At 41.9% G+C, this 72,089-nt stretch overlaps 1 protein-coding gene and 2 pseudogenes across 1 annotated transcript; 2 read left to right on the top strand and 1 right to left on the bottom strand.

The window, feature by feature from the left end:
• LOC148121147 (prohibitin 1 pseudogene) overlaps positions 1 to 926 on the top strand; it is a 1,043-nt pseudogene extending 117 nt beyond the window's left edge.
• A 22,834-nt stretch (positions 927 to 23,760) lies between these two features.
• Positions 23,761 to 61,112, bottom strand: Chic2 (cysteine rich hydrophobic domain 2). Its single transcript, XM_048415156.3, has 6 exons — positions 60,684 to 61,112; positions 44,463 to 44,517; positions 43,988 to 44,143; positions 31,734 to 31,790; positions 31,511 to 31,570; positions 23,761 to 25,074 (listed from the first exon to the last, which is right to left on the bottom strand). Exons 1-6 carry the CDS (start codon positions 60,800 to 60,802, stop codon positions 25,024 to 25,026), a joined length of 498 nt encoding a protein of 165 aa, XP_048271113.1. The 5' UTR covers positions 60,803 to 61,112; the 3' UTR covers positions 23,761 to 25,023.
• Positions 61,113 to 66,201: 5,089 nt separating this feature from the next.
• On the top strand, positions 66,202 to 67,147 carry LOC125387576 (histone-binding protein RBBP4 pseudogene; annotated as a pseudogene).
• The last annotated feature ends 4,942 nt before the right edge of the window (positions 67,148 to 72,089 follow it).

Raw genomic sequence — 72,089 nt, 5'->3', positions numbered from 1 at the left:
CCTGGCTTTAGCCGTGGCAGGAGGCGTGGTGAACTCTGCCTTGTATAATGTGGATGCTGGGCACAGAGCTGTCATCTTTGACCGATTCCGTGGAGTACAGGACGTCGTGGTAGGGGAAGGGACTCACTTTCTCATCCCGTGGGTACAGAAGCCAATTATCTTTGACTGCCGCTCGCGACCACGGAATGTACCGGTCATCACTGGTAGCAAAGATTTGCAGAATGTCAACATCACACTACGCATCCTCTTCCGTCCGGTGGCCAGCCAGCTCCCCCGTATCTACACCAGCATCGGCAAGGACTATGATGAGCCGGTGCTGTCTTCCATCACCACAAGAGATCCTCAAGTCGGTGGTGGCTCGCTTTGATGCTGGAGAATTGATCACCCAGCGAGAGCTGGTCTCCCGGCAGGTGAGTGATGACCTCACAGAGAGAGCAGCAACATTTGGGCTCATCCTGGATGATGTGTCCTTGACACATCTGACCTTCGGGAAGGAGTTCACAGAAGCAGTGGAAGCCAAACAGGTGGCTCAGCAGGAAGCGGAGAGGGCCAGATTTGTGGTGGAAAAGGCTGAGCAGCAGAAGAAGGCAGCCATCATCTCTGCTGAGGGCGACTCCAAGGCAGCCGAGCTGATCGCCAACTCCCTGGCCACGGCCAGCGATGGTCTGATTGAGCTGCGGAAGCTGGAGGCAGCTGAGGACATTGCTTACCAGCTCTCCCGCTCTCGGAACATCACCTACCTGCCAGCGGGGCAGTCAGTGCTCCTCCAGCTTCCCCAGTGAGGCCCCCCTGCTTGCACCTTCTCAGGCCAACCAGGCCGTGGCCTCGATCATTCTGAATAAACTTTCCTTCTGCCCCACCCCAGAAATCACTGTGAAATTCCATGATTGGCTTAACGTGAAGGAAATAAAAGCAGAATCACTTCAGATCTGTAATTACCAAATGAAAAAAAAAAAGAAGAAGAAGAAGAGAAATAGAAAAAAAAGTAATTTGTTCTGAGACTAGAAAGGAGGAATCAAAACCCAGTGCTGAGAGGGGAGGAGGCTAGAGAAAAGACAACTCACTTGAATGAAAAGACACTTTATTACTTCAGCAAAGGTGGATCCTAAGTCCTGACAAGAGCTTCTCCATTTTGCTTATACCTTGCCTTAGCCAATAGTTCCAAGATAAGGGAAAGAAAGGGCAGACAGGAGGCGTTCCTACCTCTTCACTTTTCCCTCTCTGGAGGACACAGGTCTAAATTCTGGTCCCCTTGATTCCCCTGCTTTGGGCTAGGCAGGACAGAGGCCTGCTTCAGGTCACCCCTCCCCCAGCCTGCACCAGATGGCAGGCATGATGTTCCCAGCCCTCAGAGCCATCCCTGTGCTGAAGCCATTTTAAGGCTAATTCCAGTAAAGATGGCACAGAATGGCAACCTTACTGCAGAAGCGTGAGCCCTGCTCCCAGGGACACAGTCAATACAGTGCCACTAATCCATGAAATGTGGGAAATATTTTCCCCAGGGGTTCTTTACAGATTTCCTGATTCTATAAGATCCCACCCATACTACATGGAGCCCTGGAGCCTGGAGTATTTATAGCGTGTTTCTCTGGCTATTGCTATGACCTAAGACCCTGTCTCTTGACTCACTTCTTTCTAACCTCTGCCTGTGAGTGGTTCACGAAAGAATGAATGACAGGCAATTGGATGGATCCTTGAGATTCTGTATTCTTCTTTTTTAAGACTTATTTATTTTTAGATATATGTATGAGGGTTTTTCCTGCATGTATGTATGTGCACTGCATGCTTGCTCGGTGCCCTCAGAGATCAGAAGAGGGAGTTGGTTGCCCTGGAACTGGAGTGGTGGGCCACCATGTAGGTGCTGGGAACTGAACCCAGGGTCCTCTGCATGAGCAGCTCTTAGCTGTGGAGCCAACTTTCCAGCTTCAAAAATCCATATTCTAACTTACATGTTCTTTCTAAGCATGTGAGCTGCTCTGCATTCATAAGCAGGATTAACTCATTTGTTCGTTTTGCAGTGCTGGGGACAGAACCCAAACCCTTATTCATGCTAGGCAAGCATGTAACCACTGAACTACATGGCCTCGAACCGCGAGTGGATCTACAATAGGAAAGTGCCGGTTTTAGGCTTAAACAGGTGCAGATTAGAGAAAGTGCCCAACAGTGCCTGCTGTCGTAGTGACAGGCACTAACTCTAGCCCTGGCCATCGAGACAAGCCCCCAGTTTCAATACCAAGCTCCAGTGTGAGCCTTGAGTTTCTTTTTTGTTTCAAGAAATGAGAGAAAGGCCCACTTTGGGTTTCCAGGAACCTGGAAGCATACGTCACGCCCACCACCCGGGACTCTCTCAGTAAGACGACCCGGTTGTAATCTCCCGGCTAGGAGGCCACAGACAGCCTGTTTTCCAGCATTACAAGTCACTGTTGCTCTTCCTGCAGCTTCCAGAAAGGCTGCTGACAGAAAGGTCCCCAGCAGTCCGCTTCCTCAGAGCCAAACCCATCCCTCAAGGCCCTAGCGACAGTTCAGATCACCTCTGCTGCCTTTGAGTGGGGATTTCCTTTCATGGACCCCATTCAGAGGCTTTTTGGAAGCCTTCTGTCCCGGTGCAGTGAAGCAGGGCTGCCTCTTTTTCACCAAATGTCCCAAAGGGAAATGATATTCACCAAGAATTTGGACAAACTTTTTTTTTTTTCTTTCTTTAAGACGAAGAAGGAGAAACGGTGTGAAAATTGCCCGGATCCCTGTCCCTCAAAGCGTCTCAGAAGCAAACTGCAGGAAGTGGTGGATTCTGACAGAAAGGGCATCATTTGCCGGCCTTATTATCTCATTTTCCAGCAGGGCTGACAGGACAGCTGCCTGTTATTACGGAGCGCACCAGGAAGTGATTTGCTGCCAAACAGAGGAGAGGGGGAGAGGGATTAGCGCACTCACGCCGCACAAACGGACCTCTTGCACCTGGTAGGCACGCAGCTCCATTCGTCATCTTCATAGGGGATGGTTCTTAAATCCCATTTACAAAGAAACAAAAACAACCCCCAAAGGCGCCTTAATGTCATTGTAATTATGATAAGCATGAGCAACCATTTTTCGGTTTTGGGTCTAGATGAGATGGGCTGGTGGTAGCCCTCCGTCTCATCGCGCTAATCTCTTCCTGGGTTCTGTGATGTGGGGAGTTTACCCTTCCCAGTTGCAGATAGTTCTGCAAGTAACAGCTTAACCCTCCTCCGTGGGCAGTGTGATCTCCCTGCAAGGTGGCAGAGCACTGACTGAAGTGACATTCCAACGACAATAAGTAATGTCCTTCAGTTTCTCGATTTCTAATGCAAGGGGAAGGGGGAGGGCCTGCTCCTTGTGCGGCATCGGGCGTCAGGAGCCCACAGCCAGAGGAGACACAAACGGGTGATGGGAGGCCCGAAATGGCCTTCTTGTTCACAGCCAAAGTGAATTCAGTTCCATGGGGCTGATCCCCAGCGAGGATGGCTACAAGAGAAAAAGCCAGTCTTGAAGGCTTCAGCACTACTGCTAAGTTGTGTGAACCGAATCTTTGAATCAGTAGAAAGGGAAGCTTGGGGTCTGGGGGTGTTGCTCACTGGGTAGAGAGTTTGCCTAGCTAGCGTGAACCCCTGGATTTGATCCCCAGCACCAAATAAAAGCTGGCGTGCTGGACTGTGCCTTTCGTCCCAGCAGGAGGATCGGAAATTCAAGGTCGTTTTTAGTGAGCCCCTGAGCAATCAAAATAGGCCCATTTATTGACACAGTATTTAGGTCCAGCCTTTGTACTCAACTGTCCTGTAGAAAACTGAGGAGTACCACAATTTAGTCTTTGAAAATCCAGCAAAGGGCACGGAGGGATCATGAAACTTTGAGCAGAGAGAGAGAGAGAGGTGCTTGGAGCATCTAGTGTCTGGAGTGGTAAAGAGACGCCCCAAGTTCATGAGGCTCCTGTGAGGGCCACTCAGGTGCGCTCCCTCTGAAACCTCAAGGGCATTTCCCTTTTTGCCGGCACTGAGAACAGAACCTTCACTGTGAGGCGAGGCTAGATGCTCTCCGGCTGCACCTTTAAAATTTGAATTTTGAGACAACGTCTTGCTGAGTTGTTTAGGCTGGCCTCAAATCTGCTGAGTAATCAAGACAAGCCTTGAACTGTCTGTCAATCCTCGCCCTGTAGTTCCCCAAGCAGCTGGGGTTACAGGCATGCAACGTGGTACCCAGCTTTCAAGGGTTTCCGAACACCAATGCTGCTCGTCCTTGTTTCTGTTTCTTTTAACCTCCATTACTTATTCTGCTAGGGGCGTCACATGTGTTCAATGTCCTGGGAGTGGCGGTCAGAAAATAATTTGGAGTCAGTTCTTCCTTCCATCATTTGGGTCTTGGGGACTGAACTCCGTTTAGAAGCAGGCACCTTTACCCACTGAGCCCTCGGTTTTGAAACTTAGAGCCAGAAGTTATCAAATACCAGATCCCAGGCTACATCTAATGAGGTGCTGCGTCCCACTTCATATGGCCATTCAGACATTTCAAGGAAGATGAGTTACGTGTTTGATCATAGAAGGCACATGGGGGCTTTAGTGGGCCGTTTATATACATGGTCCATGCAGCCCCCCACAGTATGAAGTACAATCCTAGATCACCTGGTTTCAGGGGAGTTACAGAAACCACTGAAGCCCTAGCAACCACCACTAACTGCTGACCATCACCAGCGCCACATCAGCACCACTATCAGACTACCCACCATCCCACCATGCCCACACATTTCACTCTGACCCACCTTCATTCTTCCCACTCCCCAGTCCCTCCAGTCCTCCTCCACTGTGAGGCGCTCTCTCTCCCCTTGCTCCTTGCCCTTTCCACGTGAAGTGACACTTCTCGCATACACGACTTCCTCCCGTTCTCGCTTTGGAACCTTTCAGCTGGGTTTACCCTCCTCTCTTTCTCTTGTACTTAGCAAGGGCCAGGGAAAAACCCAAGCCTGCCTATTTTGGGCTGGATGAAAATATCTAGTGAATTTCAACTTACTGACTGGTCTCCGAGTTTCTAATCATGACTCCTTACAATGCTGCCTCGCGGCCCTCCTGACCCAAATACTTGACCATAGATGTTTCGAGTTTGGGTTTATTCTATTTTATTTATTTTTTAAATACTTGCAGAGTTCTAACTTGTGGAGGATCCCTAATATGAAAATTTAAAATCTGAACTTCTTGTGTGGGTAAAAACGTTTTGGATTTCAGAATATTCTGGACTTTGGAATTTCAGATCAGGAATGTTCAACTTGTACATTTTTGTCTGGTTCCTCTCCCATTATACCACAGTAGAAGTTTACACGGTAGCTTCTCCCTACCTTGATGCCTAACACCACTGTCTCCCCTTTACTCTTAGCTTTTTGCTACTTAGATTTCTGTGTCTGCGACAAGGAGAAAACTTCCACAGACTCCCACAACTGCCTTCACCTGGTTACCACCCCCTCATCTTCCCAGCCAGTCTGTGTTGGAGGGGTGTGAACAAGCACTCACTCATTTCCTTGAGGCCTTGAGGCCATGTCCTCAGCAGCTTTCTCCCCTCTTCCTGTACCACAGCCATCACCCGACCAGACCCTTCAGATACTGGGATCAGCGAAGCAAGGCAGCTCTCACGGTGGCTCCCACAGCTCCTCAGCGCCCTTCAGAGCTCTTCTGCCCATCTCACCCCAAGCTCAGCTGAGGGCCTCAGTTCCCGAAGTTTCCTTTGCCTTGGCCATTCTGGACACCCACCTGTCCTTCCTTCCATTTCGAATCTTCACGCTGGCAGCAGCTTTTGTCTGCCTAACTCTGTAGACCAGGCTGGCCTTACACTCAAAAGAGATCAGCCTGCCTCTGCCTCGGGAGTGCTAGGATTAAAGGTGTGCGCCACCACCCCCACTCCCCAGATCATTTATGTCTTGTTGCTGCTCTTTTCATTTGTTTGTTTGCATCTTATTCACCCTTTTGCTCTCACCAGGCTTTAATTGTCCCAACACAGGGACCTTTATCCCGACTGCCCTAAACACCCAGACCAGTGCTTGCAGCACAGTAAGAACTCAATTCAAGCTGAAAGAATGTGATTTAAAAAAAAAAAAAGTATGTATTGGGCTGGAGAGAGGGCTCAGAGGTTAAGAGCACTGACTGCTCTTCCAGAGGTCCTGAGCTCAATTCCCAGCAACCACATGGTGGCTCACAGCCATCTGTAATAAGATCTGGTGCCCTCTTCTGACCAGCAAGCATCCAGACAGACAGAACACTGTATACATAATAAATAAATAAATCTTAAAAAAAAGTATGTATTGCGTTTTATATTCTCCTTATTTTATAAAGGAAGAAACTGAGGCAGAGGGGAGTGTGGAAACCACGCCAGTGCACAAGACACAAGTCACAAGAGCCCAGGAAGCCATCTTCCTGACTCCATAGGCTGCTAGCCCAGCAGCCATTCCCTGCAGCCTCCCTGAGGTGCCACTGCCGTGTGGTTTGGAATAAGCGTGCTGAATTAGATCCGCCATAACTAAGCCACCATTCAATGAAACCATGTCTTACCATGTCCTCTTGGGAGACACGACAGCATAATAGTTTGGATCTAAGACCAAATGCTGCTCAATTTACTCACTCCAAAAAATAATAGACCCCACACCCTGTTTGCAGAGGGGTGGCTCTTTCATTCATGTATCTATCTATTTCACCCCTTCAGGGAGCGTAAGCCACTGAGGCTATCCTGTGGGCTTCTGAAATGGATGGGGCCAAAAGCCAGCGCTCCCCTTAAATCACCATGAAATAAAAAGATGGCCACATCATTTTTGAAACAAAACCTGGAGGTAGATGATCCTTCCTTCAGTACAACAGAGCTCCTAAACGCCGCTCCCCCAGCTGTCCCTGGGTTGCCATTCCCACAGAAGTAGGAGTGAGCTGCGGTGGCTAGCCTGTTAATTCTCAACAGCCCTGAGCTGGAATTCTGGAGGAATGCGTGCAGTGCTCAATACAGAGCTCATTTGGCTTCGGGGACCATTTTAATTAAATTAATTATCTCTAGAAGAAACACTTAAAGCTGTTTAGGCCTACACAATAGGTACTTGTTCTCAGTCCTAATTCAGTCCGTTGTTCGGAGAATCCTTTGGTGAGTTGAGGGCTATCTCACCAGATACTTAAAAAGCACACACGCCATGTCTGCCTTGGTGGCTCTTGCTCTGCCCTGCACATGGTGGAGAGATATTTATGGAGAGCTGACAACCTGGCAGAAGAATGCCCGAGCAAACCTATGAACGCTTTCTCCTTGGCCACCCCCTCCCACCCTTCTCAGTCGCTCTGCTCCGCGTTCTCAGTACTCCCTAAGGCTGCTATCCTTGGCTCTTTGGGGGAAAAAAAGAGAAGGACCTACCCAAAATGGCTAATGCAACATCCCTGAAGAATTAGGGAGCATCACCTTTGTGCTTCCTGTTGCTCCCGCCGCCATCCCTCCTCAGGCACCCATCAAGAGCCCCAGGTTGATATTTAGCTGGATCAAGGCAAAAGAAAGGAGTTGCATGTCTTATTAACGTCATTCTTTAATCTTTCTGCAATAGAAAAGCAAGCATGTGACCTAAACTAACATCCTTCCTCCCACACCTCATTCCCTGATCCTTGGAGCCGGCCACTGTCCCTGGGAACAAGCCAGCGGAAGAGCCCTTCTATCCCTAAGGCCCATGTTTTAGAGCCATGCACCATCTGGGAGACTTCATTATGCATGTGTTAATGTTTTTCTGAGACGAGGCCTTACCATGTGACTCCACCCTCGTGCCTCTGCTCCCCAAATGGCCAGATTACAGGTGTGTCATTACAAGCCTGGTTGACGCTGTTGTTGCTATGGCAACTCACTCTTAAACTCACACTGAACTGGATCTCAGGATCTTCCTGCCTCAGTCTCCCGAGTTTGGGAATGACAGTCCCATCTTTTTCTTTCTTTCTTCTGGGGGTATTAGAGACTGAACCCAGGGCTTTGAGCAAACAGTTTAAGCATATACTCTACTGCTAAACTATACACACATCTTCTGCTCCTCAACTTTGACCTTAGAAAAATGGGTCTTGTTCTGCCCACAGCTCTGTGTGTTCATCACATTTTGCCTCACACACATTTCCTTATTCATTGTTCCCTGGAAAAAGCTGTGAAGCCTGACATGGTGACATAAGCTCATTGTCCCAGTGCTTGGGAGGCTAAGGCAGGAGGATCACCCGGACTACAAACTGAGTCTCAAAAAACCAATAATAATAACAACAGTAATAGTCTCCAAACTTTGTCAGAGACGGCTCACCAGTGTTGGAGAATTCACCCTGCTTACACAAGGCCCTATGTTCAATCCCCAGCACTATCTTTTTTTTTTTTAAAGTCAATCCCTTCAGGGTGAAAAGAAGTTAAGGGGTGAGTCATCAGTAACTTATCACCATAGGCCAAAAGGAAAATTAAAGACAATGCCTTGCTATTAAACCCTCCTCCTCTGTGTTGAGTATTTGATTTGACCCTTGGTTTAAGGGAATAAGCGTATTTCTCTTGTGTGGCAAATAAAGTGGAATATATAACATACATGAGATATGAAGGGAGGTGAGAGCAAGCTGGATCCACAGTGCAAATGTGGAACTCCCTGTTGTAGGATATTTGTACACTGTATGAAGATACATTGCCATGATTAGTTTAATAAAGAGCTGAATGACCAATAACTAGGCAGGAGGTATAGGTGGCACCTCCAGGGACAGAGAGGACTCTGGGAATAAGAAAGGTGGAGCTGCCAGACAGACAGAGAGGAGACAGAAGGTGCAAGATGAAAGAGAGGTAACAACACATGTCAGAACGTAGATTAATATAAATGGGTTACTTAAGTTATAAGAGCTAGTTGAGACAAGCCGAAGCTGAAGGCCAAGCTTTCATAATTAATAAGAGGTCTCCATGTCATTATTTGCGGGCTGGCGGTGGGAAAGAAAGTCATCCAATATGCCTTGACTGCTGATAGTAGGTTGTTTAAGCTGGACAAGCAGAACACAAATGACAGTGACTGCTAAACTTTGCCAAGAGAGGACAATCCTTCAGAATTCTTTCTTCACAAGAAGGTCTGTCAGATATTCTAAGCCTGTAGGCTGAAGATAGATACCCCAAAACTCAGAGGATCCTTGGGTGACTGTCCAGGCAGTCAGCTATTTCTGTCCTTTCTCTAATTTTACAAGTTGCATTCTCTACACTTTCTGTTTACCAGGTAATAATATATCCTTGGGTCTTTGATGGGTTGAAAATGAGATAGTTATAATTACAGTTTTCCTTGTTACCAAATTCAGAAAAGAAACTCAAAAAAGAGGTATAAAGTGTAACATAAAAGTTTAAATTGTTTAAGAAAATGTTTTGAGGTCTAAAATGATAGCTATAGGATGGTAATATAAGTTATAATAGAAAATGGTTTAGGTATAAAACTTTAAATTCATCAAGATAAGATAGATAATGGAGTATCTTCTTTGAATTTGCTAAATACAAATGAACTGGACACTGTGAATGTAATTCTTGATAACTGTTCTTATTTTATATAGTTGTATTATGATAGAGTTTAAACCTTCTTTGCGGGGGGCATAGAGACAGGGTTTCTCTGTAACTTTGGAGCCTGTCCTGGAACTAGCTCTTATAGACCAGGCTAGCCTTGAACTCACACAGAGATCCACCTGCCTCTCCCTGAGTGCTGGGATCGAAGGCGTGTGTCACCACCACCTGACACTTTTCCTTTTCAGTTAGACAAAAAAGGGGCAAGTGTCGTGGGATATTTGTATACCATGTGAAGATATATTGCTGTGGTTGGTTTAATAAAGAGCCAAATGACCAATAGTTAGGCAGGAGGTATAGGCGGGTCTCCTGGGTAGAGAGAGGAAGTAGGAAGAGATAACTGAGGTGCAGGGAAGATGCAAACATGATAAGGAGGGAGTCAGACATACAGAATAAAAGAAAGGCAAAAAGGCACACTGTAAAACATACATTAATAGAAATGGGTTAATTTAAGTTATAAGAGTTAGTTAGGAATAAGCCTAAGCTATAGGTCAAGCTTTCATAATTATTAATAAATCACCATGTCATTATTTGGGAGCTGGCTGGTGGGACAGAGAAAGACTTGCTACAACTCTCTGACAGGTGGCTTCAGACTACAGGCTCAAACTGTCCTGTGAGGAAAACACAGCAAACTCTGTTTCTGAAATCTAAATGGTATTCTTCAACAAGACACAACTGATTTTTTATATCTTTCTATATCTAAACCACACTGTCTCTTATTCAAAGCCAAGTCATCATCTGCCTTTATTTCAAAACTATTTAAAAGATGCCAGTTTCTACATAGAACCCCAAAGCACAAACATATCACTCGTGACCTTGATGTAATCTTGTTGAGAGCTATGTCTTTGTGGGCTCACTACAAAGTGGATCAGCAGGGAAAACAAAGGAAATAAGCATGGAATGGTTTGTGTCACTTTTGTGATTTTAAAGTACACTATTTGGCTGCATTTGTGTTAATTTAACAAAAGCTAGAGCAATTTCAGAAGAGGGAACCTCAATTGAGAAAATGACCCCACCAGACTGTCCTGTAGGTGAGACTGTGGTGTACTATTTTGGTTACTGATTGATATGGGAGGGCCCAGCTTGCTGTGGGTTGTCCTTCCCTGGGTTGGTGGTCCTGGGTGCTCTAAGAAAGTAGCCTGAGCAAGCCATGGGGAGCAAATGAGTGAGCAGTACTCTTAATAAGGCTTCTGTGTCAGCACCTGCCTCCAGGTTCACACACACACACACACACACACACACACACACACACACACAGAGAGAGAGAGAGAGAGGGAGGGGGAAGAGAGAGAGAGAGAGAGAGAGAGAGAGAGAGAGAGAGAGGGGCTTCATGACTTAAGAATGCATAGTGCTCTTGCGGAGGACCCAAGTTTACTTCCCAGGAACCACATCAGGCAGCTCATAATAACCTGTAACTCCAGGGCCATCTGATGCCCTCTTTTGGCCTCTTCAAGAAACTGCACGCGCGCGCGCACGCACAGACACACACACACACACACACACTTAAAATTTTAAAATCTTAAAATAAATTTAAGTTGAGCCTGGTGGTTTATACCTGTAATCCCAGAACTAGGGCAAGAAGATGGAGAGTTTGAGGTACCTTGGGCTACATAGTGAGACTGTCTCAAACAAAACAAAAACACACTATATATTTTTACATACATACACAATATACAACTGAGCAATTATTCTCAGAATACTTTTATCACCAATCCCTTAAAATATAAGAAATAGTTCATGGAGTTTATGTGCATAGGTATTTAGTAAGGTCCATTTAACTTAATGTTTCTGTTTATCAATTACCCTTGAATGACGGCCCCCTACACAACCAGTTCCCTATAGCCGGGTGTTTGTTCTTCCTACTCTGGAGTCTCTTCTATTCCTTAGCCACTATTCCAATCTCCACTGCACTTTCACAGAGCTTCCTTAGCAGAACTTGTTTAGAGCATGACAAGCTGGAACCGAATAGCTCTACCATAATATCCAGTGAGTACGAATGTTGTGATACTGCCACCGTTCTCGGGGCAGTCCATCTCTAGCCACGTGACACAAAACTAGAGGGTAAGGTGTGGCGTCTAGTGCCGGGCTGAGCAACGCCGCTGACAATACCCTTCTTTAGTAGCAAGCTTTTATTAATATGGGTGTTTCATAGAGGTTCATTGTGTAGACCATTAGTGGGGTTCATTGGAATTAACATTCAGTAGCTTATGCTTTAAGAATCAAACTCTATGGTGAAGAAACAGAGGACATAGTTTGCATGGCATTAGTCACTTGGAGAACTCAATGAGAAAACACACACACACACACACACACACACACACGTACCTGTAGCTACCTTTGTAATTTAAGATGCTCACGAAATGTAAATTTTTCGGTATAAAGTTCACGAATGTTCATCCTTCAGCTGCATTGTGCCCAACTTTGCAGGCGTCCTTTTAGTAATCTTTCTTAGCTCCCAAAGTCTCTCCTCCTTCCTTTCCTGTCGGTCTCACCATCACCAAAGATACATTTGATAAATACCATCAGAATGGAAGCAAAGAAACTTAATTTCAATTTGGAAAACAACACACCCCTTGCATTCTTTTAAAATAATGAACTCAGGTTGTTTTTTTTTGGGGGGGGGGGAGGGACCCAAGCTATTCATGGTGAACGAATGTGTTTAATCTGACGTGAAGTTGGCTACCCAGCTGTCTAGTGAGGCTGCAGAATGTTTAACTGTGACTCTGGTAGGCTGCCAGCCATTCTCAATGTTTTCACACCCCGAGTAATAAGTAATTGAATCTCTAAGTCACAGCTGATAGGGCTGTATGCAGGGCTGATCTCAGCAATCACAGAGTTGAGCAAGCAACCTTTGGAAGGCAAAGCCACACTCTACCTCTTGGTGCGCCTAGTGTACAACCCTTTCAGTCAACCGTGGCAAGGCTTCTTTATAAATGAAAAAAAGAACAAATAAATAAATCGGGGCTGTCAAGATGACTCAGTAGGTAAAGGCCAGCCTGAGCCACCAGCCTGACAATGCGTTTGATCCCTGGGACTCACATGGTGGATGGGGGAAGAGGTCCCCTGGTTTCTGACCTTCACTGCCATGGCCACACATACACCCACAAATAAATTCAATTTTAAAAATTATTATAGTATGTGTGAAGGCACATGTGCCTCCCCACTCCCACCCCAAACACACACAGAGGCCAGAAAACAGCTCTGTGGTATGAGTTCTCTTTCACTTTCACTTGAGACCAAATTCAGATGGCTAGGCTTTCAAGGCAAGCACCTTCAGCATCTTGTCGGTTCCCAAGAATAGATATGGCTCAGGCTGGCCTCGAACTTGTAATCTTATTTCTCTGACCCCGAAACATAACCTACTACCATGTAAAGAGGCTGTAAAATGATTTTTATTTGCTCGTTTGTAGATCTCATGGTGGTTGGTCCTCTCACTGTTGCCACAAAACAATTGTGGAGGTCAAAGGCCAACTTTGCAGAGTCGATTCCCTCCCACTGCCTTTATGGGGCTCTGGGGATTGACTCGGGTCACCAGGCCTGTGTGCCAAGCACCTTTATTTGAAGATCCATCTCATTGGCCCAGGGCTTTGCACGCATTCCAAGAGGTCACTTTTGTAATTTTCATCATTCCATTTGCCAAGAAAGGAGATTCTACATATGGTAGCATGTCCACCTCTGGGACCCATATGTGAAGTAGAGTCAGATGCCTCACTTTAGACGTGGCACTGTCACTAACTGATGGCCTTTAATGCGCTACCTTTCTGGGTCTAATGTTATGAAATTAGGTAAGAATGGGAGAGATTTTCTTAATTTTGGAAAAATATACATGCTCTCCTCCCCACGTACTTTAAGTTTTTCACGGGGAGGACGTGTACAAGCATGAGTATTCAAGATCAAAGTGAATGAACGAAAGCTTCCTCTTTGGGTGGGTTTCTGTTTTCTCTTTCCCCCTTTTCCCTTTTTGGGTGACCTGATGCCTTGCTATGTAGCTCAGGACAATGCCTAACTTGTGACAATTCCTCCTCCTCCAGTCTCCCAAGCCCTAGGCATGTCCATCCAGCTGTGAAAACCTTATTAGTGTGTATGTGCTATGGGGCACAGATGATCTGAGGGCCTCAAGAGTTGGTCTTCTCCTACCTCTGTGTATCCTGTGGAGGGAATTCTGGGATGTCAGACTGGGTGGCAGGGGCCTTTACTGAGCCACCTCACTGGGCCTTTTGAAAAATGAGGATTATGACTGAAGACCCAATGTTGACAGAGCTGGGCAAGAAGACAGCGCTTTCCTCCACACATGCTCCCTGGAGCCATGTCAGGGACACGCAATGACTGAAGGGTCTGAGTAAGGCCATTAGTTGGTGCTTTCTGATGGTCCACTTCATCTTTGCCCCTTATAAGGAATGCTACATCTGGGGTCCTGAGCATCCCGCAAAAGCCCACGTTAGATGTGTTCCCAGAGTGGTGTTGTTTGGTGGCATCAGAGACTTAAGTAAGAGAGGGATTTTAAGTCACTCAGGGGGGAGGGAGCATACACTTAGAGAGGACAATGGGGCTCTAGTCTCTTCCTTTTTCTCTTCTTTTCCAGCCATAAGCAAGCAGCTCTGCTCCTCCACGTACTCCGCCAAGATGAGTCTTCTCACCACAGACACAGAGCAATGGAGCCAACCCACTGTGGACTGGGGCTTCCCCACTCTGGGCCTAAATCATTCTTTCCTCTCAGAGTACCTGCTATAGTGACACAGGCTAACAGACACAGAAAAACAAAACCAACAACATGGGCAAGACAATCAAGGCAGAGTGCTTGATTTATTCTTACATCCTTCCAGAAAGTTTTAACCCAACAGGATGGGGGTCGATAGCTGAGTGGTAGATTACTTGCCTAGTACACACATAAGGGCAGAGGCTTGATCCCTCATGCTGCCTCTACCCAGAAAAATTACCAGGAGTATGCTGCAAACAGGAAGATGGAAAGCTGGCTTTGCAGGGCTCTAAACCTTGGAATAATGCCTGTCAAATTCTACATGTCTTCATGAGATGGGTGGGTTTGTTGTTTCATTTTCTGAAGAGAACAAACGGTGCCATGCACACCTTACGGCCCTGGAGAGGAATGTCTCTCTAGGATTCTGGACTCCCCCAATGTAAGAATTTTAGACTGAGTTTCAGAAAAATCTAAGTTCTTAACACATATAAAATATCTTGTTTCACTTCCAATCCTTAGCTGTGTTTCCATTATTCTTAGAATTCTTAACTTTAGCTTTATTTTCTGAGATAGGATCTCTAGCCGAGGCTGACTCTGAACCCCGTGTAGCCAAGGATGACCCTGAATCTCTGATCTTCCTGTCCCTATTTCCCAAGTGCCAGAATTACACGTGGGCCAGTGTGCCTGTTTTATGAAGGCTGAGGACTGGAAACAGAACCTTGTACATGCTAAGCAAGCATGCTGGGCTACATTGCATAAACTACATTTAGTTTTATGCAACAGAAAAATGGTCCTGCAAATTCACGAACCACTGACAGATCCTGCCAGAACTACCATGTTGAAAGATGAACTAAATGTTAAAATATTATAAGGGAAAAAACCCCAAACTGTAGTATTTTTTGACAACTGACAAAAACTGCCACATTTGGTCTGAACATCTGGATTAAGCAGTGGTCAGCAAGCATCTTCCATGGAGGGAAATGCACTGAAAATGACGACAGAGGAACTAGATTTCTCCTCCCCAGCGACACAGGATGCTCTGCTTACCTTGCTGCATCACTGGCTACTAATGAGCCATCAGTTTACGGTTTTCTTTTGCCGATCTAACAAACTATTAGAATTTCCATGTCTAAATACCTCAGTAGATACTTACAGGGCTTCCTTTGTGATCAATTTTTAATTTCCTCAGACTGCTATTGCAATTTTTCATGTTTCCATTATTCTTAATGTTTTACATATCCCAGACTGACTTTGAACTCACTATACAGCTGAGGACTACCTTGAACTTCTGATCCTCCTGCCTCCACCTTCCCAGTGCTGGGATTACAAATAGAATTTATATGGTGCAGGTGTTTGAACTCAGGGTCTCATGCATGCTAGGCCAGCATGCTACCAACTGTAGATAGCACATGATTTGTGTTAACATGTGAACAGGGTCTGAACAAGGTAAGTGTAAACATGTACCCCACAGCAGTCTTTCGGGCTTTCACATACTGCACTGCTTCAAGCAGTTTAGGATGGCGTCACTTGCTCAGAGCTCCTGGATTAAAAAAAGGGTTCTGGCATCCGAGATGTGATACAAAGGAACATAAGAGTGTAACAAATGTCACCAGTTAAAATCTTTCTCCAAGTAAGTTTGAGTATGTCAGTCCTGAGAACCAGAATTCGAGGACTTCATTAGCAACTTAAGTTCAAAAGGTGCATGACGCAGGCCCGGCCTATGCCAGACTCAGAACTCAAAGGGCTGAGGAAGGACCATCTCTTGCCTGCTTGGAAGCCTGGCTCACTTTTAAGTGGTCCTGTGTCGGTGAGGTAATCTATGGTGTGTCAGTCCCAGCTCCAAAAGTGGGTGGTCTCTGCAGAGGGAGGTGTGTGCTCACTCTCCCTCTGGCTGGAGCCAGTTCCTGCAGCTGGCCCAAAGGCAGCCCGCAGACTGCACTTGCACGTCTCTTCATTTCTCACTTGAGTGCCCTTCTTTGGGTCCCTTTCAACTGCCCACTTTAGATCGGCTTCATTACACCACCGCTCCATTTGTCATGTAAATTGGGGGACTCGGGGAAGTTTTTCTTTTGGCCTTGTCTACGGAAGAATACCAAGAGGTATTCAAAACGTATTAACACAAACCAATGGCACCAATAAAAGCGAAATCTCCTTAGCAACATCGTCTTGATTGCAAAGGGAGAACGGAGAGCATTTAGCAGAACACTGGCCCACATGGAAGACGCATTTGTCTGGAAGAATCCAGCACAAAGCCTAAAAGAGAGATTTTGAAAAAATCCAAAATTAACTCACAGGGAACAGTTACTCTTTTTTTCAAAAGTCCACAATTGGCTACATTAAATCTATCGTGTGCTTTTGGCTCTGCAACATTGTATCTCAGAGCTTTGCAAACTGAAATTACAACACCCTGCATGCTTCACATGAGTTACAGGGTGTTTTTTTGTTTGTTTTGTTTTTTGAAGTTTTTTTCCCCCCTTGATTTCTTTGCTAAAGCAAACAAAAAGTCTTAAGAAATATTCCTCTCACACACAATGTGAAGAAAGCTGAATGGCTATTTAGCAATATCTAAGACTGTAGGTACAAAAGGTTGCGCTGTCTCTTGGGCTTTCTGCAATGGGGTCTAAGATACTAACTACTGTGGGCAGCAATGGCATTTTGTTGCAGTTTCTATTTATGAAAAAAGAAATGGAATACAATTCTGAGAATGCTCTCGTTTTTGTTAGAATGAAAACAGTCAAAGAAATGGAAATTCAGAAAATAAGGTATCATTAATTCTTTTTAAAAAACTAATACAGAAATGGTTCAAGGAAACACAAAAATGCAAAACTAAAACTAAAGTTTTTCTCTTCAAATGGTTCATGTAGCACCGCCATTTTGTATCTAGTAAAGCAATTCAGGTAATGGAGGCAAAAACATGTTCACTTGCATACTACTGACGTTTCTGTTTGTTTTCTGAGACAGGGTAGGGTTTCCGTGTAACTTTGTACTGGAACTCGCCTTATAGACCTCAAAACTCAGCCATCCGCCTGCCTCTGTCTTCCTAGTGCTGGAACTAAATGCATGCACCACCACACCTAGCCAGAATCTTAAAGAGAACCAAGTCTGGTACTTTTGTCAGAATTATACCTCTATGTGGCTTTCCGTATGTCAAGCACACAAATACACATCTGAGAACAAAAGAATTTCTGTAAGGCTGTTAATTGAATAGACTGTGGAGGGGATGGCGTGCTGTCTGATAGAACTTAATTACAATTTATCTTGGGCCACCTGGGCCATTACCTGCTTAGTAGCCATTTCTCAGACCTTTGAAACAGGTCAAGTCCTTCAAACGTATTAACAGGCCACTGGCTTCCACCAACTAAAAGGCTAAGAATGCCGTCAGACAGCACCTGAGACACACAGCTGACTGCTGTGACCTGGGGTTTCCACCAGTGTCTGAGAAGTGCCTGGACTGACGACTTTCTTCGTTCTGTTGCTATAAAAATATGAGGACACATCTGCCACAGTGAAGTATGGAATTTGGGATAATCTCAATCTCTTTTCAGGCCATGGCTGCTTATATTTGGCTGCAGAATAAACTCTTACTCCCTTTGAAGTAAAAGTTGTTTATGCCCTGACATGTGGATATATGTATATGTATTCTCCATGTTAACAACTGGGATCTGGGTCAAATAAAATGGGACAAATCCCTTGCGGTTAAGTCACTTGACACACGCAACATACAGGCACTCTAAATGTGTATTTACAGGGGGTCGTGGCCAGAGTTATTTCGGCCTTAACCTGAAAATTGGAGAGCCTAGTAGGGTAACTGGCAATCTTTGCTAAACCTGCATTCACTTTGGAATTTAAGGACAACTAAAGGAGCAAGGGCACAAGATAGAAGATGCACTTTTCCATTTGTTTCCCCCACAGAATAAGCCTGGGCCTCAGCTAGGCAAGTGTTCCACCACCAAGTAGGAAGTTCGCAGATGCCTACTGCAAGACTTTCAAGTTCACCACACCAAGTCCTAAACTCAAATTCATAAGGATGCCAATTTAATTATTTTATTCTCAGATATCGGTGGGAGTGCTGTACACTGTAGGTGTGTGCATGGGTGTGGACCACAAGTTTCCTGAGAAGTGATTTAGATGGACTCGGTTATACTTCACTCACTATGCTCTGCAAAAACAAAATGCTGTGCTATAGTTTAACTCTGGCCACAGCATTATCTGTTGAAACCATGTGCTGCAATAGATTCTGCTAAAATTCAACTTTTTTTTTTTTTTTTTTTGGTTTTTCGAGACAAGAGTTTCTCTGTGTAGCTTTGGAGCCCGTCCTGGAACTCTCTGTAGACCAGCCAAACTCACAAAAGATCCACCTACCTTTGTCTTCTGAGGGTGAGGATTAAATGTATGTGACACCACTGCCTGGTTCAAAACTCAGCTCTTAAGCAGAGGGAATGAACTTACTAGTTTAGTGCCTTCTAGATTTTTTTTCTGGGGGTTGTGGGGACTTAAGACAGAGCCTCACTATGGAGCCTTGGCTGGCTAGAGCTCATTCTGTAGACCAGGTTGGCCTCTAAACCAGAAAACTTTTCTGCCTGCTGAGGTATGGGATTAAAAGGCAGGGATCAACAGACCCACCTTTCCCTTTAGATTTCTGATAGTGTTTATGTCAAGAGTTTACTGAACAGTTTACTAAAGTAGGAACCAGGAGGCAGCAACTCACAGCTCTATCACTAACACTATCACCAACTCTCTCTTCTCTCTTGTTCTTTGAGACTGTCTAGCCTCTATTATCTTGCCTCAGCCTCCAGAGTGCTGGTACCCAAGTTTGTACCAGGCTCTGGGGGAAGGCATCTTCTGCCGAAGTTGGTTGATGCTCTTTCTTTAAACAAATGTAACAGAGCAATAGCTAATTCACCAAAAACAAAATGCTTGGTGTTCAATCCACTAAAATATGTCTGAGATACATAGCTAATAGGGAAATGTAATATTTTTCAAAAACAGAAAAAAACAGTCGACTCTCAATTTAAGAGCACTGTGTTTAGGAATGTAAGAGAAGACATGGGTTTATGATCTCACATATAACTACGTTTTAAAAGATCACATAAAATTGTTCTCGGTATTATAGTCAACATTTTCCCAATCTTTAAACACACAAAATATTTAAAGTACATATGGGGAATACCCCACCTCTAATTTTTAAATTTTTTTTATTTAATCTTTTTTCGTATAATACCTCCTGACCGCAGCTTCCCCAGTCTTTCCCCTACTCTGTTATATTCCAGTTCCCCTCCCCAAGGCCACCCCTCCCCACCCTCCAGAAAAAAGCAGGCCTTCTAGGGACACTAACAAAACATGACACAGGATACACTAAGACCAGACATAAATCTTCACATCAAGGATGGATAAGGCAATCTGACAGGAAGAAAAGGGTCCCAAGAGCAGATAAAAGAGGCAAGGACACCTTCTTATTTAGCTTCTCTAGGGTCACGAACTATATAGGCTCAATGTTCTTTGTTTACGGCTAGAATCCACTTATGAGTGATATTCCTCTTTTTGGGTCTGGGTTATCTCAGTAAAGTGTTTTCTATTTCTATCCAATTGCATGCAAAATTCAAGATGCCATTGTTTTTTACCGCTAAGTAGAACTCTAAAGAGTCTATGTGCCACACCTTCTTTATCCATTCTTCTATTGAGGGGCACCTAGGTTGTTTCCAGGTTCTGGCTACTACAAATAGTGCTGCTATGAACATAGTTGAACAAATGCTTTTGTAGTATGATTGGGCATCTCTTGGGTATATTGCTAAAGAAAAAGGTGAACCCAAAGAAAAACATATATTTATCCTCCTGGATATTGGAAATAGACAAGATCGCTGGGCAAAAGTTAGGAGCAGGGGGGTGGGTTGGGGGGAAGGAGAGAGGGGGAGGATTGGGGAGAGCTTGGGGGAATGGGATGGTGAGATGGAGGAAGGGTAGATATGGGAGCAGGGAGGAAGATATCTTAACTAAGGGAGCCATTTTAGGGTTGGCAGGAGACTTGGCTTGGAGGGGTTCCCAGGTGTCCAAGGCGATTTCCCCAGCTACGTCCATGGGCAGCAGAGGAGAGGGTGCCTGAACTGGCCTTCTCCCATAGTCACACTGATGAATATCTTGCATATCACCATAGAACCTTCATCTGGCAATGGATGGAGATAGAGACAGAGACCCACATTGGAGCACTGGACTGAGCTCCCAAGGCCCAGATTAAGAGCAGAAGGAGGGAGAACATGAACAAGAAAGTCAGGACCGCGAGGGGTGCGTCCACCCACGGAGACTGTGGGACTGATCTAATGGGAGCTCACCAAGGCCAGTTGGACTGGGACTGAATGAGCATGGGATCAAACAGGACTCTGAATGTGGCTGACAATGTGGGCTGACTGAGAAGCCAAGGACAATGGCACTGGGTTTTGATTCTACTGCATGGACTGGCTTTGTGGGAACCTAGTCTGTTTGGATGCTCACCTTCCTAGACATGGATGGGCCAGGGGAGGACCTTGGACTTCCCACAGGGCAGGGAACCCTGACTGTTCTTAGGACTGGAGAGGGAGAGGGAGGGGAGATGGGGGGGAGTGGGAGGGAAATGGGGGGAGGGGAGGAGGTGGAAATTTTTAAATAATAATAACAATAATAAAGAGTCAAGGACACCCCCAGTCCCACTGTCAGGAGTCCCCCAAGTTCCAGGCCAGTAATCATAATATATATGTAGAGAACCTAGTGCAGACCCATGCAGGCTCCGCCACTTCAGTCTCTGTGATCCCCCCATGAGCCCTGTTTATTTGATTTGGTGGGCCAGGCTCTCACGATGGCCCCTCTTGGTTCCCATACTTCCTCCTCCCCCACTTCTTCCTCAGGGGTTCACCTGAGCACCGAGGGGAGGACACGGTGGAGATGATAACCTGCGCTGTCTCTCCACCTAATGTCTGGCTGACCCCACCTCTATTTTTAAACACAAAATTTAACAATAGCTCATTTATGCTGACACTCTACGTCCAAATAGTTACCATTAAACCTCTAGGTACACGCTCTACATAAAACTTGGTAAGAAAAAATAAACAACAAAGGTAACATCATGAGGTAGTCACAGCATCTTCTTTTGACAATGAAAGCAAAAATAAAGAGGCCAAATAATTTGATAACCTTGTACAACATCAAAAATGTCCTGAAATCAAGATGAGCATCTTGCTGGCATCACAGCTAATGCTGTAATCCTCAGTTCACAGCAGATTTGAGGCCAGCCTGGACTACATGAGAACCTATCTCAAAACAAAACAGGATCAGCATCTGGAAATCTGTTTTCAGTACTATTAGAATAATGAAAAATTAGCCTGTGATCTTGGTACTGTAGGCTACGGAAGGGGACTGAGGGTTGAAGACTAGGCTGGATTACATAAGACTATCTGAAAATGAAACAGAAGGAAATAAGAATGAGAAAGAATTAACATTTTCAATGGTTTCTTTGACAAATGAAGATAAAAGGCAGGTCTGAACTACTCCCAGGTCTAGGTGGTAATGCTGGACCACTGGGAATGTAGTTCAGTGGCAGAGTGCTGCCTGTTATCACCAGGCCAGAGGTGACAGAACCAGCACAAGGACAGAGGGCCCACAACTAGATGCTGGTGCAGTGTCAAAGACAATTTGAAACACATTTTACTTCTGACTCAGTACTAGTAACCAATAGCAAGTCAAAGTAAATCTGTACAATGAAGCTTCAGGCATGCAGCTAAATTTCACCTGGTAAATTGTGAAGCCAATCATCATGAAAACAGTCTGATTATGTACAGAATATAAAAAAGTGGCGTATTTGAACTTGTGCAAATAGAGGTTCCAACTGCACAATCCCCAGTGAGCATCTTCCACGTGACCACAGTGGAAACTGTCCAGAGCTGGAGAGCTAGCTTGTGTCTACAAGGAGCAATCAGAAACATTCCCCAAACCTCAGGAAAACGCTATGGGGAAAGGTGTGGTTCTTCCTGACTGAAAACTGTTCACATACAAAATTATTCTAGTAATTAGTGGAACTCATGGTTTATTATTATCCAAGGTTTTGTTAAATTTATTTTACGGATTTTAAGGCAAAATTACATAGTTTATGATAGTCTAAAGAACTGGAATCTAGTCATTAAAGACTCTTGGTATATCTGCTGGTAATTTAGATAGATACAGTGACCCCTTCATGAGAAAAGGCAGCAACATTGACCTCAAAGCTAAAAATGTCACATCAGTTTTACCACTGCTACTGAACTCTGGAGTAGTGATTTTAATCCAAATATTCACAGATGTGTGTAAAATGTAATAGTTTGTAAAATATATTGTCTGGGAAAAGAGTTTCTATGTAGCAATAGTGACTACCTGTAAAAAGCCAATAATGTACAAAAAAGATCATAGTTAATTTATTGGCTTATATACAAATCTATACATTGGATTATCTGATAGTAATCTACTTCCTTGGCCAGTCTAAAAAGCACCAATGGTTCATGGCTTACAAACTTAAGTTCAGAAAACAGGAGCTGAGGAACAACCTTCAGTTTAAGTATTTCCTTGAACTGATTGATGTTCACATAACAAGGGTGCCTCTGACATATAATTTCCAGTACATGGGTACTTAAATTTAAAAAATATGATTTAAAAAATAATAATACTGTAAGCCATTAGTGAAAACTCTAAATGCTTGAGGTGTGATTGGTTTATGGTAATGCACATACAATGCACCAGGGTTCTTTTCTGTGTACATTTGAAGTGTGGGAGTGCACATTTTCAGCAGGGAACACATTTCTAATTACAGTTGTAAAAGCCTTTAAAATCCTATACTTAATATTAGTTGTGAAGATAGTCTTACAATACAGTTTTGAAACTGCAACTGATCAATAGGAGACAAATGGCCTCTTAACTAGGTCAAAGTTTCCTCTGCAGCCTACAGCTATGGCATTCTACACTGACAACTGTGTACAGGGAGCACTGTTGTGTAGTCTCACGGTCATCATGGTTTGCTGCTCTTTCTGAAGCCTGAGTGAGTTCAGTACTGTGTGAATACACAATGATGAATACACAATCATTTCACACTGAAACACAGAAAACACTGAAGTCTGGAACAGCATTACTTTGAAGTGTACTACTTACGGTGGTAGGACATACCTACCCTGGTTAAACAAAGGTTAGATAAAGGGGTGAACCATTTAAGTCCTTTGTACTCTGAGTGCTTCACAGAGAAGTTTTCTATGAATTCATGATGTTAAGTTCGTGTGTGTGTGTGTGTGTGTGTGTGTGTGTGTGTGTGTGAGAGAGAGAGAGAGAGAGAGAGAGAGAGAGAGAGAGAGAGAGAGAGACACGTTGGGACACTGTCTAAAGTCAAAGTTTTAAAGACAATTCCTGAAGTCCCATATAGGATATGAGATACTGGCATTAGCTATTCAAATTTATATAGCAGCACAGTACTTTAGGGAAGTACAAAGAAACACTTTTTAAAAATACAGGTATATAAATTAACAAAATTGGTATTTAAAAGGTTTAATACAGGGAGGAAGGTAGTGGTACCAATTCTTAATACAAATTATTAAACATAGTTTATATAATTTCAAAGTTATTCACATTATTGCTCGATACTACAACTATATGGAACAAGTTCTTGACACACATTAAAACGTGTATAATTTTAAGCTTATAAAAAAAACCAAAGTCTACACATAAGCCATTCAAAAATCTATAGTGTGGAGATATGTACAACCAAACAAAAAAATACATGTATGTGTATATTTAAAAGTAATAAGTTAATCTGATCTGAACTTAAATATCCAATTTTCAATCAAAATTATGTAACTGGATTGAAAGTGAATGGGTAGATTGAAAATAGTATTAAACATACCCTTTATTTCTTAGTAACTATCTACTCTATATAACAATACATCGGTGTTATATCAGATAATTTTTAATTCTAGAACTTTGATTTCCAAACTATTCAGAAACACATTCATTCCACAATTACGTTAGATGGGAAACACATTTTACTTTTAATTTTAAAAGGGGTAATTCAAACATCATCAAGCACAGCTGCCATCCTGCCTGTCAACTGGAACTCTGAAGACAGAGGGCACTCTACAGTGAGCTCACGGAGCCCTAGAAACTGCTGCTGTGGGCACACTATTTGGGATGTGTCTCTTCTAGGAAATTTATCACTTTTGAGGACAAGAGATATTTTCAAAACCACTGCTACTTTTTCATAAAGCTCAAGTGTATCTGCCAAGACAGACAGAGCATCAGGAACTGTGTGAGAAAGGTCAGCTCAGGTCCAAAAGACTATGCGAGAAAACTTACTGTTTTCAAATAACTACTGTGACAAATTCTAAAAGTAAGAAAGGAAAGTACAAGAGCATGTCAGAGCTGACAGGTGTGCTTTTCTTTGTGAAGGAATTGATAAATAAGGGGTTGTGTGAACCTTTTTGACAAAATAACAAAGTCTGGCCATTTTTATGCTAAGTTCAAATGTATTTTTTTTGAGAATACAAAAAGTAATCCTTGAAAATCAGAATACATAACAGAAAAAGCACAATAACTTAAGTATTAAACATCTGTATGAAATAACTTGCAAAGTCTGACAAATATGCACACACAGAACATGCGGTTATTTAAAAAACAAAACAAACAAAAACACCACCCCATTCTGTAGAACCAGCATCATGTCACCAGCAGGAGAGCACCAAGCAAGGCACCATTGGAAAGACAACACACTTGCAAAGTCTCTATAAATAAAGCAAATGCTAATCTGGTCGAAAAATCGGTGTCTTTGGTAAAAATTCTATGAGGATGACCTGTAAAAGGAGAAAAAAAAAGGAGTTTTAAACAATTTAAAGCAGATTTTTTTTCTTAACCTTAAAACATGCCATATTCTGCTGTTTAAATTTTTTCCTTTAAAAAAAAAGACATAAGGCTGGGTGATAGTGGCTCACGCCTTTAATTCCAGCACTTGGGAGGCAGAGGCAGGAGGATCTCTGTGAGTTCAAGGCTAGCCTGGTCTACAAGGTAAGTTCCAGCACAGCTAGGACTGTTACACAGAGAAACCTTGTCTCAAAAAACTAAAAACAAACAAACAAAAAAGTCAGAGTAGAAGGGGACTCACTGGGAAGAGCAAGCAGGAAGGGGCTCAGTGAGAGCAGGACAGGGACAAGAGAGGGTAATGGAGGGTGAGCCCAAACAAATACATTATACATGTACGAGAATGTCATAATGAAGCTCAGTAAGTATAGTTAGTACATGCTAACAAAACACAATTTTTTATTTTGAAAATCCACATATATTTCAAACTTTAATTTTATCCTTTTTAAAGACACTGGTTGGCCTGGAACCCTTTATGTAGACCAGGCTGGCCTTGAAATCATAGAAATCTCTGTACCTGCTTCTAAAGTGCTAGCATTAAAGGCATGTAACACCACAACCACCTTAATTTTATCAGTTTTAAATGACATTTATTTATCTAATAACCCTGAACCTCATCACTGAGTTTTCTTTTTATTTCTGAACCTTCACTGAGTGTGAAATATCCTTCAATTCTATGCAAAAAAAAAAAAGAGTAAAATAATGGAAGTCTGTTGTGGGATATTTGGACACTGTGAAAATGTATTACTGTGACTGGTGTAATTAAAAACTGAATGGCCAACAGTGAGGCAGGAGAGATAGGCAGGACTTCCAGACAGAGAGAGAGAAGGTGGAGTTGCCAGCCAGAGGGAGAGGTAACAGAATGAGGAATATAGAGTTAAGGTAACTGAGCCACATAAAAGAACACAGATTAAAAGATATGGGTTAATTTAAGTTATAAGAACTAGTTAAGAATAAGGCTAAGCTAAGGCTAAGCTTTCATAATTAATTAATAATAAGTCTCTGTGTCTTTTTTTTTGATGCTGGCGCCCCCCTCAAGCCTTCTACAGAAGTGCAAGAAGGTAATTAGAGGCAGGTAACATAGGTGTTCCACTTGATACACCAGAGTAGCATGTGTCTGCATGCATGCCTCAAAGAATGAGAAATACTGAGAAGTGAACATAGAGGTTTCAGTGTATGGTGCTACGTAAACTAATGATCTAGACCAGATAGGCACAATGACTTTGTAGGGAAGGCATTTACTTCCAAGTCTGATGACCTGAATTCAAGCCCAGGAACTCCCATGGAGAAAGAAGAGAATTCTTTTGGGGTATCCTCTGACCTCCACACATACACTCACATAGATACAAAGTAAATAAATGTAAACCAGTTCTAGGTCAGTCAGGGCTACATAGCTAGACACTATCTCAAAAGGTAAAAACAAAAATCCTCAATTCCGAAGCTTTGCCTTTTCTCTCATAGTGTTGATATAGTTAATCGCTATTTGTATTAATATTTCTTCTCTTTAATCAACTCAATCCCACAGGTCTTCTCTATGTCCTAGAACTGCTTATATTTTATCATAGCAGGATGGAGGAGCTCTCTCTCTGACTATTCCCTTTCTCCCTCCCTCTGAATCTTTTTGAAGAGCTGGAATTTACTCAGTAAGTCAGGCTTACTGACCTCACCCCTCCCCAATCCCTGTAAGCGCTGGGGTTATAGTCAGGAGCTATCCTGCTCAGTTTCTACGCACTTGTTCTCCCCACGCTATTGTGCTCATTCAATCTCTGCCTCTTCCCCAGATTTTATTCTGGGTACTGATTTCTTAGGAATGTCTGCTCTGAAACTAGCAGTCCTGTGGAGACCTTAGGCCCTAGAAAAGAGCGATCACAGTTGTGAACCTCTAACCCAGCTATTCCTTTTTCTCAAGCCCTTCTCTTCCTGGATTAGTAAAACTAGTTAATTTGTTCCAAAGGCACTTTTAATAGTAAACCAAAGGAAACCAAAAATTTTATAGCACAAGTATGAACGCTGACTACAGCTAATTTTTATTTTGAACTTGATTATATTAAATATAATAGTTATATCAAACTGTTATATCTTTTCCATGCTCCAACTCTGGATAAAATAGAGTTCAAAAAATTATATGAAGGAGCTGAATAGATGGCTCAGCAGTTAAGAGCACTTGTTGCTCTGGAAGAGGATCCAGGTTCAGTTCCCAGCACCACTACAGCAGCTCACAGCCACCTGGAACTCTAGTTCAAACACCCTCTTCTGTATTCTCTGGGAACCAGGCAAACACTGGCTGCAGAGACATACATGAAGGCAAAATACTCATACACTTAAAATAAAAACAAAATATCTTTTAAAAAATTATGAATAAAAAGGCCAAAACTTTATTTTTTTAAAAAAGTACCTTTGACAAATAGATATAATAAAGCATTTTGATTGTTGAAAATTTATATGATGAGGCTATCTTCTAAAGTTGGAAACTTGTTTTTCTCAAAGGTTGGGTCTTGACATGGAGGCTCTGATCAAGTGCTTTGTTAACCATCTGGGCCAGGAACTTTAATTTTCATTCTTGACTTCTACTGGTCTTTTGATTTGCCTCAAGAAGAAAAGCACTTCCATTCTTGGTTCACAAACACACCTTTCCCTTTCTAGTTATCCTGCAGGAAGCCTTAGGAGTCACCTTAGGTCATCCTGGCCTATTATTTACTTAGAAAATATTCACTAGCTAGAATATGTTCTCACTAAGGGTTAAGTACTTGTTGAGTGCGCAGCCCTAGTCAAACTACCTCTGTTACTCATTCCACCACAAACATTCAGATAGCATTAAGGAAAGGGGAGGAGAAAGCCTAAGAACCCGAGGAAAGGAGCATCAGGTAACCCTGCCTCCTGGACGTAGCATGCTCCTGCACCTGTGAGATCACAACAGCAATGGCGACCTGCACAAGATTCTGCAGGCTCCAGGCTAGAGAGGGAAGGAACCATGCAACCTCGCCCCTTAACTGAAACGCTACTGGCAATTCCTAGCTGCTGGGAGAGGGAAAGTCACTTTTCTTCAGGGTACAGGCATTGATAAACTACTGGATCAGGTAGATAATGCTGTACCAATGCACATGCCAGCAACCCTAATTAAACTCAGCAGGTTATTTTAAAAAAGAGAAAGATAAAAGATATACATGGAGTGTAGGAGGGGTTGTGTTGGGAAGAAGGGCTCCAGAGGAAGTGGGGAGTAGAAGAAGTTAAAATATTGGGAGGAGGGGGAGTGAACAAAATACATTCTACACGTTTGAAATTGTCCAAGTATTTAAAAAAAAAAAAAAAAGAGGGCTGGAAAGACAGCTTAGTGGTTAAGAGCACTGGCTGCTTGCTTTTGCTGAGGACCTGGACTTGCTCCCCAGCACCCATGTGGCGGCTCACAACTTCAGCCCTGGGAGATCCAGTGCCCTCTTCTGGCTTTTGAGGGCACCAGGCACAAATATGGTGCATAGACATACATGCAGGCAAAACATTCATACATATAAAATAAAAATAAATACATCTTTTCAAAAAGTTCTTTTTTTCTCCACCCAGCTTCATTTGTGCTCGATTTCCCTGTTTCTCATGCTCGTCACCTATAAATAAATGGTTGGACCAGATGAAAAGATTCTTTGTAGCTCTAAAAGTTAATGAATAAATACTTAAATGACTTCCAAGTTCTCATTGGCTAAATATTTTGACATTTAAACATATCTTCCACTGTAATGTTTTTAAATTTCAGGCCCTGGAATGAACACATCATTTTACAGTATATATGCAAAGTGTAAACAGTAGCTGATTTCATTTTTATTATCTGTGTGTACATTTGTGTTTTGCAAAATGGATATACATGCACTATTCGTGTGCATATAAACATGCACCATGAGTATGCCTGATTAGTTGTTAGAAGAGAATGTCAGATGCTCTGGGAGAGGAGTTCTAGACATTATGAGCAGACATGGAGGTGCAAGTTTAATAAGTACTCATAACTGATGAGCCAACACTTCAGTCAACATGACTATTTTTGATGCTATCTGAATCTTAGTTTTGAAACAACGACGCCCTGAAAATGTGTTCCTTCACAAACCACACACATATTTCATACCTGAGTAACAACAACAACAACAGTTTTGCATTGCTATTTCTTCTTTTTAGATTATCTCTAACAGTCAAAATATAACGAGGGGAAAATACTTCGCTTTAACAATCAGAGTTTGTATAAGTCACAGACAAAGGCATATAGAGTTAGAAAGGCTCAATTCATTACATAAGGTAGACTGTGTGTGACTATGAAGCTCAAATGAGTTTAAAGAACTTCTGAAGCTTTGCTTAGTGCCATTTCAACCACCACAAACACACATCATTCTAAGAACATCTAAAAATCACCTTAAAAGTCAATTTAAAGTACTTTTGTAGACCTTCTATGATCGTGTGAAATACAATTCTTTAAAGAGCTTAATAATGTAAAAATCTAAGGTAAATTAAAAAATTTCATGAAGTATACAGTTTAGAATGTTTTTAAAGCTACTCATTTGTTGTGGACAAAGGCTGGGGCAGACTGAGGGGCCACTGGCAGTGGCACTGGGATTTATCTCTACTGCATGTACTGTTTTTTTGGGATTCTATTTTCTTTGGATAGATACTTTGCTCAGCCTAGATGTAATAGGGAGGGCCTTGGACCTTCCACAAAGCAATGTGCCTTACCCTCTCTTAGGATTAAAAATGGGTGGGGTGGGAAGGTGTGTGGAGGGATTGGGAGGAAAGGAAAGAGTGGGAATTTGGATTGGTTTTTTTTTTAAAAAAAAAATCTAATGAATTAAAAAAAGAATTAAAAGAATTAGAGAAACAAAAAAGCTACTAATTTAGTTTTGATGAGAAAATTTCTTAAAGATAAAAGAAAATCCAGTTCATATGCTGTATGAATGAATGTTCTTCATAGAGTTCCACTTGGAAATTACATAATTTAGACTTTTCTCAGTGCAAGAGATCAAACCCCTTGTGTGGTAGGCATGTGCTCTACCACCAGGTATAACTAGTTTGTTATTAACTTTCATTTTTTTCCTATCGAAACTAAATCAAAAAACGTGCAAAAAGTAATTAAAGCTTCAGGTTTAAGCTTGGTGTTCTGGTTTATAAATGTATAACAGCAAATTATTATTTCATGAAATCCTTGAAATGTACCAATAATAGAGCTCTTACCATCAATGATGAAATGACTAGTATCTGGCCAGTTCAACCTCAAACGGGTCACTCAGCTATTCCTGTTTTATGGTTATAATGAAGCAGCACACGTCTTTCTCACTCTCAGAATTTAACATGTGATCATAAAGGTAAGACCTAAATTACTAAGTTTGTGAACAAAGATAGTTTGGGGATTGGGGAAAGAACATATAAAATATTTTTGATGTATGTTAAAGGAGAAAAAGGAGATTTGGTTGTCTGATAATGGAAGAGTCAGGAAACTTTTTAACAAATCTTTTATACATATACACAATGAGGGTTATATTGCATCAAAGAACAGTGAAAATTCCCCAGAAATGCAACACCAGGTCCTTCACAAAGCCTGGTTTTAGTTTCAACAATTATTTCCTTTCTTATATCTTTTTCTTTTAACCTAATAACCTTTCCATGTTTTAAAGTTAAACACTTAAGCGCAAGGAAGAATTAATAAATTCAAATTTTCTTAAAGTAAATTCAAATTTTCTTAAAGTATTCTGAACTTTTCAAAAAGAAAACAATTATTCAAATAAATCAGGGCATCGATAAACTAAAATTCTAAAATGGTTGTGTGTGTGAACATTTATGTATGGGTATCCAAAATCAGTCATGTTTTAAAGGACAAAACAGGTTGGCCAACATCTGTTTACGTTTAAGATAACTGTACAAAGCAATGTTCTAGTAACCCTTCGGAAAACCCTCTAAGGCCATGAGGCACACAGGCAGCCGAAGTCTATAAAGCCTTCTCAGGCTTCAACAGCTTGGCTGAAAAGTTCTCTTCCATACTTGGAAACTTGATTAGCATGATATAAAAACGCCATATCTGACATGCTGCGTAACCAAGGTTGTGGTTATTCTTTATACAGCATCTAAAATTTCACACTCCATCAACACATGTTCAGGCCATTTTATCTTGGCAATTAATTTATTATTTTTCAGAACACAGTGAAGCCTTGTTTTCAAGTCATTCATAACTTTATACATCAGTCTTGCACATGAAACCCAGGCATCTGTGAACCGTAGAAAATCCTTGCACTCAGGAGATTAAGCTCCTGACACCTTTGCTGATTAATAATCATGGAAAGAATAAGATCAGAAACAAAATAAATGATCATTTAATAGAGAAACTCACAAAACAGCCCTTTAACTTACATATTCCATCATGTTGTTCGTTTCACATTTCCTTTTGCTCAGTCTCCAGTGCAAGCACAGCTAGACACGAAAGAGGGCAAAGGAAGAGAAATGAGCTCCATTTTCCTGGGCACAAGACTCACCCATTCGTCCATCTTTCATATTTTCAGTCCAACAAAAGCATCTGTTTCCATACTGTGCAATTCAGACCCAACAGTACGAAGCTGCTCCCCGCAGCACTCACCTTGTGGTATAACCTATTGTTTTCCCATTCTAATAACTTCTCGATCGATCTTCGTGTCTGGAAGACAAATGAGGGGAAAGTTTACTCTTGACTGGTTTTAGAGAAGCTGTTTTGCAGCTGCTTTCTGTGTGAAAGGGGAAGAAGTATAAAACGATGACAAGGCAGGAGTGGTCTGCACTCACCATGGTCCAGCACTAAGGCACAGCCTCACATGAATTTTCCTCTAAATATATATGCTTGTATTTTAAAGTATTTTGAATTTACCAGCCTTTGATTTAAAACTATTAGTCTAAACAGCAAATGTCGTTTTATTTACTTATTTAACTTAAATCTCCACTTCTTTAGGAAACATTTTGCAGTACTTAAAAAGTAATGAAGGTTTCTTAATCTCTATTTTTAAAACAATAATAATTTAAATATTAGTTAACAAAATATCAATGGCTTTTAGGGTAAATCTTAAAAAAACTACTAATTGAAGGTTAATAAAGGGGGAAATGAGTTATAAAATCAAACTAATTTTAGGATTGTATGACAAAATCAGTTTGATGGTTATTGCAATTTTCAAACAGAGCCAGATTTTTATTTAAAGCAACATAAAAGTGGTATCTGGGAGTAAAATTCTATTCTTAATCCAAGGATACTGTTTCAGGGCTTCCCACTGTTGCTGCAACATAGACCATGCAGCATGGACCACTTCTTGCTTGGGGGTGTAAATAAAGAAGCTAATGCATGGAGCCAGGTGTCTGGATGAGACTAACTCTCCGCAGGTGCAGGAGTGACACTACTGCTAGGCGATCAACTGCAACTTGATGCAGCTGCAGCTTTCCTGCAAAAAGGTGTCTACTGATATTAAATGTGGCGTGGCTCTAAGGACGTGCTGATCATCGCATGAAGACCTGAATGCTAACCAAGACTGAGTGACATGAAAAACTGATAGGAACATGCTGGTTTTAAAGTCTGTTACGTAAAAAAGTTAGGATTTATTTAAAGTGTCTACTGTAACCCAGCTCTAGGACTACATTTCAGCATGTTGAACTGCTAGAAAGACACTAAAGTCACATAGGCACCAATTATAATTCATACTACAGCTAGCATCAAACTACCACGAGTGCTTATATTTTCCAATTTTTATATCATAAAAATCAGAAAATCAACTATTTTCTGGCAATAATGTCAATGACTAATTTATTACAATTTTTTGAACAGTCTTTTCGGCAAGAATTTTAAAGAAAAAGTGCCCTTGTTAGCAATGATCAGCAGCCCTCACTTGTTTCTTTGTAAGATAGCCTTTTAGAGGCAGCTCTCCTTTTAAATGAAAATAGGGCAGCAGTTATGGTCACACTTTTTGTTAATTTAGTTGCCAGTCAGCCCCAAATCAAAAGAAAATAAGGCTGCAGAGTGTAATTAACATTCAGTTCAGTCGTTTTGTCCCTTGTCTAGCCCCCAAGCTTTGTTAAAATTGCCATCTGAATGCTGAAGGCTGTAGGGAAATCGATTTGATTCTAATCGCACCATGAAAAGAACATGATCTAACTGCTTTCAGCCCTCCGTAAATCTGTACTAGGTCTTTAGCACAATGCAACTTCCAATTTAAAAAGCACTGAATGTCTCGTCAATGACTTTGTGAAGAAAAAAGAACAAGGAGCAGACATAAAAATTCCAATAGTTGTTTAAGCATTAAAGTTCATTTGCATCACAGCGAACCTGAAAAGGGCTGACCTCTCAAACCGCCTCTCAGGTCTATGAAGTTGTAGCCTTGACAAGCTCACATTGACAGAGCTCATTGACTCTGAAAGGCTACTCTATCAATGGTGAAAAATGGCAATAGGTTCTACTATGAGCAGGCATCTGCCTGCCCACCCGCTGCTAAACCAATGGTAAAACCGTTTCAAAACCTGAATCCACCTTGTAATCTTCCTTTCTAGGACCTTTTAATAATAGATTAAGATTACTATACAATTTGAGGTTTTACTTTTACTGACGATTTAAAAGAAGATGGGGAAAATTAAAGAAATCGGGTAGGGAGAAGCAACTTTTGAAGTCTGTTGTTTTATTTTAAAAGTATATAAAAGTAGTTCCTAAAAACTTAACACTACATTCTGCAAATATTTATTATTCAAAGAAAAGACTGGTTATTACCATATCAAATTACCAGAATGTATAAGCCATGCTATACAGCAAGAACCCTCATTATCATACATACATAATACACATGCACACCTACACGTAACATTTATCAACTTAAAAATATTTACTTCTACTTAAATCAAATACCAATATGTGTAAAAGATAATTACAAAGTATGAATGTAAAATTCTAAAATATTTATGTAGGAACTTCAAATTTATTCTTCGCCTCTAATTAGGAGTTTAATGACAGGGTTGGGTATAATTGTATCCTATAATATTAAGGATTCTAAAGCAAACAAAGTTTGCTATGCCATATTCTGCATAATCATCTGAATATTCAATATTTCTACACTGTTGAAGTCTGGAGTAAAGCTGTGAATTAGCACCATCTAATCTTGCTATAAGACGTCTCTCCTGCTTGACAGGTGAAAAAAAGGCACTTGCACGTGCAGCTTAATTAATCACTGCACTTGACATCTCAATGATTTACAGAGAGGAGCAGGTGAGAACACACAAAACCAGAAAGGAGCCCTTGATTTGAGAGGAACGTTTCCAGCACAGTAAGGTGACAAGTAAGTGATTCCAGCAATGATTTAAAAAAAAAAATAAAGAAACTGTGCCACAAATTATTTGTTAGTAACAACAAAAGATCAAATTAAATGGAAGAAAAAAGGCTTAACCATGGAGAATGTTTAATACTACGCAATTATTTTTAGTTCACAAAATCAAAATATATTTTCAAGATGAAGTACAATACCAATTTGGCAGATAGTGGGAGAAAATATGACATTTCAGCATTATAAAAGCATTTCAAAGCTTTTAAACTTCAGTGGGAAGAAATCACATTTTAGTTACTGTCTTCTAGAAATAAAAGTTAAGAGTTTATGTCCACAGGGTTGTCAGACTATAATGAAATACTAAAATTCAACACAGCCAAACCTGATATCTATTAACCAGACAAGCAAATCTAATCACATAAATACCTGTCATTTAATTTTAAGTGATTATACTACCTAGCAAATTCAAAATACTCTAAGTTTATATATATATATATATATATATATATATATATATATATATATATATATATATATATATATATATATATATGAAATACCAACAAAACATTATCCTTCTAGGTCATTTCCTAAAATTAATTCATATTATCTTCCTAAGAAGAATTTAGTGCTTGAGAAAAATACCAGAGTGATAGTCATGGGAACTGAAAATCTTCTGTGTAGCTGAAAGAACAGGAGAAAGGGCAGTGCAGGCTTCAGTACAAGTTCCCTACAGTGGCCTTAATCCTTTTCAGTATCACAGGCTCGGGTGGAAAGACAGGTTAGTGATTCTTTATCAATGAATCTTCATCCTTCTGCCTAGGCTGTCAACAAGAAACCTACTTTTATCATATGGAGTCTTGAATTAGAAGAACCGAGACCACCAGCTTACACCACATAAGTAAAATAAGGCTTTGTAAGATGCTGTCATGCAGCAAGCCTGTGTTAGAAGGGCAGTTCTCAGCATCTGGATCCCACCAAATCTACTCATCAAAGATATTTAAACAATATCAACATATTTTCATTACACCAGCTTTACAGTTATATTTTTCTCACTGTCGGGTCTTTCTAACACAGTTGCCTGGCTCTGTTGGAATGACTAAAGCCATTTCCATTACTGAACAAGCATATAGACTTTTGGGTTTATTTTCTGTTGACTTTGGCACAAATTTTTGATAGAACCATGGAAGAGTCAAAACATAAAAATTACAAAGAAAATTAAAACAACAGAAATTATAAAATAGCTAAAAGGATGATTAATCACAATTAATAGCAAATATGGCATACTTCTAAAGAATCAAGAAGTAATTTAAAGTAAGTTTAAAACAGTAAAACATAAACCACCAAAATCTTAACTACTAACATAAAATTTAGACTTCCATAAAATCAAGAATCGATTTGAATTTAATTTTTTTAGGGCCTTTGTATAGCTGTTCCTAAACACTCTACCCTCCCCTAAGGAATGAAGAAATAATTCCATACACACGTTCACAATATGAGCCACTAAACATAAATGAGTCTTACAGGACAAGGAGCCAGTTATGTCATCTTGAGTTTGTTACCACCATTACTTAACATTCATCACCAATGATTAATTTATTTAAATCAGTTGTTTAAAAAAATGGTTTTTCAAATTTTTACAACTATCTACAAAAGTTCAACAACTCAAACCTGCAATTAAAACTTACTTGAACTGGATTTGTTCACTGTATTAAACAATGTCAAGGCAAATTTCAAATGTTCAATTTCTTATTTAAAACATTTTGAAATTCAAACTGCTAAGTTTGTAATTCGTCAATTAAAAATTAACTAGAATAATGCCTCTAATGCATCCATCAATTATACAAATGGAAATAAGAGAAACAATAACGGTTTGGGCTATTAAAAGGAAACTGTATAATTTAGAATGGATTACTTCAACTAAAGGGACAATTACTTGAATCACTTCCGTTTGTTCTGGACTAATGTTAAAACTCACATTTCAGTGGTAAACTGAAAATTAAGTATATCTCAGTATCATTACAAATACAAAACCTGTAATTCTCCAAGATAAAAAAAATATGAACTGATTCCACGAAAGAATTTTTAAACAAATTTCCTTCCTGTATGTAAAATACGTCTTAAAATCTGCATATGAACACTGACCTTCAAAGTGTGGCTGTAGCAAGGAGTCCTGACCAGAATTAGGACACGTTGCTGTTTGTTACAAGGGAGCATTTGCCCAACAAAAACTACAGGGCTCAGGGGTGACTTTAAAGGAGCTCAGTAAAGCACAATTACATGGCATTTCATCAGGTTAGCAAGTGAAAGTGAAATCTTACTTTTTTAAGGTTATGCTGGTACTTCATGGTTTTGAATTGGGCATGTCAAGCACATCCATAAAATGATGCACAATTTTAAAGGGAATTGATACTTGAGAACAATATTTGAGAAAATTTTGTGATAAAACTAAAATTTAATTTCATGTAACAGTAGAAAATTAGAAAAACTCTGTGAGTGAAATAACTTCCATTAAGATAAAAATACTAGGGCTGGAGAGATGGCTCAGTGGTTAAGAGCATTGCCTGCTCTTCCAAAGGTCCTGAGTTCAATTCCCAGCAACCACATGGTGGCTCACATGGTGCTTGCTGTATAACAATGAGGACCTGAGTTCAGATTGTTAGCACCCATATTAAATAAAGAGGATCCCTACATCCTGCTGGCTAGCTAGCTATACCAAAATAGCGACTTCTAGTCAGAGACCACGTGCTAAGATAATAAACTGGAACCAGGCAGTGGTGGCACATCTCTTCAATCACTCAGGAGGCAGAGGCAGGTGGATCTCTGTGAATTCTCTCTCTGAAATGGAGGCCAACCTGGTCTACAGAGGAAGTTTCAGGGCAGCCACAACTGTTACAGAGAAGCCCTGTCTTGAAAACATAGAAACTAAACCAAAAAATTGGGCAGAGTTGAAGAAGGCATCACCTTTGACCTGTGACCTACGCAGGTGTATGTGTGTGCACGAACACACATAAACACACACACACAAATCAGCTCTGGGCAAAAGACATGCTCTAAGGATTCTAATGTGTGTTCACACAGCTAGTACTGAGTCTCAGTCAATCTCTCTATCTCTTTCTGTGTCTCTCTCTGCTTGCAAATCAGAGCATTCTTAGGTCCTTCTCCAGCACCATGCCTCTTAGCCACCATGCTTCCTGTCATGATGATAATGGACTAAGATTGTAAGCAAGACTGAAACTGTAGGCAAGCTCCCAATGAAACGGTTTCTTTCACAAGAGTCACTTTGGTCATGGTGTCACTTCACAGCAATAGACCAGTGACTAAGAAGAACCCAATAAATAAATTCCCCAAACCAAGTCTTACAAAGTAAAACAAAGTCAGGTACGGTAGTATGCATCTATAATCCCAGCATTTAGGAGGTAGAGACAAGATTAGAAGTTCAAGGTCAACCAGTACTATTTAAACTATACAAGATAGACTCTATGTATGTATGTATGTATGTATGTATGTATGTGTGTGTGTGTGTATGTATGTATGTATCTATCTATCTATCTATCTATCTATCTATCTATCTATTTAAAGTAAAATAAAAGAGCTAAGATGTAGCTTAATGGAAAAATACTTATTTAGCATGCACAAAGCCTTGGGTTTCATCTTAAGGCTTGCAAATTTTTTTTTTTTAAAAAAAGCAAGCATAAAAAAATGACATGGAAGCAAAAAGCCATGACTGATTCTTAATTGTGCATAAACTCTTAGGTCATATTCTACCACTGAGTGAAGTCAGGAACCTGGAAACAGAAACTGAAGCAAAGTCATGGAGAAATCCTACTTACTGGCTTACCCCACCCCATGGATTGCTCAACCTGTTTTCTTATACCATCCAAGACCACTTGTCCAGAGGCCTGGACCCTCCCATATCAATCATCAATCAAGAAAATGGCCCCACAGACTTATCAACAGGTAAATCTTATAGAGACATTCGCATTTGGGTCCAAATGATTCTATCTTGTGTCAAGTTAACATAAAACATTAACCAACATATTGACAAAATTTTGTCTCGAAAAGGAAATAAAAATAGAAAAGAAAATAAAAACAGGTAGGAGCTGATGGGAGAGGACTCAGGAAGGGACTTTCTGCCCGAGAGACTGAGGTAGAAAACAGAAAGAAAAAGGGATTCTGGTCATGCTTTTGTCTTTCTGTTTCAACAGCATACTGGTACGAAGTACTGTGTCTGTAGGCATTAGTGTGTTTTATTTTTTCCTGTTGTTTAAAAATGATCTTTCCCAGAACACTCGCTCTTTCTGAACTCCATCACTGCCAAACCTCCAAGTCTTTAGTTGTGATTAATAGTTTCTCATGGAGACAGTGGGGAAAAAGTGCAGTGTTGAGTCTGAGTACTGACCAGTAAAACAAGAGAAGGGAAGAGCGAGAGAACACAGGAAGTTGGGTGAGTAAAAGAGGCGGGGCAGGATCTAGAAAGAATTAGAAGAGGGGAAAACATGATCAAAATACACTGTATAAAAAAAAATTAAATTGCTGGGTGGTGGTGGTGCATGCCTTTAATCCCAGTAATTAGGACACAGAGGCAAGTGGATCTCTTTGAGTTCAAGGCCAGCGTGGCCTACACAAGTGCTAGTTCCAGGGCAGCATGGACTATTACACAGAGAAACCCTGTCTCAAAAACACAAGCAAACAAACAAACAAAAAATTTAAATAAAAAATATTTTAAAGATTTATTTTTAATTATGGGGGTGGCACATGAATGTGGGCACACTGAATGCAGGTGCCAGTGAAGAGCAGAAAAAGGCCATCAGACATCAGAGTCCCTGAAGCTTGCATTACAAGTGGTTGTGAGCTGTGTGACATGGGTGCTGGGAAACAAATTCAGGTCCTCTGCTCTTAACTACTGAGCATCCTTCCAGCTCCTAAAATTCGAGTTCTTTCCTCAGTGAAAAATGACACTGTATTATTCTCTTTTACAATTCGGTTTTTGTAAATGATTTCTGTCTTTACATTGGGGACTTCAGTTCTAGACTGTATCAAGCACCAGTAAAGTTTAGAATCTTCACAGGATCATGAGCATTGACATGATACACAGACATACACATAAAATAAAAATAAATCTCAAAAAAATCCATTAGTTTTTGTAGTTTTTAATAAATTGAACTTAAAAGTTTACATGAAAAAAAATAACCCCCTAAAAAATCTTGAAAAAAACAAAATTTCACAGTTAATAAATGTAGCTCAGCTGATATAGTCCTGCCTAAGTTGCAGGAAACAGAGTTGGCTGCCCAGCTCCTGATAAACCAGGTACAGTAACACATGCCTGTGATCCCTGCATTTGATAGATGGAGGCAAGAGCAGAGGATTAAGGTCATCTACTACATAGGAAGCTCAAGGCTAGTCTGGGCCACATGAAGAGTCCATCTAAAAACAGGGGGGAGGACAAATTTGCAAGACTCCCCCCACTGAACATTAAGCTAAAGTAAATAAGCTACAGTAAATAACACAGTGTGATATTAAGGTCAACACAAGTGGAACACAGTGAAGTCCAAAAACAGTTACATACAAATATGATGATTGCCCATTAAATATTGAAAGAATAGTCTTTCAAAAGAAGGTGCTATAAAGCCTAGAAAGTCATATGCCAAAACATGAACTTTGATCTTGTCAAAGCTACAGACTTAGTTTGACTTCTTGGGGAGGCCTTACCCTCTTTTAGGAGCCCAAGAAGGTGGTGGTGGGGAACTGGAGGAGAGGAGGGTGGGGGAGCTGGGATTGGTTTGTAATAAATAAATAAACACAGAAAAAAAAAGCTATACATAAAATGCAGAAGATCAAAAATCTTCACAACTTTGCCTTAGGCAAAAATATTAAATATAATAATAAAGGCACTATATTTTTCTTTTCTTTTTTTCCAGACAAAGTTTCGCTCTGAAGCCCTGGCTGTTCTGGAATTCACTATGCAGACCAGGCTGTCCTTGAACTCACAGAGATCTGCCTACTCTGCCTCCTAAGGGCTGGAATATGTGCGCCTGGCATAAGAGCACTTTTTTTAAAAAAAAAAAAAAGCAAAAACTGATGAACTAGACGTCAACAAAATCAAAACTTTGGCTCTGCCAAAGACACTGTTAAGAGAATAGGAAAGACAGGCTATATAGTAGAAAAATAATACTGACATATATCTAACAAGGTACTGACATCAGGATTACATTAACCATTCTCAAGCCTGGCATAGTAGTGCATGCTTTATACTTTCAACACTCGGAAGGCTGAGGCAGGAGAATCCTAAGTCCAAGTTTCAATTGGGTTACATAATAAGACCCTGTCTAAATTCAACAACAACAACAAACAACCATTTTTAAAAAGTATGACATTCAAAGTTGGAGAGATAGCTCAGAGGTTAAGAGCACTTGCTGCTCTTGCAAAGGACTGGAGTTCACTTCCTAGTAACCACATGAGGTTAATGACTACCTGTCAACTTTGGTTCCAGAAGATCTGATACCCTTTTTTCTGGCCTCCATAGGTTCCTGCAAGCATGTGATACACATAAATTCATACAGGCACACACACACACACACACACACACACACACACACACACACACACACACTAAACAAACTTTTAAAATATTAAAAATATTAACTTTCACATTCTCTGCCCCTCTTCAGTGCTGAGGTTCTAAACCAGGGCCTTCTAAAGGCTAAGTAAGCACTTCATCACTAAAAAACATTCCCATCCCAACAAATAATCATTTTTAAATATGCAAGGTATCCTTTCCTCTATCTTGGAGTCTGCTGAGGACAGGAACTGTAAAGGCAAATATGCCTAGACGTCTATGAGGCTACTTATAAAGTGGCTGTAGGTGGAGGTCTCAAACCAAAGGGAGCACATAGCTGGTCTAAAAATAAAGTGTTTATGCCTAAGATGAAATCAAACTCTGCTTGTGTAAAAGATAGGACTTGTTCAAAGCAAACAGTAACATAATCCTCCAGATGACAAACTGAACAAAGTCAGTATAATCTGGGATTACCAGAGTCCATGGAAACAATAGCATGAATTGTGTCAAATTCCAAAGCAAACTTCCTACTAAAGCCATTGGATAAGAATCTGTGTGATGCTATATCCCTCAAAGATTTAAACTAATGACAAATTAATAAAAATGGGTTTGTGCTCTTAAAAAAAAGAAAAAGTAAAAAGACTGGGCATGATGGCATGTGGCTTTAATCCCAACATGTGGAAGATTATGGTAGATCTTTCTGTTTGAGGCCAGACAGAGTTACACAGAAAGACACCATGCCAAAACCAAAGGGGCAGAGGGCAAACTTTATCTTTTATTTCTTGCTTTGCTTTATTTTTGTGGTGCTAGAAGCTGAAGGCTTGCACATAGTAGGAAGGCACTCTACCACTGGGCCACGTCACAGTCTCCAATACTGCAAAAGGAACATATACAAGTGGCAAATAAAGTATCATTTGGTGACCTAGAGACAATCTGGTAAAAATTATGGGGGTAAAAAAGGGCTTAGAGAAAGTAGGGTCAGCAAAAGAAGTCCCGGCCACATGCACTCACTCAATGTCCCACTTAAAGGTGGGAAGAACTGACTCCAGTGGCCCCTCTGACCTCCAGTGCCTGCACCTCTCCAGCTCAACACACTAATAATAAACATTTTCAAAGAAATGTAAATATGCCAAATGTCATAATAAATAATACATAAGTAATTCTATTATAAAGACATCAAGTTCATTTTATCAATAAAATATATTAGTTTTAGCCTAAATTTTTCAATAGAGTATACCCCTAACTTTATAATAGAAATGAAGTAATAAATTGCATTTCCTTGCCATTATTTGCCACCAAAATTAAATGTTTCCATAGGAAAACAGTCAAGTTCACTTGGTTGACTGGTCCTCCCACCTTCCAGCCCATTTTGGTTTTCCAGGCTGGCCTTAACATACTATGTCATGGTATTCATGATCTTCCTTCCTGTCTCAGCCTCTTGAATGCTAGGATTTCATATGTGAGTTACCATACATGGCTGAATATTATTTCCCTTTAATATGTGTAAGTATATCTATATTTTAAGATAACAAAAACAAGGGTGCTATGTTGGGCATGGTGGCAGATGCCTAGAGCATTTGGGAGGCAGAGGCAGGGTAATCTCTTTGTTCAAGGCTGGCCTGATCTACACAGTGAGTTCCAGGCCAGTCAAGTCAACAGAGTAAGACAATATTTTTTTAAAAATAATAACAACAACTTTTAATTTGCATTATTTTGGCATATCTATATCCAACATCTTGAAATCTTTTCATTATAAGCAGTGAAAATCAAGCTTTGGATTATTTTTCCTAATCACACAGTCAGTGTATATTCATTATCGAGAACCTATAAAGTATAAAATTGAAGTGAGCTCCCTATTATCTACTGTAACCATTTTATTTCCTCTATGGGTACTCTCACACTAGTAATGTTAATCAGTCCTTACTGACAACTTCTATTATGGGCTGGATTTGAAGTATTCTTCTAAACGCTCATACATTAGGAACTAGAGAGGTGACTTGGTGGTTGGAAACATTGGCTGCTCTTGCAGAGAACCAGGGTTAAATTCACAGCACTCACAAGCACCTGTAACTCTAGTTCCAGGGAATCTGACACCTTCTTCTGATCTCTACTGGCACCAGGGACACATGTAGTGCCTATAATACATACAGTCAAAATACTATATACACAAAATAAGATTGTAAAAAGTAAACAGAGAGCTGTGGCAATAGCTTAATCAATGCTAGAGCACTTGCTTGGGAGATCCTGTACACTCAAAGTTGACCTGGAGCATAAGGAATATGACCTAATCAGTGGATTATTCTGAATATGATGACCTTTGGAAAGTGTTTCAAATACCTAGAGATGGGAGCTAGTGGAATGGATAGGGTTCTGTTCTCAGGGCTACATCTTATTCCAATCCCCTTCTTCCCTCTCTGATGCCTGGCAACTGTAAGGCAAGGAGCTCTGCTCAGCTACCATGACATTGGAGCTAGCACAGCAGTTCATGAACTAAAATCTCTAAAACCAGGAGCCTCCCTTAAACGGTTTCTCTTGTATATGAAACAGCATCGAAGCTGACAGAATTTCTCATATGCTGTTCAGCTAAAAGCTTTATATATAAGATTCCATTGTGTCCGTACAACAATTCTACTCAAGTCATAGGTGAATATTAACATTTACAGTCTTATCATTCAGATTTAAAGAGGTTAAGAACTATGCCCATAGACACAGGGAAGAGGTAGAGTTGAACCCAGCATCCATGAACACTGTACCACTCTAGTCCATAATTAATGTACACATAGTGCTGCATTCTTCTTTGGCCACAATTTCCTAATGCACAGAAATTATGAACAGTTTCCTCATAGCTATTTTATAACATGTAAATATATGATAATTAATCTTGCTTAACCAGCTCAGATTATTTTTGTATAATATTCAGAACAGTGTGACTCATTCAACAGAAAAAAAAGTAAACACGAGATTTGTTTCACACTTCTAAAGTAAATTAAAAGATGTAATTCAACTTACTCTTTTACTGAGGCAAATAACTGGCCACATACTGCAGCCTAATGTGCAGCAGCAGCACAGGCAGCCACACAGCAACCACCGTACATTCACAGGAAGATTCTTCCTGAGACAGCTGTTAACTCTGTTGATGCTGGCTTTAAATTCTTCAGGAGCTACCTACAGGACAGTAAGAAATGTAACTGAGATGCTGAATGACAGAAATGGGACTCAGCACACATTTTTCTAATTTCTAAGGAAAACTAATTTGAGATATATAAACAGTAGATCAGTAAGAGAGACACTCGCTGGGCAGTGGTAGCGTAAACTTTTAATCCCCCGGAAGCAGAGACAGGTGATCTCGGAGTTTGAGGCCAGCATGGTCTACAGAGAGAACATTTCAGGACAGCCAGGGTTACACAGAGAAACCCTGTCTCGAAAACAAAAACAAAAACAAAAACAAAAAAAAAGAGAGAGAGAGAGAGAGAGAGACACTCACCTTTCCAGTTAATGAAGATGGGAATTCTGACTCAAATTTGTTGCTCAGTCCAAATCTGTTAAAAGAAAAAATGTTATTATATGACACCGTGGCAACAGAACAAAAGTTTGAACTACCTAACTTAAAGGTGAAATGAACAGAATTAAGGTCTAAGACAAAATCATCATAACGAGCAACTTACAAAATGTAGCATGCAATGACTTCCAATGGAATCAAAACTTATATGAGGGACAATATATACACAAAAGAATAAGTAAAAGAATGGTTTATTTCATTTGAGCTATCACGTATACCTTAAAAGCATCAAAGCATATTTTAATCAGATAGCAAATTTTCTAGCTTTCACTGCTTTGAATTCATAGTGCATTTTGCCTTTTAAATACCAAACTACAACCCAACTGCTTCCATTTATTTCACTCTGGAATGAAAATTGTAAGATATGAGCATTTTATAAATGATATTAATTGCACCACATCTGATAATGTATTACAGCTAAAATCACATACACTAGACAAGACAGTCCATTAAGCAAGCTCATTACTTGAACAACAAACTAGGACTCTGAACTCTGGACAATGAGCCCACAAATGAGCATTTGTTTCAAGATCACTTCAACCCAGCACTGGCAAGCAGCATGGGGGTGGTAGGACCAAACAGGCCTGTGCAACTGTGACATTTCTGAGTATAAGGTATTAATTAATAGATGGTTTCACTGGTAAGGGCTGAAATATACAAAAAGGACTTAAGTTTAAGTCAAGATGCAGTGAAATTGTGAAGCCTGAAAGTCAAGAACAGCTGACAGAAGAAAGCAGAAACTGTCCAGGGAAGGAGTAGTCAGCAGGTCATACTGCAACAGCAGAGCAGGAATGATCAAGTACGCAAACCACCACGATAGGGCATTAGTCCAGGAGCAGAAGACAGTACAGAGAAAAAGAGTAAACCACTAAGTCCATGCCTGTGTGCACATCTGTGTGAAGACATCAAATCCCCTAGAACTGGAGTTATAGACGGCTATGAGCTGCCATGTGGGTGCTGGGAGTTGAACCTGGGTCCTCTGAAAGAGCAGCCTATACTCCTAACTGCTGAGCCATCTCTCCAGCCCCATCCCCCAAAGCATTCTTAAATAAAATTCTACTTCTTAAATCCCCTTAAGTACTTTTGTTTTTCATAACCTAATAAAGCCTCATCATTCACTTTTTTGTTGTTGTTTTTGTTTTTTACAAGGTTTTGGAGCTGTCCTGGAACCCACTTTGAAGACCGGGCTGGCCTCGAATTCACAGAGATATGCCTGCCTCTGCCTCCCAAGTACTGGGATTAAAGGTGTGCGCCACCACTGCCTGGCTATCATTCACGTTTAAAAAAGAGAGAGAGAGAATCAACTCTTTTTTATTTTTTTTTTTATTTTATGTGCATCGATTGGTGTTTTGCTATTGGTGTCAGGTCCTCTGGAACTGGAATTACAGACAGTTGTGAGCTGCCATGTGGGTGCTGGGAATTGAACCTGGGTCCTCTGAAAGAGCAGTCAGTGCTCTTAACCACCGAGCCATCTCTCCAACCCCCATCATTCACAGTTTTAAGATTCCATAATGATAGTGGCAAAGACTCCCAATATAATCCTTAATGAAAAGACACAAGAAACTAAAATATTATTACCTAAATTTCAATTTAACTATTGACATATGGAAACTAAAATCAAATCCATCCAAATACTAAGGGTAGCTAATCCTGGATAATGAATATTATGAATGGCATTTTTTATTTTTATGTTTTCCATGACTTCTCTAATAAAATCTATTAGTATTTAAGACTAAATTTAAAGACTAAGGATAGGACTGAGCCTGAGTTTGGATCCCCAGAACACACATTAAAAGCCAAGCATAACACCTGTAAACACAGCACTCAGGGGATAAAAGAGGAGGAAGCTCATGAGCTTCAGGTTCAGAGAGTTTCTATCTCAGAAAATAAAGGCAGAGTGAGAGCAATACAGGAGATAGCCCACGTTTCCCTCTCGCCTCAATGTGTGCTTACATACACACTACATAAAAAAGTACATATAACACACGCACACACACTCAACTGTACAATTGTATACTATATTTTAAAAATAGATACAACACACACAATACACATAAACACACACAAGAAACAAAAAAAAACCTAGGAGCAACTACACACGCAAAAAAAGAAGAGACCTTTTGCATCTTAGTAATCCTAAATTTCATTTTCTGCTTCACTGGGAAACACAACGTCCTAATATTTAAGTAATCTTTGTGCCTTTCTTTATAATTAGAAGAATTAAAATATTAAGAAAAATAGATGATGAGAGGGTTTTGTTTTTAAGATAGAATAAGGAAATGTATGTTCAAGAGACATACCTATATTTAGAGATAATTCCAGTAGCCTAAGAGTGTATTTCAGGGCTAGAAATATAGCTCAGTTACTAACACTCATGAAGTTGTCTAGCATACATTTAGCCCTGAGTTCAAGCCCCAGCACTACATAAAGCAGGTGTGGTGACACACTCGCAAAGCTAAAACTTGGGAAGTGTGGGCAGAAAGATTAGGAATTCAAGATCACCTTCAGCTACAGAGGGAGTTCACTGTCCAGCCCAAGCTACAGGAGAACCTGTCTTAAAACAAACAACACCAAAAAAAACAAACAAACAAACAAAAAAAAACCATGCCAACCAAAACCAAACAAATCAGTGTATTTAAAGGTTTGTTTGCTTGTTTGGTAGTTTTGTTTTTTGGTTGGTTGGTTTTTTTGAGACAGGGTTTCTCTGTACCCCACCCACCCTCACATTGTAGACCAGGCTCAAATTCAGAGACTACCTGCCTCAGCCTCTTGAGTGCTGGGATTGAAGGCTATAGAGTTCTACATCTTAAACAGAAAGTAGGAGGCACCAACCATCCAGCTTAAAGTCATTTTGTTTTTGTCATTTTGGTTTTGGGGTTTTAATTCTTATTTGTACGTATGTGTCTCTCTGCATAGCCTCCTTTACCTCACTCAACCTACTCTTTTGAGGCAATGTCTTTCTTCCTGAACCTGGGCTTTGCTCTTTCTCTGCTAGTCTGGTATAAGAAAGTTTCCCCAATTCTCCAGTCTCTGCGCCTTTGCAGCCTGAGTCACAGGCATGCTCATAGGCGCTGAGGTCCCATTTGTGTCTACTGATTACACAGCAAGTGTTCTTTTTACGTTGTTAACTGGGCCAAGACCCTTACATACCTCTCCATTGCTCTCTGTCTTTTAGAAGATTTACTTATGTTTCTGAATGCTTTGCTTGCATGTATGTCTGTGCACCATGTATGTGCATGGTGCCAAGGGGTTCTGAAGAGAGTCTCAGATCACCTGGACCTGGAGCTAGAGATGGTTGAGTCACCATGTGAGTCTTGGGAATTGAACACAGGTCCACCATAAAAGCAACAAGTCCTCTTAACTGATGAGCCCTCCCTCCTGTCTGCCACCCATAAAGCCCCTTGAAATTTCCAGCTTTTTACCAACCAAGATCAAGAGGTAGAATGTAGAAAGTAAAACATGCTCATTTCAAGAAAACTAGGCAGTAACAGCAGGCTTACAACTGGAATGGCAAGCATGCAGCCAGCAATCCAATGAGGTAAGACAAAAACTGGCAAGTACAAAAAGCTAATGTGGTACAGTTGGAAGAGCAATACAATGGAGAGAGAATGCCTGAATTCTAATCCTGGTCTAAATATCAATTCATCATATTATTGGAAAAGTAAATCACCCCTGCAATTTTATCTGTCTCAGATAAGACAGCACATCAAGCTAATGCTGTGCTGAACTAAGTTGTTAGTTTTTGCAGTGCTAAGAATGACATCCAGAGCCTTGGCAATCCATTTCTAATAAAGCTCCATCCCAGTGCCATCTCTAATTCTATTTACTTACTTACTTACCTACCAAGTTATGGTCTCACTGTATAGGTCAGTGTGGCAATGAAACTAACTAGTAGGCCTCCTGTCTTAACACCCCCATTTTTAAGCTTGTGTGTGTGTGTGTGTATGCTTGTATGGTGTGTGTGCTAGCTAGTTTTATGTCAACTTGATACAAGCTAGAAATAACTGAAAGGAGGGAACCTCAATTGAGAAAATGCCTCCATAAAATCTGGCTATAGGGCATTTTCTTAATGATGAGGGAGGGCCTAGCCCATAGTGGGTGGTGCAACCCCTGGGTTCTATAAGAAAGCAGGCTAAGCAAGACATGAAGAACAAGTCAGAAAGCAGCACCCTTCTATGACCTCTGCATCAGCTCCTGCTCCAGGTTCCTGCCCTGTTTGAGTTCCTGTCCCAGCTTCCTTTAATAATGAATAACGACATGGAAGTGTAAGCCGAACAAACCCTTTCCTCCCCAGATTGCTTTGGTCATGGTGTTTCGTTAGAGGAACAGAAACCCTAATTAAGACAGTCTACATTCTTGGGCACATATGTGCCACAGGGCTCATAAGGAGGTCAGGGACACTTTTGTGAGATTGGGGTTTCTCCTTCTACCTTTACGTGGGTTCCAGAGATCAAACTAAGGTTCTAGGCTTGAATAACAGTCATATTTACACACTGAGCTATCTCATGAACCCATTTTTTTTTTTTTGAGAGAGAGAGAGAGAGAGAGAGAGAGAGAGAGAGAGAGAGAGAGAGAGAGAGAGAAAATCTCTCTGGAAAGTCTTGGTGTTTCCTACGTAGACCAGGCAGGTTTTGAACTCAGAGATTCACCTGCCCCTGCCTCCCAAGTGATGAGATTAAAGGCATACACCTCCATACCTAGCTTCTCAAATTTAAAAAAAAAGCAATATTTAAGGGCTCAATTTACACAGGACAGTTGCTATAAAATGGGAAATGGTTTAAGACTTTATTCTTAATTTTAAAAAGTTTACTGAGGGGTTTCTCTCTTTATAAGAAGTTTATATTCTAGAGTGAGTTATAGAGGTACATGCCTACAGTAAGTCCAGATATAAGACTGCTAAAGAGGGGGAAGTTGAGCTTTAAGGTCAGCTACAGCTACATAACAAATCCTGGTTGCAAGCAAATATATACATTTGTACTCTAGTATGTCTGGCTAATTTGTGTTCTGACAGAAGACAATTATGGAAAAAAATGTGGCACAGGGTAAGGAGAAGATGGAAAGTTCTGATTTAAGTAGGAGAATAAGACTGCCTGACAGAGATGGAAAACGAGAAGGGCCTAGGTTCTGGGTATTAGAAGCAAGTGTCCATAAAAAGGAGCTAACCAGTACAAAGGGCCTAGGTCAGAAGCACACTTAGAATAATCAGGAAATGGAAAGGAAGCCAGTGTAACTAGAACAGGACAAGGGCGCAGAAATGAGAAAGAAGTCAGAGACTGTCCACAGGGTAGGGTAGGTCAGGTCAGGGAGAGTCTTGCAGCTACAGAAAGGGCTCTAAAGGAGATGAGGTGCCAGAGATAAAGGAGATTAATGTGGGAGGGCCCAGCTCCCAGTAGGTGAGGTGGGTAGTGCCATCCCTAGGCAGGTGGTCCTGAATTGTGTAGGAGAGCAGGCTGAGGAACCCAGTAAGCAGCATTCCTCCATGGTCTCCATTCAATTTCTGCTTTCAGGTTCCTGCCTCAGCTTCCCTAAAAGATGAACTCTATCTAACTTGTAAGCCAAATAAATCTTTTCCCCTCTAAGTTCCTTTCAGTCATGGTTTTTAATCATAGCAACAGACAACAAACTAGAATAAGCGCCCACAGCCAGTGGCCCACCACTCCAGAGGATCCAGCACCCCAGCACCCTCTTCTAACCTCTTCGGGCACCCATACATTCATGGCAGGCACTCATACACATACACACACACAACTAAATCTTTTGGAGATTTTTTTTTTAGTCTAAATAAAACCAATGTTGGCTCTCCCATTAATGGAGAACACGAAAGCTACTGGAAAGTGGCTTTGAACAGAGAATAATGTATTCAGTTTGGATAAGAGAAACTCTAACCTGACTCTTCTCTAGATGGCCAACCTGTAGGAAGGCAGAGTCACAAAATTTTACCTTGCACACCTATGACAAGACCAATGCACATGAGCTAGAGATTTCAGACACAAACTAATCATATGGGTCATACAGACAGTAAATGAAGACAGAAATTTTTTCTAATGTTGGACTTTGAACTCAATGGAATCAGATTTTTAGTTATTTTTGGAGATGAAATACTAACTATGGAAGAAATTAACAGACCTTGCTGTCTATAAAACATGCCTTAATTTACCAGCCATCTCCGTATGTGAGTATCATACAGCCCAACAAGGACTGACAGAAGATATAAACCCTACAGTTGGACAGAGGGACGGACACACGAGAGAGAGAGAGAGAGAGAGAGAGAGAGAGAGAGAGAGAACAAGACTAACACCAAAAGTGTACTCCACCAGAAGATATGAAACCCCTGCAGTTGGAGACAAGTCTAACAATTTTAACTTTGTGACCATATTCTGAACCATTAGGTTTGTTCAGGCCTATGGATACATAATTGCATTCATTAAACTAAAGAGCAGAAACTTTTTTTTTAGGTTTATTTTAGGTGTGTGTGATGCGGGAGAATTGTCTGTATTCTGTCAATCATATTTTAATAAAACGCTGATTGGCCAGGCAGGCAGTATAGGTGGGAAAGCCAGACAGGAAGTAGGAGTGGAGCAAAGAGACTGGGAGTATTCTGGAAGCAGAGCTCCCTCAGCACTCCTGCGCAGACCACTGAAGAGGCAGCATGTAACTTGCCCAGCTGAGAAAGGTACGGAGCCATGTGCTAAAGTAGATAAGGATAATGGGGTAATATGTGTCATAAGAGCTAATAAGTAGCCTGACCTAATGAGCCAATCAGTTTATAATCTTATGGAGTCTTGTGTGTGATTTTCTTTGTTGCTTGCCGGCTGTTGGGGTACTGGGAGGGACAGAAACCCCAACAAGCCGGCCCTCATGTTACAGTGTGTGGGTGCTTGGTCTACATGTAGCCTATGTACTGTGTGTGTGCCTGTTGTCCACAGAGCAGAAGGCACTGGACTCCCTAAGACTGGAGCTGGACACACAGTCGGCTGTGCCCTGGACGCACAGCCAGAGGTCTGTTGGCAGAGAGCACACCGTTAGTGCCAGTCCTTCATCCCTCCCTCTCGCCATCCCTCTGCATGGCTGAGTGTGCACATGTGCCCGCGTGGGAACAAGGGAAATCTCAAAACTCTAAGCCAAAATCCAACTTTCTAAGTTAATTACTCTAGGCATTTTGTTACAGTAATGGAAAGTTTACTAACACAATAGGCCACCAAAAGTGCTAACTATAAATAACATTTCCTACTATAAAAAGGCAGACAGAAAAGGCTGAACACATTAAGAACTCCTTCATTGAACAAACCCAAGACTGACTTCACCATAAATAACCACCATGCAAGTAAAGAGAAAATAGGAGGCACTTGCCAGGCAGTGTGGCCACACCTACATTCAGGCACTAGGAAGCAGAGGCAGGAGGAATGCTGCAAGTTTAAGGCCAGCTCGAACTACAAAATAAATTCCAGGCCGAGGGAACTATGTTAGAGATCTGCAATCAACAAAAGGGGAAAAAAGAAGCTATATCAAAGTCTAGCCAACTCTACCCTAAGTAAGCTGCATGGAGGAACTTAAAAGTAAGAAAAAGAACCCTTTTTCGGGACCCATTAGAACATTTCAGCCCTTGGTTCTCCAAGGCAGCTTGAAATGTAGATCTTCCCCTGAAATCTAAGAAACAAATGGTTGTCAAACACCACACATACTATAGTGAAGAATATCACTCTGGGCCTTGGTCCTGCTCAAAGCAATGCACTAGACTTTGATGACTTCCCATGGGAAGTCTTACCTTCTCTGAGGAGTGGATGGGGAGAGGGGGGAAGGTGAGGAATGGGGGAAAGATGAAGGGAGTGGGAGAAGGGGAGGAGGTGGAAATTGGGATTGGTATGTAAAATGAGAAAAAATGGTTTTTTCTTTAATAAATAAATTTTTTAAAAAAGGAGTATCATTCCACAAATGTCTCACTTCAAAATCATGAGGAAGCTCCTCTACATCCTGCCAAATGCTGTTCTCTTGGCATATTAGCGGCCCATGGCAGCAGGGGGTCCAGATATCTCATTAAAAATAGGCCCAAATCAGCTTAGCAAGGGCAGACCAGTTCTTTGACCTCGTCCATAACATAGCTAAAATCAAATCAAATCAACCAAATGAACCACATTTACACAAATGAAAAACAGATGGTAAGGGCAGTCATTGCTATGTTTCTCCATATCTTATGGAGAAGTTGTAAAATTTGATGTTCTTATGCCTAGACCTGTGATGCCTCCTTTGCCTCCAGACCGCACACCCAGCCGGGCGCTCTCGCGGCTCATCTAGATCACTGCCCTGGTCTCTTCAGTTCACTCTACCACTACGGCACTCCTGTAGAGAGCCTTGCCTTCAGACCTGCAAGTGACCCTACTTAACTACGCCCACTGGTCACTCGCTGGTCTCTGTCAAACACGCACATGTGTACACACACACCCAAGAGAATCACTCTAATCATTTTACACTCCTCTCTGGCCCCTACTGAGTTCTCCAACCTCATTTCAAGGCACAATCCTGTTTCCTGTGTGTTCTGGCTGTAATATAACTTTTCTTCAGATCTGGGTTTACGTCTCAGCACCTAGACTGTCCTATCCTTCCTCAACACCAGTTCCCCAGTCGCTTTCGTCACAGCATTCTCCACTGCTCTGCCACCAATACTTCATCTACTAGCTGTGAACTACATTGAGACTCTCTGTGACGTTCAGAAGCTTGGCTAACATGTGGCATGAAATGGGAATTTAAGAAATACCTGAGGAGCTAGAGACACAGTAAAATTGGTTGTCCTTGCCTAGAGTATATGAAGCCTGCTCCCCGGTGCCACATACAACAGTCATGGAAAAAAAAATCAACAGAACAAATGAAAAGTATGCCAAATATAAGGTATTGGTAAGTCGTTAGAGTTAGTCTTGATAGCACACTTTTAACCCCAGCGCTTGGAAGGCAGAGGCCAGCCTGGTTTGTAGACTGAGTTCCAGGACTTCCAGGGCTACAGAGAAATCCTGTCTAGAAAAACAAACGGCAATAAAAAATTAGTACCTAAATTAAGTATCTAGAATGAACTTTTTACTTCATATAGTCTTATTGGTTGTTCTGTTTGAAGTGCACCTAGTTAGCTAGGTGGAAGGAAGGTAACAGACGGCAACAGTCCACACCTGGGAACCTGAAGAAAAGGGCCATTCAAGGACAGTGGGTCTCAAACCAGCACAACCTCCAGGTACGCTTCTGATAAGGTCTTGAGTAAATATTCCTTTAGTAAATCTGATCATCTGATTTATGCTCAAGATCTTGTCTTAAAGTAAAAAACCCAGCCAGACCTGCTGGCACATACCTAAAACCCCCAAAGTGGGTGGGAGAGTCTGTCTACATAGTCCCAAGAGAGCCAGGCTACACTGAGAGACCCTGTCTCAAAAATCCAAAATGTATAAATAAAGCAAGGAAGTAATATACCACATTTTGGACTGATTTTTTCTTTTCAAATAGTAAAATGTGCACACAGGAATAAAAGCCAAATCATGGTAAATAATAATGTGCTGTATTTCTGAGTCTCATATCTAACCTCCAAAGTAGGCATTTTCCCTTTTTGCAGGTGAGAAAAGTGGCATTCAGAAAAGCTCATCTGTGTTAATTAGGAAGGGATCCAAGAACTGAAACCATTATGATTGATGTCAAGAACCAGCCTTTTCAGACACCACCCATCTGATGTAAGAAACACCTAGAGTCTCATTAGAAAAAGAATGGTTAGAAAAGGGCATAGTGGGATATATATGCCTACACTCCCAACTACTTAGGAGGCTAAAGCTAAATTAGCATAACCAGCCCAGGCATTCAAGACCAGCCTATAAAGATCCTGATGATTCTGACCGGGTCAAATGAGCAAAACAACCTTATATAGTTGTTCCAAGTTATATCTATTTAAGACTTACCCCAGCTGAGAACAAAATCGCAGACAACTGTGTAATCTCTCAAAACCTCCCAAGAGTGGTGGCTCAAGCAGCACTGTGGGGGCTGAGGCAGGAGCTTGAGCTTTAAGTTAGAGCAGCCTACGAAAGGAGACACACACAGGAGGACACACACGACACGTTACCTAAACTCAAGATACGGCTATTTCAAACTTTTCTGGGCCAGTCCTCTAGTCCAGGCTAGCTTTATATCTCAAAAGCGCAGTGGTCTTACTGCATCCCCTGGGACTGCAGGCATAGTCACTACACCTGAATTAAGAGTCCTGAGTCTACAGCTAGCCTCATGCTCAGCTCAGGACTTATAACCTAGTAATATAATATAAACTCAAGGTGTCTCTCAAATTAAAAAATATATCTTTAGAGCAATATTACTTAAGTTATTGTTTAGAATATTATTTATCAATATAAATAAGTAGGCACAATTTATTTTTCCCTATTTAATCCCTGTATTCTTCTTAGCCAGTCATGTAAAAATTATTACTCAATTTCACATCTCTGAGTAAGCACCAATCTAACATCAAACTCTGAATTCAAACCATACATAAATTTTCAAATTACTACAGTAAAACCGAAACCTCAACTCATTACCATGTTTCTCCTCTGTTTCATTTTATGGGGAAGGGTATGCCACAGTGCACAGGTGCCGACAGAGGACAGTTCTGTGGACTCAGCTCTTTCCTTCCACCTCTGCATGGCTCCAGGATTCAGGGATCAATTCCAGTCGCCAGTCTTGTGCAATAAAGGCTTCCACTCACTGAGTCACTAACCGCCTCTGTACTTCTCATTTCTTCAAGAAGGTTTCCCCACTAAAACAGTAGTTGTCCTGCTAAAACACTTAGCTTTTCTTCCCCCTTCACAGCCTTCATCAAACTAATTTCCTGTGTTATTTATTTTTTTGAAGTTTATTTTCTTTCTTTTTTTTTTAAAATAAGACAGGATTTCTCTACATAGTTATGGCTGACCTAAAACTCAGTATATACACCAGTCTGGCCCCAAACTCAATAGAGTCCTGTCTGCTGGCCTCTGCCTGAGTACTGGGAGCAAAGGCCTGTGCCACCACGCCTGGCTTCTGAAGTTTACTTCTTAACAAATAAATGACACAACTTATGTTAGAAATCAAAGATGATGCCCACTCTAGGAAAGCCTTGAGTCTGATTCAGATCTAGAGTGAGCACAGAATAAGACACACCAATAACTGTTAGGTTACCCAGCTAATACAAGCTTTGATTTACTTTTTAAATTATTTTCTTTAACTTTTAAAAATTCTTTTATACTAACACATTCCTTAAGAGTTATCATCCTAGCTGGGTGGTGGGGGTGCATACATTTAATCTTGGCACTCAGGAGGCAGAGACAGGGGGATCTCTGTGAGTTCAAGAGCAGCCTGGTCTACAGAGCTAGTTCCAGGACAGCAATAGCTATCACACAGAGAAACCCTGTTTGAAAACAGAAACAAACAAACAAAAAAAGAGTTATCATCCTTATGATAAATCGAAGTTGGGCTGCAAAGATGGCTCAGCAGGCAAAGGTGCCTGCTGCCAAGCTTGGCAAGGACCCGCACGGAAGGGAAGGAACCCTCACTTTCACAAGAGCACAAGCACACAAAGTAAATAATATGATTTAAAAAATCTTAAAATCAAAGTCTCCAATAAATTAGCAATATATTTTATTCTGAGATAAAGAACTACAAAATTTCAAATTATAAACCAGAGTCATCCAGGAAACTACACCTTTTGTATGTCCTGGGTTTCACAGTTTCTGGGTCCAGGCCCTGGCTCCTAAGTTGCCTTTCAACAAGGTCAGAGTGACCACCTCATACTAAACCTGATTGGCTGGAAGTTGGCTGGCCTGTGTTTCTGACCCATCAAGCAACATAATGAAGGTGCTTCCGAGTACAGAAGGAATGGGCTGGAACAAACTGTGAGTTCTGATGCATTATGTGACATGCCATGTAATAACCACAGTGGTCCCTCAAGTACCAACCTGGGACTGTGAGGAAAATGTTGTATGTGAATACCAATCATCATGCCAGGGTGTTTTCCATTACTAAAGAAACAAGCATACTACTCCTTCAAATAAAGAAGGAATAGGAACTGATCGGACCAACACTATCTAACATGTTTGTCTCTTTTCTTTATATTTGCATTACATGATGAGAAGTCAAAAAAGAAAATCTACTTTTGTAATTCAAGTCTTCCAAGTTACATGTATGTGAATACTATGAAACTATGGGAATTTGTCATTTTCTTCTCCCATAGATGATCTTCCTTCAACATATGAGTCTACACAACATTCTTCTCAAAAGCTACATGCAAATCTAACAATGAAAAAATACTGCTCATCTAAATATTAAAAAGGACACATCACAAGTAAATAAAAAGATTCCTAAAATAAGAATGATAGTGGGCTTATTAACTTAAAAAAATTAGAAATGGAGCTAAGCCAGGCTTTGGTAGTATATACTTTTAATCCCAGCACTCAGGAGGCAGAGACAGGCAGAACTCTCTGTGAGTTCAAGGCCAGCCTGGTCTACAAGAGCTAGTTCTAGGACAGGCTCCAAAACTACAGAGAGACCCTGTCTTGAAAAACCATTAAAAAAAAAAAACTGAAATAGGGGCTGGAGAGATGTTTCGGTGATTAAGAGCATTGGCTGCTCTTCCAGAGGACCTGGGTTCAATTCCCAGCACCCACATAGAAGCTCACAACTGCCTGTAACTCCAGTTCCAGGGATCTAATACCCTCACACAGACATACATACAGGTAAATCAATGCACATAAAATAAAATAAATAATTTTTTAAAATTAGAAATACTGAACAGCAAAAGCAAGCTTACAGGTAGATCTGACTCTTTTCAGTCTGACCTGGATTAAAGATGACACTGTTATCTGTTTAGAATACCATTTGCTTTCAAAGAGATAGGGGAAGTTGTTTTAACCATTTTTTTAGCTAAAAGGGGAGTAACTTGACATGTTTTACAATGATTTTTAATTGCTTAAAGATTTATTTTTTACTTTTGTGTGTGAGTGCTTTGTCTGCATGTATGTCTGTGCCCCAAGGGTATGCCTAGTGCTCATGGAAGTCAGAACAAGCTGTTGGAGCCCCTGTAAACTGGAATTATGGCTGGCTGCAAGCTACCACGTGGGTGCTGGGAACTGAACCCAGTCCTCTGTAAGAGCAACAAATTAGATTTATTATAATTATTAATAGTTTTCCCTGTTTATACTTATAAAGGAAAGGAAAATGAAGCATAGTTACAATAGTGTATGAACACTAATTACAAAAACTTTTGCAGGTGCAAACTCCGCTATGCAGTCTAGTATGCCTAATATTATGTACAATGGCCACAGTTTTACAGTAACATACAAACCTTTATCACCACAAAACGGGCTTACGCTTTCACTGCACAGAGATTCTTATATATACAAGTTGTTTCAGAATTTTAAAAGACTTAACTAAAGGAGCCACTGTTTGGTTTGAAAATGGCAATGCTGATTTTTAAAAATAATTTATTCATTTTAATTTCATGTGTATTGGTGTTTTGCCTGTATGTATGGATGTCTGTGTGAGGGTGTCGGGTCCCCCAGAACTGAAGTTACAGAAATTGTGAGCTACCTTGTGGGTGCTAGGAACTAAACCCAGGTCTTCTAGAAAAGCAGTCAGAGTTCTTAACCACTGAGTCATCTCTCCAGCCCCGATGCTGATTTCTTAATGCAGTATTTTATACATATCTTTCTCAAAGTAGAAAACTACTTGAGGAAGGTAATAATTAATAAAGGCTGGTATTCCCTGGGCACAGCAACACACTAGCACATTCTTTGCATACATTATCTCATTTAACCCTTAATCTAGAAAGGTCTGAACATAGCTATCATCATGTGAACTGGAGAGACATAGAAGGGAACTTATATAAGAAGTGGCAGGTGAAGGTCCCAGTCAAACTATCAGAAGAACTGTCTGAGAAAGATCACAAACATATTAAGTAAACACCACTAACACCAGTGTCTGCAGCAGAGATCCTGGCTACAAATCAGAATCACCTACAAGACCCTCCCCCAAGCCCATCATGTACCAGGGCCTCATTCATATGTGGACCACTGGCCAGGAGAAAGGGTGGAGCAAGAGCTGGGGCTTCCTGGATGATTTTAATGGGCAGATAAACTAGACTAAATGAATCACTGTTAACTTGCAAACGGAAGTACTTATTTATAATACTGATAATAATAAAGAGTCTAGTGCTTATTGAGCAAAATGCCAGGTGATTCAAACAGAAAGATAAGATGAAAAACCACTAATAATTAATTTCCACTCTGTTAACCACTCCAAACAGTCAACTACAATCAAAATCTGACCATTTGAGCACTTTGCCTATTCTAGTTCCCCACAAAGTGTTTAGATTTTCTTCTTGAAAAGAGACATTGCAACTGTACTTGAACCTTTCTGTTGCACTGTTCTGAACCCTGGACAAACACTCTACCACTGTGCTTCATCCCCGGTCCTAGCTGAACCTTTGTAAATACAATTCTGCCATCTCTGATTTGACATGAGGGTTTTACGGACAATCACAGACAACATGAAAAAGTTTGGAAATCCTTTTGAGCGAGCATCTCTCTACATAGCCCTGGTTGGCCTGTAACTCACAGATCTACCTGCCCCTGCCTCCAGAGTGCTGGGATTAGACACATGCCACCACGTCCTTTTATTGTTTGTAACTGCTTCTTAAAGCACCCATAGTCCTTAAGTTTAAAACAAAAAGAAAAAAAGTCCTAAAGAGTCCAACTAAAACTGAAATAGCAGGTTATGACACTAAAAACACTGTGATACACATTTAAGTTGTATTATTCACAATTGGCTATATTCCTTAATTAAGCATAAGATGACAGTTAAAACAGAGCTGTTATTATGGTGCAAGTTCCATCTCCTCATCCAGGTACTGGGACAATGATTATGCAGTGTTTTTACTCTGTTAAGTCACCTAAACACACACTTAGCAGGTGCTAAGAAACCAAAGCATTACATAAGCATACCCCGACAACAGCATGGCTAGTCAGTATGACTGCTCTCAACCACACTGAGAAAGGCCGACAATTGTCTGAGGAGTCTCAGTGTGTCCCTGACTTATTCACAGCACATCCCACTCACCCTACATCACAACACAATAAAGTGCTCCAGACATCTTCAGACTTGCTGCCTTTTCTATCAGTGATAAAGCGATCTGCAAGTACAGGAAGTCTGAGATTAAAAGTCATAAGTTAAAAGTCATAGGACTTTTAACCAGAGATATCAGCTGCAAAAGAGTATCAATACCCCAAGTTGGACAAACTCCGGACTTATCAGGGAAATGTTACAAAACTTAAAAAACTTCCTCCTTCCGGACAGCTCATTATTTGCTCCAAGTCTACACATTCCTTTATTAGTCATGACCTTTCAGGGTGCTTTCATCCTTTACTGTTTGAATAATATTGGACTTTTGATGTTGCTAAGAAGTCTTACAGGAACCCTTATCAGAAATGAAGCCAACCTAGAGTCCGTGCCCCAAAGCAGAACGATTACAGGAAACTCAGTACTTGCGACTCGTTGCAAATATGTATCTATCTGCCTACTTTTATGTCCACCTGTATATTTCTATTATATATAAAGGCAGAAACTTGAATTCGTTTTGCAGAAATTTACTCTTAGGGAACTGGGAAACCCTGTGTGTACGTGTGACAGGCACAAACGACAGTAAACCTCATTTACCAACTGCCACTGGGGTCTTACATTCCCCAATCTGACCTCTAAGCCATATGTCAATAGACTGTAAGGCAGAGTCCCAAAGAATAACGGGGGAAGGGAAGGTTTATAAAGGTGGTTCCCACAAAACGTATATGCACTTACATCCCTACGTTGTAGGGATGGCCCATAAAGCAGACCATCTTCCCTGCTGGGATCCCACATATCCCCCGGACCGTGGGGCCTGCTACAGGGCTGTGGGAAGGAGGGAAGACAGTGTCTGTCCCCACTTGGGAGTCCTAAACAAATGGAAACAGAGCAAGTTCTCACTTCCTGGTCGCAGGCGTTTCCAGAAGGCCCCCGTCCCGCGCCAGTCACCGGGGACGAGGGTTCGAAGAAGGAGGACCCCAAGGGGTACTGGGGCCCACCCAACCCGCGCCTCCCGTCCTCTTCCCAGTCCTCGTAGGGCCTTACACGGTGACGTGACCGGAGCCGCGGACCACCACCGGGTCTGGCGAGTACTTCAGCAGCTGCTCCTCCAGGGCCCGCTCCTCGTCCTCTTCCTCCTCGTAGATCTCATCGAAATCCGCCATCCCGCGCCTGCGAGCCCCCCGCCCGGGGCCCTGGCTCTGAAGCGGCCGCGGGGAACGGCTGGCGAGGCTGCGGGCGCGGAGGCCGCGGAGCTGGCGCTCGGCAGGGTCGGCTCTTGCTACTGAGGAGACCCGGTCCCGGCCGCCGCCGCCGCCGCCATTACCGTGGGCAGGAACAACAACACAATGTCAACATCCGCCGGGGCCGCCACCCCCGCCAGCGCCGCCGCCGCCGCCGCAACTCCGGCAACCACAGCAACAGCCAGAGCCACCCGCAGCAGGAGCAGCCGGCTACCGCATCGCGAGACTTCCCGGGAGCGCGGGCGGGCGGGCGAGCGTGGGCGCGCTGGCGGGCGCGAGGGTGGGCGGGCGCGCGCACGCGGGAGGCCTCGCGCGCTCCCGGGACGCCGGCCTCTTCCTCGGCTTCCACCCGGCGCGGCCCCGCCCCCAGGCTCCCGGGTCAGCGACCCGGAAGGCAGTGTCGGTGAGGACCAGGGCGATGACCCCGACTCGACTCCGAAAGCCAAGCTGAAATAATCTCTAGCCCAAACAACGACCGCGGGCGAAGCCCCTGGCTGGAAGAGACAATGTCTCTTGCGTGGGACTGCCGGCTTAATCATCTGATCTCGATTTTTGTCTGTGTACTTAGGACACGATGCGAACCAAAGTTGGTTGACTTTCCCAACTTGAGAGCAAGGGAACACTGTGTTCTCGTCAGTTCTACCCGATTTTCCAAAAATCTCGAAAGTCAAATATCTTGTCCTTGTAGCCTCTCAAGTACAGTCCCAGGTATTTAAAAAAAAAAAAAAAAAGGAAAGAAACCAAGAAATCTCACCATCGTACTATAAAACAAAGTTGACATATTGCACATTGTCCGGGTTCCAATTAAGAAAATGTAGTTCTATGCCTAAACTCCCTAACGAAAGATATTCTGTTCTCTTCCATTGAAACCTTACCAGTTTCCTCCACAAGAGAGGAGAAAAAAGGGAGGTGGAGGGAGGGGAGAAGAGAAGGAGAAAAGGGGGAGGAGGAGCAGTTGGCTTAATGGATGGGTCACCTTGGACTTGGTTTCATAATCAAGAGTCTGCCAGGCATACAAACAACACAGGGACAGGACTCCTAAGGACAAAATGGACAATGGAGTAATGAGAGTTTATCACTGGACAGGGGAGGAAAGAATAGTTGGTACCGGATCCAGTGTCTGGCAGACTGTTCGCCACATAGCGTTCACATCCTTGAAGTTCATTTATGGGTCTTTGTCCAAGCAGAAAATGTACAAAGGTTAACGTGGGTGGTGAGAGATTCCAAACAACTAAATACTGGGAAGAGTTGAAGAAAATGGGCAGTGAGCTAGAAAGGGAAAAATAGTTGATGTGCCAGACCAGCCTTCCCAGATTTAGTCATTCTTCCAATGAACTCTGAGCCAGCTGTGTGTGTGTGCGCGCGTGTGTGTGCGTGTAGTCCCTGGCAGTAACATCTGTCATTAAGGCAAGCAATTGTAATTCTCTGTCAGGTGTTCAGAGGGTAAGCCAAGGTCTCCAAAGGAGGCAGCTTGGTTTGGTAGTTCTGAATCCCAACCTTGGCTCTCAGCCTATGACTTGCTATGTGACGCTGGACAAGTCATTTAACTTGTTGGTCTTTTCTCTGTAACAGGAAGACAAAGGCGGGGAATGATGTGATGGTACACATCTACAAAACCCTAGCAACTGGGAGACAGAAGCAGGAAAGTCAGCAATTGAAAGTCGCTCTGGGGGCTGGAGGGATGGTCCAGAGGTTCAGAGCACTGGCTGCTCTTCCAGAGGGCTCAGGTTCGATTCCCAGCACCCACATAGCAGTTTGCAACTGTCTGTAACTCCAGTTCCAGGGGATCTCACACTTTTACACCAGTGCACATAAAATAAAAATTAAAATAAAAATTAAAAAAAAGTCACTCCGTATACCCAGTTTGAGGCCAGATTGGATTCCAATAGACCCTTGTCTCTAGAATAAAATGAAGACAACAGTACCTCCCCCTCCCCCGCTACTTGGCAGATTGTCCTGATACATGTGGAACGCTCGAAGAGAGCCTGGCACGTAGTGAACAGTTATGGGCAGCATTCCTGATTCTCCCCAGCTTCCCCACTATGAAGATCACCACAATCCTTCCGCATTGTGTAATGTTTTGGTGTCTGTGATGTATCCCTAGTTTCAGAGATCCTGTGTGAACTTTCTCTTCGTTCCATGTGCATTTAATGGCCCCACTCAGGACTTCAACTCCAACCCATTAGTTGCAGCAAGCTCCTGAACTTCCTCCTTGGCATTAACCAAGAGACCAGTGGCTACACTCAGAGGACTGGCTGCAAACAGGAGGGGGGAACAGGAGTAAGGGGGAGGGAAATAGTCCTGTTTCCACCAGGGTCCATACCCTTCATGCTGTGAGTGACCCAGAATTCACCTGTCAGTACAGACAGCAGCTGATCACACAGCTGAGAACTTTCCAAGGACAGATGGACAGACGGAGGAAACCCTAACAGCCCCTTTCTTCTCCAGCATGCTCCCCAGACCCGGCCTTGGAGGAGGAGCTCTATATTTTCTAAATGGAGATGTCTCATGGCTGGCATGATTGCAGAACCCTGGAAGTCACTTGGGCATCGGAGGACTTGCAGGAGCCTCACTCTCAACACTGGCACTGTGTGGGAGAAGTGCTCTTCCTGGACTCGTCAGGGATCATTTTAACTCCCACTGCCTAGGTGGAAAGAGGAGCTGCTTTTCTTCTCGACTCTTCTGTGTCCTGCTCTGAAAAACCTACCGGTGTCAGACAAAGGGTGTGGGACCTGGGAATAAGGCCAAGAGGGTGAGGAAAGATGAGTCAAGCATTTCTCTATAATAGTTGACATCATGATTCCAAGCTCCACCCCCAACTGCCAGGATGGTTCCCTGCCAGACTACTTCCTCCACCTTTCCTGAGGGTGAACCAATCTTTTCGGTACCCCCCCTCTACTCAGGAGTTCTGTGCTCCCAGTACACACCCCTGCCTACGTTTCTGTCCTGTTGAGTTCTTCTTCATACTCCTCATGCCCACAGTTACCTTCAGAACAATGGCTCAAAACAAGTAGAGCAACTTCTCAGTGACTCCAAGAGGCAAAACTTCAGGTGTTGCTTGGGGGGTGTGGGGGTGAGACAGCATCTCACTTCATAGCCCAGGCTGGCCAGGAACTTGTCCTCAAACTTGTGGCAATCCTCCTGTCTCATCCTTCCAGATGGTGAGGAGTCCACTCCTTACTTCTAGTTTGTTTTTTTTTTTCACTTTGAGGCAGGACCAAGGCCCTCCCCCCTATATTTAGGCTAAGCAAGAGATCCCTTCAAAAAGCCAGTTCAAGCACTAGGGATAAATCCTGGTCCCCATGCCAGTAACCCTACAGACTGCCCAAGCCTCACAACTGTTACCTATATTCAGACAGCCTAGTTTGGTCCTATGCTGGTTCCCCTGCTATCAGTCTGGAGTCAGTGAGCTCCCACTAGCTCAGGTCAGCTGTTTCAGCATCCCTATCATGGTCTTGACCCTTTTGCTCATATTATTGCTCCTCCCTCTCTTCGACTGGTCTCCTGAAGCTCTGTCCAGTGCTTAGCTGTGAATCTCTTCATCTGTTTCCATCAGTTGCTGGATGAAGGTTCTATAAGGACATTTAAGGTAGTCATCAATCTGATTATAGGGGAAGGTCAGTTCAAGGTCAGTTCAAGCACCCTCTCCACTATTGCTTAGGGTCTTAGGTGGGGTCATCCTTGTAAATTCCTAGGAATGTCTCTGGTGTCAGGTCCTCCAACTAGTCCAGTAGTGGTGGTGTGGGATGGTGGCACATGCCTTTAATTTCTGCACTCAGGAGGTAGAGGCAGGAAGATCTTTGAGTTCTAGGTCACCCTGGTCTACAGAGTGAGTTCCAGGACAGTCAAGACTACACAGAGAATCCCTATAGTCAGACTTTCTTTGGTACTTCCATTGTTGGGAAATAATGACACAGAGACTTATTATTATTATACAAGCTTGGCCTTTATCTTATATTTGTTCACAACTAGCTCTTATAATTTAAATTAATGTGTTTCTATTAATCTACATTCTGCCATGTAGCTTTTACCTCTCTTCCAATGTGTACATCCAACTTCCTCAATGTCTCATTAGCATCTCTCATGGACCTAGATTCATCCCGAGTTCCTATCTCTTCCCCGAAGCCCTCCCTATTCTCTCCTGCCTAGCTGTTAGCCATTCAGCTCTTTATTAAACCAATCACAGTGGCACATCTTCACACAGTGTAAACAAATATCCTCAACAAAACCCTGTCTTGGAACCCCATTCTACCCCCCCAAAAAGACCTCCAACTTTTGTTGAAACACAGCTAAGTGGCCATGGACACATTTATTATAAGTATTTCTTTTAATTTTCTGTGAATTGCTGTTTTTATTTCATGTCTGTCTGTGTGAGGGTGTCAGGTCCCCTGGAACTGGAGTTGCAGACAGCTAGGAGCTGCCATGTAGGTGCTTGGAATTGAACCCAGGTCCTCTGGAAGAGCAGTCAGTGATCCTCTGAGCCATCTCTCCAGCCCCCATATTTATCTTCCTAAGATTCTTCACCCTAACTGGAACCTCTGTCACGGAGTTAGGAAGGACCAATGAGAAAATGCCTGTGTGGTGGGCCGAATTGTTTCCTTCCCGAAAATTCAGTTGCTGAAACTTTAGCCCTTACTTGCGAAGATGGCCTTAGGACAGGGGCTTTGGGGAGCTACATGGGTTTAAAACTGATCCTAATGGCTGGGTTTCCAGAATAGGATTCCTGCCTTGCTAGAGACAACAGAGACCCGACTCTCTTCCCCTCTGCCACGTGAGATGACAGCAAGCAGCGGGCCGGAAAACCAGGAGAGTGCTTGCTCTTCACAGGCTGGAGCCTTGGTCTTTGACTCCATGCTTTCCAGACTAGAACTTTCTGACATTCAAACCATTCATTCCAAGTGGACAGCCTCCTCACCCCTCCCACAACACACAGTCCCAGGATTTCTCTCACGCCCATTCTGGGGCTACCTGTCACCATGACTGACTAGGAAGCAGCCTTTGATGATCAATGAGGACTACAAAATATGGGAAAAGAATACCTGTTTCCTTCTGATTTGGTGGTGACCCATGAGCTAGAGTGGTCCAAATTAACTACCCAGTAGCATCCAGATGCTAACAGACATGAAGTGAGTGATTTCAGCATTCACTGACTTGACCTGGGGACACACACATCAGATGAACAAATCCACCTTGTGAAAGCCAGTGTCCAGCTCCCTGATGCTGATGCTCAGTTTGATGCATCACATAACAATAGTAAGAAGAAGAATTTGAATGTTTTGGTTCTGTCAGCAGAAAAACTAAAATAGAAATCACAATCAACCATGCCCCACAACAGTGAGGAAGCAGAATTTGGGAAGTTTTGGCTCTGGCGGTGGGAAAATTGAAATAGAAATCACGATCAACCATGCCCCACAGTAGTGAAGAAGGAGAATATGGGAAGTTTTGGCTCTAGCAGTGAAGGAACAATTTGAAATCAAGATCAACCATGAAGAAGTAAACAGGACTTGTTCTATTCCCTAGAACCCTTGCATCATTGCGACAAAATCGGCACCTAGCGATGTTCTTGATTTTGACTACACAAAGCATGCTTCTAAACCAGATGTTTCTGGAGAGCACAACATCAGAAGGAAGGCAAATCTCAGCAGGCACTTAGTTCTTCAGATGACGTCAGCAGCTGCCTATGGGGCAGTACAGCTGCAAAGGAAGGAAAAGTGATGGGTGCAAAGACCATCTTGGCGGGACACACAACTGTAGATGCTTCCTGGCATCTGTCCGGGACCATAGTGGATGTTCAGAAACGTAAGATTCAAGATAGCTATTCAAACACCACTTCCAAACCAAGCCGCTTAGAAGCTGCTCACACCACTGAAGTAGACTGCCTATTTCCCAGTCCTTACAGTGAGCTCATTCTCGCCTCGGGATCAACTGGCAAGACTGCTGCCTCGTGGGAGCTGAGTAATCTGAACCTCAAGTTGCATCCCTTTGAATCACATAAGGGATGAAATACTCCAAGTTCAGTGGTCACCTGAACCTGAACTAAGACTATCTTGGCTTCTGATGGGGCTGATTGTAGATGAGGTGCCTAGGATTTAAGTGGAATTGGAGAACAGCCCAGATGGCCCACCAGAGTTGTTGATTATTCTTGGTGGTCACACTGCCGAGATTTCTGGATTCTTTTGGAATCCTAGTGAACCTTGGTTGATTTGTTCTGGATCAAGAGACAATATTGTACAAGTGAGGCAGATGGCGATAACGTTTTTAGTGTGAATACCAGAGAATGAGGATCCTAGACATGCCTGCACTTGTGATTTTTAGATATCCCCTTTGCCTCGGAACCTTGAGATCAGTTTAACACTGGTTTTGAGACTCGGACTTTGTTTAGCTATCCCTTTAATATTATTAACCCAAACTGGGTGTTTTCTAATCTCTTCTAAAATTGTTTTTAGATTTCATATATGTGAATGTTTACCAAATGTGTTTCTAAGCGCCACATGTATCCAGTGCTCTCAGGGACCAAAGATAACATCAGATCTCCAAAGACTAGAGATCTAGACTAAGAACCTCTTAGAACTGAACTCAGCACCTCTGGAAGAGCAGGAGGTACCACTGAGCTTTCTCTCCAGTTCCTACTATCTAACTCTTACCTCAGGGACTTCATTCAACAAAGCCACAGACTTACATTTAAATTTTCTTGAGGAATCTTCTAGTAACAAACCCAGTAGTCTTTGACAATTCTGATGTTATCTCCATTTTGATTGACTTATCTCATGACCAGGCCTGTTACTGTCTTTGAGTTTAAATGCTTTTAATGGAGCAAATTGCTTTCTTTTTGGTTTTTTAGAGACAGGATTCCTCTGTAGCTTTGGAGCCTCTCCTGGAACTAGCTCTCGTAGACCAGGCTGGCCTCGAACTCACAGAGATCCGTCTGCCTCTGCCTCCCGAGTACTAGGATTAAAGGTATGTGCCACCACAGCCCGGCATAAATTGCTTTTCTACATTAAAAAAGAAAGTCACTATTCCAAGGACTACATGTTTTTTGTCCCTACAAAACATATATAGATCCAGATATAGTGGTTCATACCTGTAATCCCAGAATTTAGGAAACTGAGGCAGGAGGATCAACATGTAGTTCCTGTAAAGCGAGACTATAAAAACAAAAAACAGCAGTAGCGAGCCTGTGTGTTAAAAACCCCAGCTCAGAAGGTGATAGCATTAGCAGGTAAGGCTGGCAGGAGGGGATTTGGTCGAGATGACACAGCCCTCTGAAGGGAATTTTTGCCCTTAGATCATAGTCCCCAGGGAACTGATCTCTCCTTCCTCCACACGTGGACACAGCAAGAGGACAGCCGTCTGCAAAGAAGGAAGATACTATGTGTCAGAGATACTTTTCTATTATGTGATAAAGCATCATGACCAAGGCAACTCATAAAAGAGTTTAATCTGGGGCTTACAGTCCCAGAGTGTTAGAGTCCATAGCCATCAGCGGGGAGCACGGCAGCAGGCGGGCAGTAGGCAAGAACTTGCATCTGATCCACAAGCATGAGGCAGAAGGAGAAACTGAGAAATGATGTGGACTTTTTAAACCTCAAAGCTCACCTTTAATAGAGGTCGTGGTGATGGTGGTGGAGGAGGAGGTGATGGAAGGGGTCGTGGTAGAGGAGGAAATGGTGGTGGTGATGGAAGGGGAGGTGGTGTTGGTAGAGATGGTGGTGGCAGAGATGGTGATGATGGTGGTAGAGGTGGTGGTGATGGTGGTGACAGTGGTGGTGAATATAGTGGAGGTGGCAGAGGTGGTGGTGGTGGTAGGATTAGAACCAATACTTGAATTTAAGCAGTATGTTTCTTCACCATGAAGTCTAAACACCAGTAAAGCCAGGTATGGTGGTACAAATATCTAATTCCAGGGCTCAGAAGATGGGGCAGGAGGATTGCAGCAAGTTCCAGGCCAACCAGGGATACATAGCAAGCCTCTGTCTCAAAATAGCAAGCACATGAAACACCGGACAAATATTTGGGTTACTTATGCCTCTATCTTTCCAACACCCAAAGGACAATTAAATTAGATTAATAAAATATGAAGTAGGTGACTATGTGTATGAAACCATTTGCTTTCATTTTTCTGGGTCATCTCACACTATGTATACATATTTAATTCAAATCCTGTCTCCAAAATATATCATAAATCCAAAAAATTCCATCAGATTCTTTTACATTCCTTCAATGGAGCCTGATTAAAGATTATCTTACCTAAATTCAACACTATAAAAAAAATTCCAAGTTTTATTCATTTTTCTTCTCCATCATCTTTTAAGTTCACAGAATAATTTCTCAGATTATTCCTAGAACGCTAGGCTTACAAAGCCTAGGAGCCATAAGCCATCTGGTTCACATTGTCCTTCCAAATCATGGATCAGAGCTACCTGAAGCTACACCAGAGGTGGAGGCAGGAGGACCCCAAATTTGAGGCTAGTCTGAGCTACAGAGTCAGAGTCCCCATTTCAAAAAAGAAAACAGAAAGGGGGGCGCTGGGGCTGTAGCTCCAGTGATAGGCTCCATTGGCCTAGCATGCATGAAGCTATTGGTCTGACCCCCAGTGCTGCATAAACACAGCAGGGTAATCCCAGTGCTCCAGAGGGGAAGGCCGGGACTCAATTCAAGGTCATTCATAGCAAGCTTAAGGCCAGCCTGGGCTATAAGAAACTTAAAAAAAAAAAAAAGAGTGTGAAGAAAAAGAAGAAAACCAAGCATACATCTTCTATCAATCTGTATGATTCTTCCTTCTCTAACTAAACACACTCTAATTATGAGGTTAAACGTTCGTATCTAGTTGAGTATATGCAAAACTGGTTTCTGCCTGCCACGTGAAAGCTCGGTTTTTTAAGGTAGAGACTGTGTCTTCCCTTTTTTTTTTTTTTTTAATTATTCTAAGCCCATGATCAGTCCCCTGGATCTAGGGCTACTCAATACTTGTTCGTCTGTTACTTCTTATCAACAATCTCTGAGATACAAAACTATTGTACTTCTGTATGCGCCAAACAATATAAAGACACACCCACCCGAAATCTTCACTCTTTGAGTCAATTATGCTCATGTATTTCAATGTACTTCCTCTGAGAGAGTGGGTTGGAGTGTTTGCCTCCCTGCAGAGGTTGCATCTAAACCTTCAGCTTGTCTGGTCAATAGCCCTCAGTGTGTTTGGACTCCCAAAGAGACACACCTTCATTTAAGGAGTATGATGGACAGCCTCCAAGATGGTCTCTTATGACATCCTCCCAAGTGATGGGATTGTAGGCCTGTGCTAACAGGCCAACTCTTAGATGAGACTTAAAGAGGTTGGGGGTGGAGACAGCTCAGCTGGTAAAGTCACTTGTTGCCAACCCTGATAACCATGGGGCCCCCACCTGATGGAGAATCAACTTCCACAGGTTTTCCTCTGACCTAAACATGCGTGTGTGCGCGCACATACACACACACACACACGCACACACACACACGGGGTGGGGAGGCTGAAGTACAACTAAAATCCAAAACTACTAGTGTTTCTATGGTTTAAACTTTCTGTGAAAGTGGAACTGGAGAGATGGCTCAGTGGTTGAGTACTGGCTGTTCTTCCAGATGGACTGGAGTTCATTTCCAACACCCACATGGCAGCTTACAACTGTCTGTAACTTCAGGTCCAAGGGATCTGGCACCCTCTCACATGCATACATGCAGGCCAAAGACCAATGCACACAAAATAATTCTTTAAAAAGTTTATTTGTGAGAGAGAGAGAGAAAACAAATAGGAAGGGAAAATACGTGCAATTAATGAGAAAAGGAATTTAACCATTTTTCCTCAGTATACTGAAAAAATTGTTGGGTGGTTATAATGGAATTCACATGCCTCCTTAAAAACATCACAATCTCCAGATGATATGTAAGACAATGGCACCCAGCGTGGTATGAATGTCTATAAATCCAGCACTTAGTACGCAAAAAGGGGAGGAGCTGGTTTTCAAGGTCATTCTTGGCTATCTTCCACAGCTTAGGCTGAACTACAAGAGGTTTTGTTTCAATAACTGAAAGCCAGGTGTGGTGGAACAAGCCTTTGATTCCCAGTATTCGGGAGACAGAAGCAGGTGGATCTCTGAGTTCAAGGCTAATCTTGTCTGTAAGTCAATTTTCAAGACAGCAAAGGCTACACAGAGAGACCCTGCCTTGAAAACATTAAAATAAAATAAAAATTTTAAAAATTAAAAATCTATAATTTTTTTTAAAAAACCCACCCAGATAATGATTGTCCCCAAATCATTGTTCTCTTGTGTGCTTACGTCCGACTGTATCACACTCACTCGTGAAGTTGTTGTAAGGACTGAATGAGATAACTTGTACACTCTACACTCAATGCATGCTAGGTACCATTGATGGCGTTTTTTAATCTAGATGAGTAGGATTCTAGAGAGAGAGGAAGGCATCAGTGTTTCCATGGTGATCATCCAACTTTGAGTCCCTTTCCTTCAGTCCTCTAACTGCCTCTTTCCCAAAACCTCACCATGATGGGTCCTATTCCAAGCACCTACAAAGCTTTGTAGAAACACAAGATGTCGGGGCTTGGGAGATAGCTCAGTGGTTAAGAGTATTGGCTCTTCCGAAAAACCGGGGTTCAGCTCAGCACTCACACAGTGGCGCCCACAACTGTCTGTAACTCCAGCTCCAAGGGACCTGGTATTGGCACAAGAGCAAAACCCCAATGTACAAAATAAATAAATAAATAAATAGATCTTAAAAAAAAAAAGAAAAAGAAAAAACAAGTCAAGCTGCAGTGATGGCTCAACAATTGAAAGCACTTGCTGGTTTGGTTTTTTGTTTTTTTGGGGTTTTTTTGTTTTGTTTTTTGTTTTTTGCAGGGTTCAGTTTCCATCACCCACATGATGGCTATAACCATCATGTGACCCAAGTTTCAGGGGTCTGAAGCTTTCTTCTGACTTCTGTGGGTATCCGGCAGGCACAGGATGCGTGTACACACACAGAAGCAAAACATTCTTACACATAAAATAAAGTCTGAGAAAAGAATTTAATTTTTAGAAAAGGAGCAGAGTAAGCTTCTGCAGCAGCACCCCTTTCCTATTCTGAGCAGAGCCATGCTGTGGGGCAGTGGGAGCAGAACGAGCAGTTACCGATTCAGAACTGCCCCGTTGTCTGGCAGTCGAAAGAGAATTCAGTGGCTGAA

The sequence above is a fragment of the Myodes glareolus genome, chromosome 8, assembly GCF_982192425.1.
Source record: "Myodes glareolus chromosome 8, mMyoGla1.1, whole genome shotgun sequence".
NCBI classification, from domain to species: Eukaryota; Metazoa; Chordata; class Mammalia; order Rodentia; family Cricetidae; genus Myodes; species Myodes glareolus.
Note: the sequence above shows the minus strand (reverse complement) of the source record. Positions and strands in the feature narration are given on the sequence as shown.

What these genes read in the sequence shown, in the direction of transcription:
- Chic2 (XM_048415156.3), bottom strand. Translation starts at nt 60,802, where the DNA reads ATGGCGGATTTCGATGAGATCTACGAGGAGGAAGAGGACGAGGAGCGG. An exon ending in CATCTTCATTAACTGGAAAG is followed by an intron (nt 44,144 to 44,462) that starts GTGAGTGTCTCT and finishes ACTGTCCTGTAG; the next exon opens with GTAGCTCCTGAAGAATTTAA. An exon ending in CGAACAACATGATGGAATAT is followed by an intron (nt 25,075 to 31,510) that starts GTAAGTTAAAGG and finishes CTCCTTTTACAG; the next exon opens with GTCATCCTCATAGAATTTTT.